This window comes from Gossypium raimondii, chromosome 9 (assembly GCF_025698545.1).
Source record: "Gossypium raimondii isolate GPD5lz chromosome 9, ASM2569854v1, whole genome shotgun sequence".
Lineage (NCBI taxonomy): Eukaryota > Viridiplantae > Streptophyta > Magnoliopsida > Malvales > Malvaceae > Gossypium > Gossypium raimondii.
In genome coordinates, this window is record NC_068573.1 from 14,148,595 (window position 1) to 14,208,854 (window position 60,260).

General features: G+C 32.7%; 1 protein-coding gene and 2 non-coding genes across 3 annotated transcripts; 1 reads left to right on the forward strand and 2 right to left on the reverse strand.

The window, feature by feature from the left end:
- Window positions 1-3,910: 3,910 nt before the first annotated feature.
- On the forward strand, window positions 3,911-4,017 carry LOC128032892 (small nucleolar RNA R71). Its single transcript, XR_008189232.1, has one exon. It is a non-coding gene; the product is annotated as a small nucleolar RNA R71 (small nucleolar RNA).
- Window positions 4,018-30,205: 26,188 nt separating this feature from the next.
- Window positions 30,206-31,049, reverse strand: LOC105797484 (uncharacterized). Its single transcript, XR_008189161.1, has 2 exons — window positions 30,876-31,049; window positions 30,206-30,497 (listed from the first exon to the last, which is right to left on the reverse strand). It is a non-coding gene; the product is annotated as an uncharacterized LOC105797484 (transcript).
- A 20,209-nt stretch (window positions 31,050-51,258) lies between these two features.
- Window positions 51,259-55,474, reverse strand: LOC105798487 (uncharacterized protein At2g29880-like). The gene is made up of 4 exons (XM_052620923.1): window positions 55,460-55,474; window positions 54,224-54,330; window positions 52,083-52,468; window positions 51,259-52,007 (listed from the first exon to the last, which is right to left on the reverse strand). The coding sequence occupies exons 3-4, from the start codon at window positions 52,443-52,445 to the stop codon at window positions 51,393-51,395; spliced, it is 978 nt and encodes a 325-aa protein (XP_052476883.1). The 5' UTR covers window positions 52,446-52,468; window positions 54,224-54,330; window positions 55,460-55,474; the 3' UTR covers window positions 51,259-51,392.
- Window positions 55,475-60,260: the final 4,786 nt, after the last annotated feature.

A 60,260-nucleotide genomic window follows, 5' to 3' on the forward strand; every position in this document is an offset into this window, starting at 1 on the left:
ATTCTCATATACACACATCAAACATAACATTCATTATTAAAATAAACATTATGAACCTCTACTCTAACCTTGATGAATTTCTGCTCATCATTAGCAACCTTTTAATCAACGACTTGAATATTGCTTTTAGCATTATTAGAATTAGCTCAGTTGGAAAACATCTCTGTCTATAAGTGAAACAAATCCCAGCAGAGTCAGGAGGCATCACACTATCACATATTATATAATGGCATGTATTTCTAGACTCCATACATGCTACGTTCAATCCGAGAACTGACTAAATTGTAGCTCTGATACCACTTAATATAACACCCTTAACCCATCTCCGTTGTCAAATTAGGCTTATGGAGCATTACCGTACAATCGGAAACATTTGAATATTATATCATTCGACAATTCAATCACATCATAAACTATTCATATGCATACACGTTGTCCCTAGATTGAGCCCTCGAGGCACTAAAAATAGCTTAAAAGCAATTCAGGACTAATTTGAAACAATTTAGAAAGTTTAGGAAACATCTGCAAAATTTGCGAAACAAGGGTCACATGCCTATGTGCCTCACATGACTGAGACACACACACGTTTCTCAAGTCTTGTAACTTTCGAACTAGGGACACATGGTCGTGTCCTAACCCGTGTGCCAGGCCGTGTAACTCACTGATTTGCATACAAAGGAACCTTCAGGAGACACATGGCTATCATACACGGCTGAGTCACATGCCCGTGTCTCAGGCCGTATAGACCAAAAATTTACCTAAAACAAGCCATTCCCAACACCATTTCATGCATATTCATTTGGACCATTTATGCACACTTTCAAGACACCTAAACATCATTCAAACATACATAAATATGTCATTTCAAAGAACTTAATTCACCTAACCAATACGTCATTCAAAGGCACCTCAATTTGTATACAAACATCAAAACTTAATTTAAAGCAATTTAACCATTTCACATTTACCCAACCTAGTGAATTTTAACAATCAAATGCCAACATAAATGACTAATTCAATGCCATCACAATATCCCAATGGTTCACATACACTATTACTTAAAGGTACCAAAATGACATAGTTTAACATGCACTTCCATGTCCATCAACCAAACATACTTTTCCAAACATAACATATCAAATTACCTAATGCATAACTTCCTATACATATTAACAAGGTTATTTCCATCCATAATAACCTATTTCAAATGTGAACTAAAACATATCACAATTAACCATTTTCATACCATCATCAACATACCAAGAGAACCATATTAACAAGCACTTTAAAGTAACTAAAATCACATAATTTGGTAAGGCATCAAGGTGTACCAACTAACAAAGCTTTCAAAAGATTATACATACCCAAACACCATTAACACATACATCATAATACCATTACAAATCACCCTATACATGCCATTATAAACCTTAGCCAAAATACACAAAACTACCGAATTAACCACTGGATAGTGTGATAGATCTCCAACGAACATCTAACCGATCAAGCTTTCAATAATCTGTAAAGAAAAGGAAAATAACTACGTAAGCAATGAATGCTTAGTAAGCTCGTATAAACTTTAAACCTAACTTACCACTTCAATATTATAATCCATAGATTAAGCATGATTCAACACCAACACTTTAAACTTGATATAAGCATATTAAACACCATTCAACTCACAAATGAGTAAGTTCGTCAACATCACATATAATTTCATTCATATCATAATAGGATTTTATAAGACATATTACATAATCATCAACTTCTTCACAAGATTATGAACTATTCCTTTTACTTACTTACCATTCCACTCCAAATGCTGAGCATAAGCCTAAACAACATCCTCAATTCACGAGTTAGTGTATTTTTCCATTATATAAGTGAATTCATCCATAGCATAAATAGATTTCTCATATATAAGTACATCATTTAATTCATCAATCCTTTTATAAAATCATATTATATTCCAATTATGAACTTACCATTTCATTCCCTTTTCTTACCCGTTGAACCATCTGGAATTACATCGGATACTCGGGAAAGCTCACACAAAGTGTACCTTTACACAACTGTAACATTTCCTTTACATCATTGCTCACACTAACTGCGAAATGGGCTTGCTCACCCGAGCTGTGGGTCAGAATATAAGGTACATGATGTTTCTCACACGAGCTGTGGAGTATCCGCAATAAATGCAGGACCTCAGCCATCTGTAGGACATTCAATTCCAGCACCCGAAACATGAAATACCTAATGACATGTCATTTGTATCCTAAAAATTCCTAAGGTTCAACCGAGACTTAATAGCCATCAATACATCATGGCATAAATTTATTTATACTTAATTTCATTTGTTTCTTAACAATGTAATAATATTCAAATTAAGCTAACATTAAAACAATTATAGTTCATACAAACTTACCTGATTAAATCGCAACAATGACTAAGTAGAGGGACTATTTGGTAATTTTCTCTTCTCAATTTTCCACTCGTTCTTAATCTAAAATAATAATTCCATTCAATCCACTATTTCTAATAGGGAAATCAATTGAATTTATGCAATTAAGTCCTTTTTGACATTTTTACAAAATTTCCCCTAATATTTTACTTTTATGCAAAATAGTCCCTGAGCCCAAAACATGCAAATCAACCATTTTTATTAAATTTCACGATTAGTCAAATTGTTTGGAACCCCACTACGACTCATATTTATTATCCATTTGCAATATTTTCTTTTAATTTTATCATTTTCACAAATAAGTCCTTTTACCATAAAATCATTAAAAATTACTTAATAAAATATGTCTATTTAATAACAAATCTTAACAATCTATCGTAAACTTTCAAAAACACCTCAAATTCATCCACGGAACGTTCTATAAAATTTAATAATTTCAAAAACAGAGTTACAAGTTAGTTGGACTTAGTTGCAACGATCTCAAAAACATAGAAATTACAAGAAATAAGCTCAAATTGAACTTACATGCAAAGGGGACTTTGACCAAGCCTTACAAGCTTCTCCAATGGTGATTTGCTTTTTCAATTTTCGGTGATGACCCCTTTTGGAAGATGATACTATGTTTTATTTATTATTTTTAACTTATCTTTATTAATTTACAACATTAACCTTATTATAATCTTATAATTTAACAAATTAAAAGATGTTAGCCATCCATTTACAATTAATAGGGTCCAATTTCTATATAAGTCCTCATTATTTTAATAATTAAACTATTTAATCATTGTAATTCAATAGTGACTAGATTTTACACCTTTTACAATTTAGTTCTTTTATTTAATTAACCATCTAAACATTAAAATTTATTAACGAAATTTTAATACAAACACTTCATGAATATTTAATAAAATATTTCTAGCTCAGTTTATAGAAATGAGGCCCCGATATCTCATTTTCTAAAACCACTTAACTTTAGGGTCATACCACTTGAACCTAATTATTCATTCAAATATCATAAAATGTCAATTCAAAATTATTTTAATACCATATTTGACTCATAAATATTAAATAATAACATTTACGAACTTACTCGTCAGATTTGTAGCCCCGAAACTGTTATTTCTGACACCAATGATAAACAGGCTGTTACATAGTTTATCTACATCGTTTATCATAGGCCTACTGGATGGTGACTCTATCCGGTTAAGACTATCCAAAATTTATTGGTACTTGTCTTCTTTGTGGATAACTTTGGTTGTAAATGATCTTTGGCCATAAGTGAATCTATCATTCGGCCACTGGTAGGAATTCATCGTCATGTTTTCTATCAATTCATACGCATATTCATATGTTCGGTTCATCAAAGCTCATCCTACAACTCCATCTAGTCTCGATCTTGATTATGCATCCAACCCATTATATAACATCTGCAACTGTAGCCATTCAGGTAGACCATGGTGAGGGCATCGTTGTACCAATGACTTGAATCGTTCCCAAGCTTCGTGAAGGCTTTCTCCCTCCAATTGTTTAAACATGACAATCTCTCTTCTCAGTTGGACAGTTTTGCTGATAGGGAAGAACTTGTATAAAAACTTTTCTGCAAGTTCGTTCCATGTTGTGATAGATCTTGGTGCTTGCGAATCTAACCATCAATGTCATAATCTATAACATTTAACAATTTTACGAATTACCCTCAGGTTAGTTAGATTAAGCTAAAATGAACTCAAAAACATAAAAATCACTAAAAATGAACCTCAAAATCACACACATACAATGAAGAGAGCTTGGTCGAACCTCCTTCGTCTCAAAAATGATAGTTTTCGGTTTGGGGAAGAACATAAATAAATAAAAATGATATGTTTTCTTTATTTTATTTTATTTTAACTTAACTTTTCTTTTAATTTTATTAAATTATAACACATAATTTACTAAAAAAAAGCTTTTGCAACTATTATGATTTAGTCCTTTTAACTTAATTACGATATATTTTCCACATAATTTAATTATGGTATATTTTCCATATAAACCATTGTACGTTTCTTAATTTATCCAATTAACTAACAAAAACTAGCTTTTGCAACTATTATGATTTAGTCCTTTTCACTTAATTAACTAACTATCATTAAAATTCTTAACAAAAATTTAATATGACACTAATAAATACTCATAAATATTAAATAAATAAATTTTACTAACTCACTTTTCAAAATTGTGGTCCTGAATCCACCATTTTCATTACCATTGAGAATAGGTTGTTATAGTGTTGCGACACCCTTTAGCTATGTCGCGACATTAAGTGTTGCTTTCTCTTTTTGACTAATTTGTTCACTATGTTGTGACATCCACGCTCCGTGTTGCAACATTGCAACCAATCTCATATTCCTATGCCTCTGAATTATCTCTCGCACATGTACCGAATACATTAGCTTACCTTTAGGCATACTTTTGCCCCTAAGGTCATATAAATGGCTCAAATTGCACCTTTTATTATCTATGAACTAAAAAATGAAAACCAAATAAAAACATAGCTAAATTGCTTTTATACAAACACCTTAAGTATGAAAAATGGTCTAATCTAGTACAACGAATTGTGGCAGATCAATGGCCAACACCTTTAGCTTAAAAATACTAGCCTTCCAATGAGTGACTGGAACAATGGAAATATGTAAGTGTACACAATCGCAACAAGTAACAAAGTGACAAGTAAATGTCGAGTTATCGTACCCATAGGGACTGTGAAAAAGAATTTATTTATGAATGCAATTAAAACACTTTGGTGAAGAAAAATATTTTGATTTTGAGGAAGTGATTAAAACTAAAATTTAACTAAGTAAAATAAATAAAATTTCCAATTCACGATTTCAAAAGATGATTTTAATCAAGATGACATAATTGTGTTAGATTAATTACATTTCTTAACTTAGAATTTTTAAACTCATGTCCATGTTGTTACGAATAAATTCACAACAACTCGGTAATTTGTTAACTACTGCTCATACATACTTATTAAATTAACTAATACCTTGAACATTTTCAAATGCCAATTCAAACAATTAATCAATCTTCATAAGCACATAAAAGATTAAGTGAGGCAACAATGTATTCCTACCTTAAAACAGTTTAATCACGATAATCTTGCAAGTTATGCAAGGCTAATGTATTGTCTAATACCGTCGCTAATTTAACCCTCATCTACCTTAGAATATTAAACATGCACTGATTAAGTATTGTGTCAATTAATTACAATTTCAACCCATTTAAATAATTAATTAATTAGTTACCTTACAATTATATTGCAAGAATAACTCAGTCATGGTTTTACTTAATCAAACATCTTACTAAGGCCTATAACAACACAAATACAATTTTAATAAATTAAGTGGACAAAATGCAGTCAACCTAACATGAATTAAATTCAAGCCATATTAATTAAATTAAACATATCAACATCACAAGTATTCACAGTCATGTTCATAACAACAACAAATAAAATTAAAAGGAAAAGGAACAAGAATCAAATCTGGTGTTTCTCAGAGGCTTGACTAGCTTCGCTCCTCCTTCTCTGCTTGTTCTTGTTGAACTGAAGCTTCCACGAAAACTTGAATGCTGCTTCAAATGATGGTTGAAGGACTCTTTTCCAAGAGGTAAAATTGGCAAGGGAATGTGAAGGAAAATGAAGAACAAATGAAGGCTTTTGAAGAGAGAAAGTGAGAGAGAAGAGAAAGGATGAGAGGTTTTGAGGTGTGTTTGTGTAACAGCCCAAACCCAGCCTAGACGTTATTGCCGAATCTGGCGATATCACATTGAAATGCTTTTTGAAAACATAGATTCAATGAAAAAAACTGTTCTATAATAATTATCGTCTATTGAAAACATACGTTGTCTTTAGCAGTTTGTTGATCATATTAGTTTGTTACTATATTTAAAACATTGTTTGATGCGGAAGCTTTTACAGTATTTTACGAAAACGCGGTGTCTTGAAAAGCATACATCTTTTGAAAATCCGCGTCCTACTACTATGAGTAAGATTTTAAATAAATAAAATCCCAAATTAAAAGTTAATAACTTAAAGAGGCCTTATTACAATCAAATACCCAAATTAAATTATTATCAGTAAAAATCCAGTATAGAGGCAGGTGTAGTTGTGTGGCCACCTCCGAGTCTCTCGCAGCACCGGTCCCTAAGACTGGGGATTACCTGTAAAATAAATAAAGGGGTGGGTTTACAAAAACTCAGTGTGTAACCCCATGTAAGCAAAATGGCCAAACAAGCCCTAGGCAAGTACAGTCTGGGCCTAAGCCCAATTCAATAACAGTTCAGTTCAGTTGGGCCTTAGCCCATTATAGTGACAGTAACAGTTCAGATATGCAATCAGAAATCCTACCCATCCAGCCTCTACACTCCACTCCGTCCAGCTCAACACTCCATGTGGGGATAAAATCACCCACCCATCCCTACACTCTAAAATTAGCACCGATTGCGATACTAAACAGTAATTGCAGCAGAGTTGCCAGTACAATACACTTCCTCCAATCATAATAATCCCATCCCCATACAACATATCATACATGTAAGCAACATATATATCGTGGCATGCTCATATACAGTCATACATAACATAAAGCATACAATCATTTTATAACAAATGGGCATAACAGTCATTTTACATCAGTCTGGGTATTTAAGTATATTTACCGACCCATCAGTAGGTCCACAGTCGTCTCGGGCGACCCGTGCAACCTCACTAGTCAAACAGTGAAAATGGGCCCAAGGCCTATAATGCGGGCTTTTGCAGGCCCACAGGCCCGTGTGGCTCACATAGCCCAAAATTGGTCTCGGTCATGAAAATCACACAGTTTGGCCCAATAATCTCCTCGCGTTAATGTGGTTTACCCATGTGGGACCCACAAGCCCATTGCGCTCACTCGGCCCATTTTGGCCTAACATGGCTCAAAATAGCCAAAAATCATGATTCGCTCATGGTGGCCTCAACAGTCTAGCGCTCACGTTTTATGCGTTCGAATTACCACACTATAGGCAAGGGTTTCCTTCCTTAAAAACATTTTTTTTGCACAAGCCCAAGCTTTAACCCAAGACTTCCCAGACACTCTCAAACACACCCAAATCACTTAATCACTGAAGCAAACAAGTAGTTTTATTACAAACATGCAAAAAAAAAATACTTGGATTTTTGGGGCGTTACAACTCTTCCCCCTAAAAAATATTTCAGCCTCGAAATTTTACCTGAATAGAACAGATGAGGATACTGTTGTCGCATCGCATACTCAGGCTCCCACGTGGCCTCCTTAGATATATGATTACGCCAAAGAACCTTAACCAGTGGGATGGACTTTCCTCTTAAAACCTTTATATTTGGCTCCAATATCTAAACTGGCTCCTCCTCATAGGTCAGATCTGGCCTAACCTCGATCTCCTCAATAGGAACAATGTGCGTGGGATCAGAGCGGTAGCTCCTCAACATAGAAATGTGGAACACATCGTGAATTCGATATAATTCCAGAGGTAACTCCAACTGGTTAGCAATCGGTCCCACACGTCTCAGTATGCGATAAGGCCCAATAAACCTAGGGCTCAACTTACCCTTACGACCAAACCTCAATACCTTCTTCCATGGCGAGACCTTGAGAAAAATGAAATCCCCCACAGAATACTCAATCTCTCGACGCTTCAGATCAGCGTAGGACTTTTGCCTATCAGATGCCGCTTTCAATCGATCCCGAATTAGTCTAACTTTATCCTCGGTATCAGAAACTAGTTCAGGGCCTAAAACACGCCGCTCACCTAACTCAGTCCAACATGAAGGTGTGCGACACCTACGACCATCTAAAGCCTCCTAAAGTGCCATCTGAATGCTAGATTGATAGCTGTTGTTATAAGCAAACTCTGATAACGGCAAGTAATCCTCCTAACTACCTAGGAAATCAATCACACAACTTCTCAACATATCCTCCAGTATCTGAATCACCCTCTCTGACTGACTGTCAGTCTGAGGATGGCAGTACTGAAGTCCAATATTGTACTCAGAGCTTCCTATAGTTTCTTCCAAAATCATGACGTGAAGTGAGTATCCCTATCAAATATCATCAAAATTGGTACTCCATGCAGTCTCACTATCTCAGACACATACAATTTAGCCAACTTCTGCAGAGAGTAGTCAGTACAAATCGGTATGAAGTGGGCAGACTTGGTCAATTGATCCACGATAAACCATAGAGAATCCTTCTTAGTAGGTTTGAGGGGTAAGCTACTAACGAAGTCCATAGTCACTCTCTCACGCTTCTAAAGTGGAATCTTGACTGGCTGCAACAAACTCGAAGGTAACTGATGCTCAGCCTTAACCTACTGACATGTCAAACACTTAGCCACAAATTTGGTAACCTCTCGCTTAAGACCTGGCCACTAGTATAACTCACGAAGGTCGCGGTACATCTTATTTTCGCCAGGATGCATAGCATAAAGGCTACTATGCGCCTCTCGTAATATAGACTACCTCAATTTAGTATCTTTCGGTACACAGATTCTCCCACGGAACAGAGCACCCCTTCGCTATTCAGTCAAAAATCTTTGGTATTCCCACTCTTAACCTGTCAGAAACGAAGTCCCAATGACTCATCCTCTATCTGTTTACCCTTAATATTCTCTACCCACGTCGGTTTAACTTGAAGTTCGGCCAACAGACTACCATCATCAAATAAATAGAGGCGAGCAAACATCACAGATTATTCATAGCTTTACAGATCAGTGCGTCAACTACCACATTAGCCATACCAGGGTGGTATTCAATAGTACAGTCGTAGTTCTTAGATAGCTCAATCCATCTACGTTGCCTAAGATTCAGCTCCTTCTAAATGAGGAGGTACTTAAGGCTCTTATGCTTAGTGTAAATGATATGCTTCTCACCATACAAGTAATGCCTCCAGATTTTCAGTTCGAATACCACTGTGGCCAACTCCAAGTCATGCGTCAGATAATTCGTCTCATGAGTTTTAAGCTGAAGAGACGTGTACGCTCCACCTTACCCTTTTGCATCACTACACATCCCAAACTGACATGTGATGCATCACTGTAGACAGTAAATTCTTTCCCAGACACTGACTGTATTAAGACAGGGGCCTTCGCCAGAACCTTCTTAAGTTTCTCAAAACTCTCTCGCTACTTATCAGTCCAGAAAGATGGTACCCTTTTATGCAACAGTTTAGTCAGAGGTGCATCAATCAATGAAAACCCCTCAACAAAACATCTATAATACCCTGTCAGACCCAGAAAACTTCAAATCTCAGATACCGTCCTAGGCGGCTTCCAATCCAGAACGGCTTCAATTTTTCGAGGATCAACTCTAATCCCTTCAGTAGACACCATATAGCCCAAAAATGTTACCTCTCGTAGCTAGAATTCACACTTGCTGAACTTGGCGTATAATTTTTTCTCCCTCAGAATCTACAGAACAACTTAGAGATGTGTGTCATGTTCATCCTCAATTCTCGAATACATCAAGATGTCATCTATAAAAACCACTACAAACCAATCCAAATAAGGTTGGAACACTCGGTTTATCAGATCCATAAAAGCCGCTGGCGCATTCGTCAGTCCAAATGACATCACAAGGAACTCATAATGACCATATCGAGTCCTAAACGTTGTCTTGTGAACATCAACCTCTTTGACTCTTAGTTGATGATACCCTGATCGAAGATCAATCTTAGAGAAGACCGAAGCTCCTCGAAACTGATCGAATAGATCATCAATCCTCAGCAGGGAGTACTTTTTCTTAATAGTCAATTTATTCAGTTACCGGTAGTCGATGCACATATGCATGGATCCATCCTTCTTTTTCACAAATAAAACTGGTGCTCCCCATGGGGACACACTAGGGCGAATGAACCCTCGATCCAATAACTCTTGAATCTGAGCCTTAAGCTCTACTAGCTCCTTCGATGTCATTCTATAGGGAGAGATGAACACCGGAGTTATACCCGGTAGGAGCTCAATCCCAAATTCAACTTTACGATTTGGAGGTAGTCTAGGTAGTTCATCGAGGAAAACATCCAGAAAATTCTTGACTGTTCTGATATCTTTAATAGACGGAGCCTCATAATCAACACCATTGATGTAGGCTACATACACCTCACAAATCTTGCGAACCAACTTCTCGGCCTTCAGGGCAGAAATCACATTTGATAGATAATTTCGACGTCCCCTATTAGTACCACCTCATCCCCCTCCACAGTTTTCAGTACCACCCGTTTAGTAGCATAGTCCAAATTCACTTGATGCTTAACCAACCAATCCATGCCCAGTATTAAATTGAATTCTCTAAAAAGAAGTTCCATTAAATCCGCCAAAAAGATGGTTTCTTGAACCTCCAACGATACATCTGGGAACAATCTGTTCACCTTAACTGATTGCCCTAAAGGGCTCAACACAGAAATTTCACTTGCAGTGGTTTCAACCATTATACCCAAAGTTTCAGACACCAAGCATGCTATATATGAATGCGTAGACCCAACATCAATCAGTGTAGTATAAGGTACATTGTAGATAAAGAACGTACCAGTAATAACATCTAGGGCATCTCCGTCCTCTCGGCGACGTGCAGCATAAACCAGAGCTAGCTGCCTCACCTTAGTATGACCAGCACCTCTTCCCGGTGCTCCACGACTACAGCCCATACCATTTCCATCTCTGGCCTGGCCCCGGCCTCTCGGTGGCTGCTGAACACCTCTCAACGGTTGAACAGTACCCCAACCTGTAGCTTGCATCTACTCGGGCCTCTGTGTACAGTCTCTGATAAGGTGCTCTAATGATCCACACCTCAAACATGCCCCAATCCTTTTCCAGCACTTGCCCTGATAGCATCTACCACAGTCAACACATGTTTGCGATCAAGTAGTAGCAATAGAGGCCCCAACGCTAACCGGCCCATCCACTTTGGCCTTTTTCTTCTGCCTCTGAGCGAAACTCGAGGACTCTAAATCCTTCTTATTCCTACCTTTTTCTCTGCTCAGACGCTCAGTACACTTCACCTCCTCGGTGATCTTCACCTTGTCCACCGATGTGGCAAAATCTCGCTCCCTCTGTGGAGCTATCAAAACTCTCAGACTATCCTTGAGGCCATCCTCGAACCGAACACACTGCTCATAATTGGTTGCCACCATCCCACATGCATAGCGGCTTAATCGCAAAAATTTAGCTTTATACTCAGCCACTCAATTATCCCCCTGAGTCAGATTCAGAAACTCCCTCCTCCGGACATCCATATAACTAGCGCCTACATACTTCCCTTGAAAAGCAATTTTAAAAAATTCCTATGTCAATCGGTCAGCCTGAGTACCCTCTTTAATTGTAAGCCACCACTGATAGGCTTCGTCTCGTAACAATGACACGGCTCCTTTTAATTTCTGTTCGGGGGTGCAGTTGAGGTCATCCATGATCCTCTCCGTGGCCTCAATCCAATATTCAACCACGTTAGGGGCAACTTCAGCAATACCCCTAAAAATCTCAGCCCCATTAGACCAGAGTCGCTCCGTAACCAACCCGCGGCTTCCAACTTCAGTATTGGGCATAGCAACCCTCTCTAAAATCCTTAGCATGGCCTGAGACAGTGCGCCGTCCCCAACCACTCGGTCTTCTGACCTAGTCTCAGTGACAAGCGACACCAGTGTCTCGCTAGTGTCTAGATTTGGCATACTGCCCAGTGAAGAGGACTCAGCTCGAGCCCCTCTACGGCCTCTACCTCGGCCTCTAGTACCCCCCGTCCCCGAGTACCTCATGCACTCATCGTCTAGTCGCGCTTATCTGAGTTAAAAGTTTGATGAATAAGTTTTCAGTTTTAGTTATTAGCAGATGTTTCATGGAAATAGTTTCAGTAGTTCAGAGTTTGTATTTTCAGAACGCAGTATCTATCAATGTTTATTGATTTTATCATAGTATCAGTATACACTAACTTAAGTGTTTCCTTACGGTCTATCTATTGTAGTTTCAATTTTAAACATATAAAAATTTTAGAGAACTTACAGAATCAGCGTCGGAGACTCGGTGTACCACAAATTCAACATTTCAAAATACTTCCAAATCGTTTAGAACAGTTCTTTTTGAAAATTCCAACTTTTAGAAGAAACCCAGTTTTGAACTTGGCTCTGATACAACTAAATGTAACACCCCGAACCCGGCTTAGACATTATGGCCGAATCTGGAGATATCATATTGAAGTGTTTTTCAAAAACATAGTTTCAATGAAAAACCCTGTTCTATAATAATTCTCGTCTATTGAAAACTTAAGTTGTCTTTAGTAGTTTGTTGATCATATTAGTTTCTTACTATATTTAAAACATTTTTTGATGCGGAAGCTTTTAAGTATTTTACGAAAACGTGGTGTCTTGAAAAGCATACATCTTTTGAAAGTCCGCGTCCTACTACTATCAGTAAGATTTTAAATAATTAAAATCCCAAATTAAAAGTTAATAATTTAAAGAGGCCTTATAACAATCAAATACCCAAATTAAATTATTATCAGTAAAAATCCAGTACAGAAGCAGGTGTAGTTGTGAGGCCACCTCTGAGTCTCTCGCAGCACCAGTCCCTAAGACTGGTGATTACCTGTAAAATAAATAGAGGGGTGAGATTACGAAAACTCAGTGTGTAACCCCATGTAAACAAAATGGCCAAATAAGGCCTAGGCAAGTACAGTCTGGGCCTAAGCCCAATTCAATAACAGTTCAGTTCAGTTAGGCCTTAGCCCATTATAGTGACAGTAACAGTTCAGACATGCAATCAGAAATCCTACCCATCCAGCCTCTACACTCCATCCAGCCCAACACTCCATGTGGGGATAAAATCACCCACTCATCCCTACACTCTAAAATTAGCACCGGTTGCGGCACTAAACAGTAATTGCAGCAGAGCTGCCAGTACAGTACACTTCCTCCAATCATAATAATCTCATCCCCATACAACATATCATACATGTACGCAACACATATATCATGGCATGCTCATATACAGTAATACATAACATAAAGCATACAGTCATTTTATAACAAAGGGCCATAACAGTCATTTTACATCAATCTGGGGGTCTAAGTATACTTACCGACCCATTAGTAGGTCCATAGTCATTTCAGGCGAACCGTGCAACCTTACTAGCCAAATAGTGAAAATAGGCCCAAGGCCCATAATGCGGGCCCATGCAAGCCTACAATCCCATGTGGCCCACATAGCCCAAAATTGGTCTCGGTCATGAAAATCACACAGTTTGGCCCAATAATATCCTCTTGTTCGTGTGGTTTACCCATGTGGGGCCCACAAGCCTATTGGGCCCATACGGCTCATTTCGGCCCAAAATGGTCAAAAACCACGATTCACTCATGGTGGCCTCAATAGTCTAACATCCATGTTTTATGCGTTCAAATTACCACACGAGCGAGCGCACACTCGTGTAGCGTCAATTTTCATGTTTTTTTACTTTTACCGGTTTACAATTTGGGCAGTGTTTACACACCTAGTTTCTATTTTTTGAGAAAACCACCCCCACCTTTGAAACCTACACTTGACCAACGATTCCTAATTAATGAATTAAACATATACTTAATCGAATACACTCAAGATCCCAATCCTTGAACTCACACCACAATACCTTCGATCGAGTATAGAGGGGAGTTTCACCTACCCAACTGTTGATTACAAACCTTCAACTCTTCGAATGGTTCTTAGGCACAAACTGAAAATGGGTAAGCACTCAATCGATCAACAACAAAATAACAATTTACTATCTTCACTTACCAGTAACGCGAGAAGAGTACCTACTACGAAGTGTAAGACTTATCGGTAAATAGAGAATGATAATCAGAACAGTAGAGACGGGAAAAATAGTCAGCTTTTTTAAAAGAGTAATATTCTTGGGAAGTCTAAAGAGAGGGAACACAAGAACACTGATCGGTAGGAAGCAGTAACAACAGAATCGGCACAATGAGGATAAAAAAAAGAGAATCGGCAAGGGAGAAACAATAGCAATCGTCAAAAATATTTGGGAAAAGAAACAAAGAAGAGGCAAGGAGAGGAATGGTTTCGACATTGATCAGAATTGGGAATTGGCAACACAAAACCTGAAGGAGAGGAAGAAGAGAAACGGTTTAGGGGAGAAGAGGTTTCATCAGAGAGAAAAAAACAAAGCAGAACCGAAATGAGAAGCACCCCTCTAGCCGAATTCTTGAGTGCCTCAGAGCCCTATTTCGGTACAAAACTCCCTCTCCCCTTACTTCCCTTGATTTTCTCCTAAAATCCCTCCTCAAATCTCTCCACCTGATCACACCTCCCCTCAACCACTCAATTTAAATTTCCTCAACCACTTCAGTGTTTCAGTCAGACTCCAACACCCCCACGGCAAAGCAGCAAAATAAACACTCCCTTGCCTCCAGCAAGATCCGAACCTTAGACCAGTGACATAGGTAACACACCATTTACCCCCTAGACCAGCAAGCTTTTTATGCCATGCTTTACCCACAATAATTTAAAAACCTACTAACTATAGGCAAGGGTTTCCTTCCTTAAAAAAAAAATTTTTTTTTTGCACAAGCCCAGGCTTGAACTCAACACTTCTCAGACACTTCCAAACACACTCAAATCACTTAACCACTGAAGCAAACAAGTCATTGTGTTACAAACATGCAAAAATAAATACTTCAATTTTTTGAGGCGTTACAGTTTGAAATTAGCAACCAAGGGGGTATTTATAGGTTGAGATGGCTGCTAAAAATAGCAAAAATCAACATGCATAGACTCCTCCCATGGCCAGCCACACATGTGGCAAGTTTGAAGGTTTCAAACTTGCTATTTTAAAGTAGGGGCAAATCTAGGAAGGCATGATAAGCGGAGGGGTTTGAATGCAAATTCAAGGAGTCTTCAAGGGTTGTTTTGCAAGCCAAATAATCAGCCAAACAAGCTAATTGGGTCAGCATGTGGGATGGTTTTGGGCAGCCCAGTGCTTGGTTGGATCGGTTTTCTCAGTTTAGCTCAACTGGGCCTCTTCTCAAAATTAATTAATAATAATTATTTAACCCAAAATAATTTGGATTAAAATTAAAATTAATTACATTATGAATTAATATTCATAATTTGGACTGTCTTAGGCTCAAAAATTAATTTGCCTAGATGTTTCAAAATCACTTCTCGGTTTTGTGCTTCTAATAGTATCTGTCAATCTTTTTTTTGCCCTTTGTGCGAATCTGTCGAAAATAAATCAAAATTAATCAAAATTTGATATAAAATTAATTAAAATTCAATAATAATTATTTTATAATTATTATATATTTTTTGACAAGAAATTTACCGAAACTGCATGAATTTGAGTTAAAAAGGGCATGAATAAGTGTGTATATTTTCATGTTTCCAGTGACCATATTGTGTGTATTTATGGGTGGGGCAACTAATGATAGTAGGGAGAGAAGAGCATCATCATTAAGAAAAAATGATGGTATCTCGAATGTAGAACACAGAAGGCCAGACAGGAACTTAACATCGGGAGTCTGTGTCAGCCTGTTGCGTCACAACACCTACAACATGTATTAAAAACAGTCATTTTTATTAAATTTCTAACCTAAGGCCTAATTACTGAAAACGTAAAGTAAAATCCTAAATTACTTAGAAATCAAGCTCTTTAAGTGCAGAATTGACCCAAATTAACTACTATATTTGATGGTAGGTCAGTGTGTGATTTAGTTAATCAACTAATTGCCTACTCTGGTTCTTCATGATTGATCACCTTACTTGGCTCTCCATGGTACTCAACTCGATTATACTCATCTTCGGGTGTTGTTTTTATCTATATTTCCCCGTTCAATCGTCACAAGTTGGAGTTTTGATCATAGCCATGTACATTTCTTGGGTATAGTCTGCAACAAAAGGGTTATCAATTTCTTACTACTAATGCCCAGGTGTTTGTTTCTCAGCAGATGGTGTTTGATGAGATTTGGCTCCTATTCGATTATTCTCCTCTTAACCTATGTTTGCCACATAGTTCGCAGCATGTCTCCGCTTATGTTCCAATAGTCTCTTCTAAACCATTGGACAAGGCACATGCTTCAAACTCTACTAGTCATCTTCCTACCCCTTTTGACTAGATCAGTTCAATTGGTCGCATTCAGGGGTATCGAAGTATGTACATGGGCACGTATGTGCATTTAGGGGTACCGAAGTACAAACATAAATACTTTTAATTCACATGGTTATATAAATAACCAAAATACCTTCATATTTATTTATATATCAATTAACTAGAATTTAGTAATCTAAAACACAAATAAATTATAATTCTAAAACAAAATATTATGATCTTAATTACGATCCACTTATGATTCAAACGTAGGGACTACTCCGTAATTTTTTCCTTTCCTCGATTATTGTCTTTATGACTTGTGCCTTGATCTATATAGTAATTAAACACATTCTATTAAATTCACATACATTTCATACTCAATTTAATACATAAGACTCTTAACTTTTCGTTAATTATACATTTTCCTTAAACTTTTACATTTATCACAATTTAGTCCTTATACTCAAATTTTCCAAATTAACCAATTTAACAACTTCCCAAGGCTAACTGAATTTCATTCTAATCTAGGGTAGTCCACCATTATTCACTAATTACATGATTTCCATGAAATTTTAAATATTTAATCAATTTAATCAATTTAATCATTTACTCAAAACTAACAAAACTACTTCATAAAATACTCATAATCAACAACTAATAGATCAAATCTATTATTTAGCATCATGAACATCAAGAAATCATCAATGGTAACATCAAAAATCTTTGACAGTTTCAATAATAAAGCTATGGGTTAGCTGGACCTAGTTGCAACGATTCCAAAAACATAAAAATCATAAGAATCGGGCTGGAAATTACTTACATGCAAGCTATAAATATAACCGAACCTCAAGCTTGATAAAAAATGGTTGTTCCTCCTTTCATTTTCAGTTGAACATTTCGCTAAGGAAGATGATAACATTATTTTATCATTTTTCTTAAGTTTTATTTATTAATTTACCTTTTTTCTCCTTTAATAAAACATTCATTTAAGCTAACTTAATGCCCATTACAGTCCATCATAGATAGTGATGGTCTAATTACCATTTAAGGCCACCAAATTTAAATTTCTAAAGCTATTTAACCCACTTTACTAATAGCAACTAACTTTTTCAACATTTACAATTTAATCCTTTTTACTAATTAAGTATTCAAACGTTAAAATTTCTTAACCAAATTTTAATACGACCCTAATGTAACTCTATAAACATTATTTAATTAATAAACACGACCTCTCATACTAGAATTGTGATCCCAAAACCATTACTTCCGACACTATTGAAAAACGGGACATTACAAATTGAATTTATAAAGAAATTGGAAACTGGTTATGCTATTAATGTACATGTTATATTTTGGTATATTCGATGATGCACTGTGTGTACCAGTATAGTTACTTCGAAATATCTGATGATGCATTGTGTGCCAATATAGTTACTTTGGGATATCCGATGATGCACTATTTGTGCCAGTATAGTTGCTTCGAGATATCTGATTTTGCATTGTGTGTACCAGTATAATTGCTTCGATATATCCGATGATGCACTGTGTGTGCCAGTATACATGATTTGGTTTCATCCAACGATGCACCTACGTGCCAGTACATGTGTGTCAGTTCGTCCAATGATGCACTCATGTGCTAGTATGATTGTTTCAGTTCTAAAACAGGATACAAGTATATTAAACTATGATATTGGTTTGAGTCTGAACCAGGTTAATAAAGCTATAACATATGAATAGTTAAAGGAAACATGAATTGCATTGATATCGGGATCTAATGACTTGGATACAAATTGTGTTATATATAAAAATATCGATAGCATGTGAAAGATCATGCAATACAATTAAACTAGTCTGAGGGAAATAAGGAAGGATAGAAAATGAGTTACTTTGATTTGAAAAAATAAAATTTCAGTACTCAAACCTTTTCTCATGTAAATTTTGATGACAAAATTTCTTAATGATGGGAGAATAGTAACGACCGGAAAGTCGGTGGTGTCAAAAAATCTGGTGTTGGGACCTCATTTTCATAAACTGAGGTCATCAATATTTTTATTAAATATTTATGGAGTTATATTATAGGTGAATTGAATTTTGGTTAAGTAATTTTATCAAATTAGTGTTTAATTAAGGTATAGAGACTAAATTGTAAAACTTGTAAAAGTTCAATTATTATAGATTATTATTAATTGTAATAGAATAAGTACTTAAGTGGTAATTATACCACTATGTAAAGAATAGAGAACGACAAGTGGATTGTTTTACATATTTATGTTATAAAATGTCAATAACATAATAATTAAAATAAAAATATATCATTAAAACTAAAATTGATTTAGTGAAAAGAGAAGAAAATTTTATTTCTCTTCTTCATTCAAAATCGAAGGTAGGAGAAAAAAAGGATGAACAATCAACTTAAGGGGTTTCAAGTTTAAAATTCATTTGGTTAGTACAATTTAGTCTTTTTCTCGTAATTTTTATGTTTTTGGAATCCCAGGAGCTTAATCTAGCTGACTTGTGTGTTATTTTTCAGAACTGTTAAAGATTTAGGAAGTTGTCATTGATGAATCCTTGAATTTTAGGTATTAATTTGATATATTTTAAGCTTAGAAGTGAAAAAAGACTAAATTGTAAAGTCAATTAATAGTTTTGTACAACATAGACTAAAATGCACAAATTTCAAAATTTGTGGTAGAAGTGAGAAATAGGAGGTCATAAGAGGACCATAGTGGAAACGGATTGAAAAGATAAGTTCTAGATTAAAATGAAAATGTTGCCCAAATTTTCAATTGAATGTAAAATTGATTGTGTGTTGATGAATTATTATGTTTGTGCTAATTTGTAGCTAATGTCGACCTGGATTCCTTGAAAAAGAAAGGAAAAGACAAAGTCATCGACAAATAGCTCGGAGTTTACAGTTTGTATTTCTATAATCTGAACAATTTCCACTGTTGCATTTATGAAATGTGTTTCATGGTAAAATCAAAGGTAAGTTGGAAATGATAAAACGAGTTGATTTGAATTTATTTAGATTGATTGTTAGCGATAAGGACTAAATTGAATAGTTTTAAAAATATTGTATATTGTTGTAAATGTGCAATTGAATTTGTTTTGTGCTGAAATAAGTTGTTTCATATGTGGAATTGAGAAATTGATGATAATGAAATTGAAATAATAGTGGATAGTTTTATTGGATTATAAGGTTGGAAATGTGAATTTGATATTGCAATATTTAATCAATATAATTGATACATGGAAAAACATGCATATGTTGCAATTATGATAGCTCAATTTAAGATAAGCAAAATAAATTGTATAAATAAATGATGTATTAGAACTTGTAGATTGACATATTAATTTGCATTTAAATTTTTGTTTATTGGTTCATACATTACATGTTTTCTATTATGTTCTAATGTTCGAATATAGAAATATCACTGAGTCAGACTCAGTGTATAATTTTGTTTTATGTGCGCAAGTTAGGTTTGATCATGAACGTCTATTGGTATCAATATCCTGCAATAATCCTGGACTCAACAAGTGGTGATGCTTTTTGTAGTTTAATGGCATGTACCTAGAGGAGTCTTATGCTTATATAATGCTACATTTGATTGATGAATTAGTATTTTGATGTACTATGTATATAAGTTGGTATGGATTTTTGATATGGTATAAACCATGTGGATGTATCATGGTGTTCATGATGTTTGGGCTAGGTAAATATACTAGTTAATGTTGTTACGTTTTGGAGATGCTAGTAAATAATATGCATTGGTTGAAAATGACTTGGATAGGGTATTAGCATGTGTGTGTGTGTGTGTGTGTGTGTGTGTGTGTGTGTGTGTGTGTGTGTGTAAAGGATAGAAAAGTTTGAAATTGGTGTTGCTAGTTGAATCTTATTGAGTGATGATAGTAATGATCATGTAGAATTGAGGTTGGTATATTAAATGAATGTATTTTGGACTTTTTAAAGTGTCTTTGTGTTGTTCATTTGGTCATTTTGAGGATAAGAATAGCTTAGTTGAGTGTTAACTAAAAATTGCATGTTTTGTGAGTTATTTTTGTAGAAACAACCTGTGATGTTGCAACATTGTTCGTACATCATCGCAACGAAGGATCCACGTCGTGACGTCAAAAATCGAGACATCGGGACAAAGTTAAACCCAGGTCAAGGAACTACCTCACGTCACAATGTCGACCTTGAAATTTTGAGTCTTTTCATTTTAGTCCTTCATCGAGTTTAATTTTTCTTTAGAGCTTCTGTAAGCTCATAAAAAGCTCGAGAATGATTTTATTTTACATTGAATGTATAATTGTTGATTCATTTCAATAAATTGCATAATTTGATCGTAAATTTATTGTAGTTGCTCCGGCAACAAATGTAGCATCCCTTAGCTCGGACCCGACGATTAGGTCAGTAATAGGGTGTTATAGATGTGTGCCTCAACTACCTTAAGTGTTCCCTTCACACCACTCATGAATTTCTAAAGGTTGACCACTCGACTTTCCAAAGTCGATACCATATCCCTCAATCTGCTAGTTGTCTGCCCTTCATAGGTCTCCTTAGTCTCAATTTGCTCATCTACTCCTTGTGTCATTGGAACGACGTAAATGTACAAGTGTACACAATCATTATCAAGTAATAAAGTGACAAGTAAATGTCGAGTCATCGTACCCATAGGGACTGTGAAAGAAAAATATTTATGAAATGTAAATCAAACACTTTGGTGATAGGAAAAATATGTTGTTTTGAAAAGTAATTTAAAACTAAAAATTAACTAAGTAATAAAAATAAAAAGTAAAAATTCTAATGCACGATTTCAAAAGATGATTTTTAATCAATATGACATAATTGTGTTAAATCAATTACATTTTTAACTTAGAATTACTAAACCCATGTTCATATTATTACGAATATTTTCACGGCAACTTGGTAATTTGTTAACTAATGCACATATATGCTTATTAAATTGACCAATCTCTTGAACATTTTCAATGTCAATTCAAACAATTAATCAATCTTCATAAGAACATGTAAGACTAAGTGAGGTAACAATATATTTCTATATCGAAACAGTTTAATCATAATAATCTTGCAAGTTATGCAAGGCTAATGTATCATTTAATACCGCTAATTTAACATTCACTACCTTAGAGTATTAAACATGCACCAATTAAATAGTGTGTCAATTAGTTACAATTTCAATACGTTTAATAATTAATTAATTTTTACCTTACATTTTATAATGCAAGTATAACATAAACATGGTTTTATTTAATTGAACAACTTACCAAGGTCTACAACAACACAAACATAATTTTAATAATTTAAGTGGACAGAATGCAATCAGTCCAACATGAATTAAATTTAAGCCATTTTAATTAGAGCAAGAACAACAATACAACAATCATTCATATTCATAACCACAACATAAACAAGAAAATTAAAGAGAAGGGAATTAGGAAGCAATTCCAAGATTTCTCTGAAGCTAGATTAGTGCACTCCTCTTCTTTTCCACTCATTCTATTGAACTGAAGCCTCTACAAACAATTGAATGATGTTATTCCAAGTTGGAAGAAGGCTCTTTTTCAAGAGGGAAATCGGCAAGGGAAATGGGAAAACAATGAAAGGAATGGAAGAGAGAAAAGCAAATGAGTGAAAGAGAGAGAGATGTGTGGGAATGAAAGCATGTTGAATGAGGTAGCGAAGGTGGGTATTTATAGGTGTGAATGGCTTCTAAAAATAGAAAATAATTAGCAGCCATACATTCTTCCTTGGCCGGCCATACAACAAGCAAGTTTGAATGTTTCAAACTTTGCTAAATTTAGCTCGGGGCAAATCTTCAAAGGCACAAAAAGTGGAGGGGTTTGAATAGAGTTTAAGGAAACTTTGAGGGTTTTTCTGCAAGCATAAAAATCAGCAAAATTCAGCTGATTGGGTCAGCTTGTTGGACAATTTTGGGTTGTCAATTTGCTTGTTGGATCAGTCTTTAATGCTTAGCACACTGGGCCACTTTCTCTTTCAGCCTTTAAATTATTTTCTAACCAAATTAACTTTGGACAAAAATTAAATATGAAGTACATAAAATAATCATAATTTGGACCGTCCTTGGCTGGAAAAATATTCAGCCTTGCTCTTGGTTCACTTGATGCAAAAATTCCCCAACGGTTCAAGCCTTTCGAAGTGTCTGCCGAGCCAATTTTCACATTTTGTGCAAAACTGTCGAAAATAAACTAAATTTGTGAAAATTTATTATAAAAATAATTAAAATTCACTATGTTAATGGTTTAAGTACAAATTAATAATTTTATAATTAAAATGTGAATTTCGAAAAAAAATTACTACGAAACTACATTAATTAGAGCTCAAAAGGTGCTGAAAAAGTTTATATATTTTTGTGTTTCTAATCATCTCAATCGACGTATTACCAAACACTAGCTCAGATACCAACTGATATGGGGTTAAAACTTAAGCCTCACAAACCACGCGGCCTTAAGCAGAAACTTAGCTTCAAATCCGCCTAATTCAACCTAGCTCTCGAAAAATAAGAATTCTCAACAAAAATTCTCTAAGGCACCAAAATAAGGTGGAATCAAGCAAAGAAGAAAAAAGCAAACAAAAAAGCCAAGTGTTTAAGTAAGTCCTCTCAAAGTGTTTCTATTACTTTGAAGAATTATAACTGAGTGGTTACAAATCTGGGGAAGGGCTCTATTTATAGTTGAGCTCCCCATGTTCCAGCGATCTAGTCTAAAATATACATCAATGGCTAAGATTAAAGGCAGTCTACAAGTTGAGATTCTTAATGGATTTACAAGATCATCTAAGATTACAAAATCTTCTAATATTACAAAATATTCACCCATATAAAATATAAGTTACTTTACATATTCACCACGCTAAGTAGATGAGCCTTCAGTCTCTCCAAACAATGAGTCAGTCCTGTTGGGTCAAATGACCCCATGTGAACAAAATGGATCATCAAAGTGTCCTTTGATCCAGGTTCCTTTGTGTGGGCCGTGACACTATTACATAAGTTGTAGACCCAACTAATGATATTAATACACATCACATTTTTTACATGTTATTGTTCTAGTCATCTTTTTTCTTTTTACCCTAACTATTAAAGACAAAAGAGTTTAAAAAAATTTACCCAATCATATTTTTAATAAATAATGATTATATTTGGTTTTAATTCTACAAAGTAAATATAAATAAATCCAAATTTTCAAAATCTTTATATGATATTGAGATATTCAACGCAAGTCACATTCAACAATAAACAAATGATGAAGAATTTTTAGCTTTTTCTTCCTAGATATATTATTCCTAGTTAGGCCTTATGATTAAGGCTCAACATGTATACATTGTTGCCTGCAAATCGGATAAGAGAAAAATATCCTCCACCTCACTATGGGTTGTATTGGTTCGGTTCGGGTCTTTTATACTTTTTCAATAATCAATTATAATTTGATTTAGTTCTCGATTTTTCATATTAATTTTTTGTTTTGGTTTTTTAGATTTATTATGATAAAATAAGTTTTGTTTTATGACTTTTAAATATTATTTGATAAAATTTCAAGGTTTTTTATAAATATTTCTAAAATAATATTTTTTCATGAACTTTTAAATTATTTTCACTATGTTAAATATAAAATATTTTTATATCATAAAAATTTAAATACATATTAAATAAAAATATAATTCGATTTGGTTGAATATCTATAATATTTGAACTTACATTCCATAAATTGTCCAAATATCTTGTTTTGAGTCAGTTTTCAATTTGGTTGGGTTTTTTCTTAGCCTATACCTCACTATTACACAAAATTTAGGGTTATTAGAATTTGATTATAATTGATTTAACTGATTCATTCTATTATGTTATTTATTGATTTAATCATTTATGGTCTTGATTAATTCAATCTATTATTGTTTATAAGAATCATTTTATATATACATTATAACAATATGAAGTTATAAAAAGGAAATAAAGTTTATATTACATAGTTTATACGTTGTGATTTGACGCACTAATTAATATGGTAGCAACTGTAGCTAATAAGTTTCCTTAAAAGATATTATGAGTTACCAAAACATATATTTCGATATTGAGATAGAAAAATTCAGCCAAAGGTAATAAAAATTGCAACATTTTTAAAATAAAAGGTAAAAAATATAAAGGTTTCGTACAAGGTAATCAAAGATTCCATTTATTTCCATATAGGTTACTATTTTATTCTGTAATGTATACTTAGTTTACATTAATTATTTAAGTGGAGTAAAATAAATATAATATTATAAAAATTAAATATTAACTATTTTAACATTAAAATAAATTATTTAACAATATATAAAATAAATAACCTATAAATATTATTAGTATTATTATTTAAATTATAATAAATTAATATTAAAATTCAAACCATGCTAACTTTTATATTGTTTTAATATTAAATATTTTTAAGAGTAAATAACATTAATATAGCCAACCTTAAATTCGTTATATATTTTTAAATTTATTTTGAATTACATTACTTTTTAAACTTCTTAATGAAATTAATTAATAATATTAAACAAAATTAATGTTATAAAAATATTATAAAATTAATACACACAAATCACATCGTAAACTACCTTACAATTAAGTCAATTATTAATTTAATATTTTTTAGTTATTGATTTAATAAATTATTCAATTAAAGATAGTAAGTTAAATCAGTACGGTAAAAACAAACAAATCAGTAATAAAAAAATGGTCACCCATATTTCTTCGAGATAGCCCTAGACTCCATCCATGACGTAATTGTTGTAGGAAATGACATTCTTATGTGGAATAAGATAATGTTGGGATCAACTCGTATAAACAACGAAATAGAAAAAGTAAAGAAGATCAAACACAATTTTACATGGAAAATTCCTCCGAAAATAATAAAAATCACGGGAAAAGGAGGCTTCGACTCTTCACTAAATGAGTAAACAAATGAGAGTACACTATGGATAAAATAAACCTAAAAGTACTAAACATACATTACCCAAACCCTGAAAACAAAACTCTCACTCCCATAGAGGTCTCTCCATAGTTACCATGAAAACTCTCACCCAAACTCATCTGCAACTACATCTTGTTACCCAAAAAAATCTTGTAGTACTACATCTTTACTTGTCTTTTTAATTGGCCTATTAAAACAGGGATACAAGCCCCCTTTAAATTAGCTAATATTAGAGGTCTAATGATACTAAAATATCCCTAGAGTAATCAGAGTTTAACTAGGAAAATATAGCAGATTTTAATTGGGATAAGAAACCTAATTTATGTGGGGAACATGTTGCCACATTGCAATGTCATCCATCGTCGCAACGTCGGGAAGCTTCTCGTCTTGACGTCACCGTCTATTAGACCGAAATGCGAAGCACACCCCAAAAATCTCCACCTTGACTCGTATTCACCATACCTTCTTCTCCAGGCCCTATCACGAACCAAACTTAATCTTTGTAAAATGTCAACCAAGCCCAAACTGTTCTCGAAATTGGAAACTGAAAGACTCCGAGTCTTCAAATCAATGCTGTAAAATGCAACAGATAGCAGATAGCAGAAATTATAGTAACAGATTACCAATTTTCATGTTTTATAGTATATTTAATCACATACCGACCCTATGGAAAGCCCACGATCGATTAGGACGACGTGTACGGCCCTAGGATAAAATTTTAAATTTTGGGCCCACACGCTTGTGTGGCCCACACGGCCTCACACACGCCCGTGTGGTCCACACGGACCAAATAGCCCAAACCGTGTGTCACACACGGTCTAGTACACGGCCTGTCACACAGCCGTATGTCGCACATGGTCGTGTGGCATCAACAGTGTTGTCTTTTAGCTTTCGCCGATCGCTGATTTTCGGGTTTCTCATTACACACCTTGGTAAAAAAAATCCGATGCACGTTCAAAATCAAATATTACAGTACCTAGATTAACAAATAATACAAATTAATAACCGGGAAATTAACAACCCAACGATCGACTTAATAAATCCTACAACATATGAACCCAATAACCAAAATGAACAAACCTCACCCAACAGCAGAATGCTCACCTCCTATCTCTCAGCAACTTGAAACGAACTCAGCTCGTCGGAGAACCTAATGTCACACGATCCTCTCCTATTCATAATACAGGTAAAAATTAAGTTCCCAACTACAGCTTTCACAAAAAAAATCAAAAAGAACCAACCATCCCCTAAAATACAAATCCAACAATAAAACTTAAACCTTACCCAACACCACGAACCCATACAGGAGTGTAATAGCAGAGAAGGAATTGAAGCATTGAGGTAATGACAATTTCAGCTTGGCAATTGATAAAAGAAGAATCAAAATTGAAAAGAAATTATTTAGGAAAGAAACTATTAAGAGCGGCGTAAGAACATACCAAAAGAATTTAAGGGAAAAAACAAGCAAAACAAAAAAAAAATCAAAAGTAGGGAGAAGTATAGTGGCGTGAAATGGGGAATTAAGGGAAAAACAAACGTGGCGGTTTGTTTTAGGTAATATACTTTATTACTTTTTTTTTATTTTCAAAAGGATATCAAATCCTATCCCCCCCAACTAATCAGATTTATTTCTTAGATTTTAAATTTAATCCAAACTCCTCCACCAGCTTGCTAGCGAATGAGAAAAAAATATATATTTCTTACACATACGGAGACTTGAACATAAAACCTTAAGCAGATACATTAAGTGCTTAACCGCTCAACCACACCAAATCACACGACAATAACCAACAAATCAAAACTTAAATTTTTGAGGCGTTACAAGGAGATAAAACATCGAGGAAATTAACTCCCTCCACTTGACTGTCACCCTTTGCAACCAACCTTACTTTAAACATTCTACTTTATCCAAAACTACTACAATCTAAAATCTGTGATTCCATCGAACTTCTTAATATCAAAATTTATTGTCTCCATCCCTAAACGGATAGATTGCGAAATGTGAACCAAGCTCTGATACCAATTTGTCAGGGATCGACTCGTATAAACAACGAAATAGAAAAGATGGAGAAGATCGAACACAAATTTTACGTGAAAAACTACTCTGAAGAGGATAAAAACCACGGGCAAAGGAGACTTCGACTCCTCATTGAATGAGTAAAAAAATGAGAGTACACTATGGAGAAAATAAACCTAAATGTACTAAACGTATATTATCCAAACCCCAAAAATAAAGCCCTAACTCTCATAGAGTTCTCTCAAAAGGGGTACAAAATTATCTTTGTAGTTACCACGAAAACTCTCACCAAAACTCATCTATGACTACGGGTCAGTTCTTCATTGCTTTTGAAAAGTGTTTTGAAAAGTGCTGTGGAAAAGTGCTTTTGAGAAGTACTTTTGAAAAGTTTGGTTTAAAATTTGAGTGTTTAGCATTGCTGTCAAAAAGTGCTTTTGAGAAATAAAATATCTATTTTAGACATGTTATTATCAAGTAACAAATATGCATTTAAAAAATATTTAAATTAGTTAATATTTTTATATTTTAGTAATAATATAAAAATTATTATAACTTGTTGTTAATATTTTAATATATAAAATATAAATTTTAAATATTTTTAAGCAATAAATATTAATTATTTATAAAATTTAATTAGAATATATAAACTATATTTTAAATATTTGTAATTAGTATTTTAAAAATATTTTTTTATTTTTAATTAATGATTTTAACACAATTGTAATTAAACATCAAGAAAAAAAAGAAAAATACTATGTTATTGGAGGGGTGAAAAAGTAATTAAACACTAAAAGTGCTTTTGAGAGAGGAAAAGCTAAAATTTTTAGCTTCTCTTTTTCAGCTCCTTTTCAGAGCTAAAAATTTCAGCTAAAAGCAGTTTGTTCTTCACAGTTTTTCTTTCAAAAGTGCTTTTGGAGTCAGAAGTGCTTTTTTTAAGCAATGAAGAACTGGCCCTACATCTTGTCGTCCCCAAAAGAAAAGTCTTGTAGTACTACATCTGCATTGCCTTTTTAATTGGCCTATTAAAACAGGGATATAAGGCCTTTTTAAATAGACTAAGTTTAGAGGTCTAATCATACTAAAATATCCCTGGAGTAATCAGAGTTGTACAAAGAAAAAATAGCAGATTTTAACTGGGATAAGAAACCCAATTTATGTGGGGAACACGTCGCCACGTTGCGACATCCCCATTCGCGTCGTCACGACATCGTCCATCATCGTTATGTCAGAAAGCTTCTCATCGTGACGTCGTTGTCTATTCGACTGAAAATATGATGCACACCCTATAGATAATAATATATTGTGTTATAATAGGTAAAAGTATCATGGAGACTCGTGTATGTATTACGAGTTGGATTGTATTTTTTTCTTTTTAATAAAAAATTAGCTAATTTAATCTTTATACATTAAATCAAAGAGCAAATCGATTTTTATATTAAAAATTGCATCCATTTATAATGTTAAAATTAATCCATGTACATTAACATGAGGTACATGTGGCATACCACATGTCACTATTTGGTTATTTTGTCACTACACAAGTTTTAATAAAGACAAATAGATGAATTTTTAAGAAAAAATTAATTTTTATTTAATTTAACATACAATAACTAATTTAATTATTTTTAACAAAAAAATATAATCTAATAATAGTATAAGAGCTTCATAATATTTTCACCATTATAAGACATAAATAAATGAAATTTTGAGTAGGAAAGAGTGATGAGATTTGAAAAGAGGGTGTAAATTTTTGATCCGTTAAAACGCAATTTCTTTAAGAAATCTAATCGTCACAAATTACCTCACTTAGGGCCAGTTCTTCATTGCTTTTGAGAAGTGCTTTTCAGAAGTGTTTTTCAGAAGTGTTTTTCAGAAGTACTTTTGAGAAGTGCTTTTCAGAAATTTGAGTGTTTGGCATTGCTGTCAAAAAGTTCTTTTGAAGAATAAAATGTCCATTTTAGACATGGGATTGTAAAGTAACAAATATGTATTTAAATAATGTTCAAATTAGTTAATATTATGATATTTTAGCAAAAATATAAAAAATAATTTATTATAACTTATTGTTAATATTTTAATATATAATATTAATTTTAAATATTTCTAAGTAATTAATATTAATTATTTATAAAATTTAATTAGAATATATAAACTATATTTAAATATTTAAATATAAAAATTAAAAATTTGTAATTAGATATTGACACGATTGTATTATTATAAAAATATTTTTATTTTTAATTAATTAAACACCTATCAATTTCGTCCCAACTGTCATTGTATTGTAATATTATAATGTTTTTGTTCTAATATATGACAATGCACATTGTTTGTCATATTTTGTTCGATTTAATGCACACTACTATTTTAGTGTAATGTTTGCCAATAATTGTTTCAAAATGGTATGAACTTTGGACCAAAAGAAAAAAAAAGTTATATAAACAACAATTCAATAGAAAGCCGATAAAATTAATTGAAGTTGGTTCGATTCGGTTAATTATTTTAACAGAAAAAAGCTCAATTCAACTAACGGTTTAGTTAATTATAGTTCAATTAACAATGGATCGAACTAACTATTTCATCACCCCTTAGATTAAATGTTTGAGAATATAAAACAAAATACTTAGAATTATAAAAACAAACATAGTTTCAATTGAACAGTTTAGCGTGTATTGCATTTCATTTAAAGGTTCAGCTAAAATCTTTAAACAAAATCAGACCTATAGTAATAAAACTAGTACATACCATGATGTAAAAAAGTACAAGAGAAACAGAAGAGCAAATTTCAGTCCACTCAGATGTTGAACATATTTTGGAAATGTACAATCAATGTCTGCAACCATACCAGCAGGCATCTCCATTTTGAACCAGACCATCTAACAGGATCCATCTCACTAATTCCGGTTACAACTCCTGTGTATCTGCAAAATGAAAACTTGAATTAAGGCCTTGATAGCTTGGTGGAGTAGGTCTTTCGTCCCTTCTTTAGGCTAAATATAGGGCCAATGGTAATTTAAATGTTTTCTCCGCATGAAAAAGGATGTCCCAATACGGTACAGTGCGATTCAGGCTTTAATTAAATGAGGAAACAAGTGAAAACTGCAACCCAAAATCACCCACTTAAAAACCAAGTTGCATCTACAAGCACTAAATTTACCATTTAAACATTTATGCATGCTATTCACTCAGGTCAAATTATTTTCCCTCTCCAAGGCTAGCATTGCATGGTCTCTCATAAAATTTCCAATAGAATCCCCATAATATTGGCTGTAAAGCATCTAATTGCAGCAGCAACATACCTTGGATTGTAGTAAATGCTGAACACACTTTTCATAGATATAGCATGGACCACATCTGCGAAATTGCTGCGGTTCAACTGCTGGGTGCACAAAGAATGAAAAGAAGTGTCATTTTTAATGTGAGCAGCTCTTCAGATGAATAAACTTACAATTGGTCCATTCTTCAAAGCATGTTCTTTGGAAAACATGCAAGCTTGCTTCACAGCAAGAGCATCCATTCCATCCAACTAGAAGATATGAAACACATAACAAATAGAATTGAAGTTAAAAAATACATCAATGTCTACCGTCTGGAGAAAAGGATAGTATAAGCAGGAAAAATCCCTTGAGATTCTGCTTTTCTGAAACTTCATTCAAACGTTTAGTTCCTTATATAAAAGGATAAGAGAACAAAACAACAATATAAAACCAGCAGAAGCATCTCACATGGCCCAAAATCACAACTATCGCAGTTTTTTACCATCCACTATCACTCTTACGACATCTACTGGTCATAGTCACTTCGACATCACATACATCTAAATCCTCATTTACTTAATAATCATAATAACAATACTAAAGAACCAACAAATTATAACCACTATTTATCTCTCACCAACCAAGTCTCACCTTCAAACCAGAGCATAATCCCCACGTTTGTAGTAAGCAGGACTCTTTGGCTCTCCACTCACCGTCCCCATACCATCTGTTACATGAAATAAATAAAGTCCACAAAAATTTAATAGACCAATAAAATTTCATTCCAATTCAAATTGCTCACAATGATTATTCTCGCAGTCCAAAATTGCAGGCAGATCCCAAAGTGCAAAGATGTTCGAATCCTCAAACAACTGCCCTTGATTAGCAGCCCCATCACCATATAAAGCAAAGAATACAACACTCTAGGGGCAAGCAGTGGTAATCAAGAGCATGCAAGCATTAAAAGAAATAAGAATATAACCGTTAATATCAGCAAAAACTGAATCATCAAGACAGAGGGGAAAGACAATTTTCTATATCTTCATCTACAAATTGTACCACTATAAAATCGGATTTCAAGGTCAAGCATGACACCTACGAGTCAACTATACTAAAATAGCATTACATATATCATAACAATGTCCAGCATATTAGATATAAAGTAATGCATTATGTAAACACAAAGCCATAAGCAAATTGGTCACCACAGAAGCATTACAAGTGTCACCAAGGCAGTTGTGACCAGCATAACAACAACTTCAGCTATGCCTGAAAAAACAATTAAACGAGCATTAGAGTGAAGCATATGCTAGCAAAAGCAGCAGTAGAATACTTTGAATATATTAAATAATTACTCATTAAATATATAAATATTTTATCCAAATAAATTTAGAATTAAACTTAGACTTGTTTGATAAACTTTTTAAAATGTTAAATCAATTGAAAATTAATATTTAACACATGTTTGATAATTCAAAATAAAAACAATTCAATAAAATTTTGTCTATAAAAAGTGTAAAAATGCTAAATAGGGAAGAGCTACTTATCACTTAATGAAAATATTTTAATTTAATTTATTTATTTTAATTTTTAATTTTATCTTTTTTAATATTTTACTATACCTCTATCGTGCATTTGCCAACCCCTTAACCTTACTTGTGAAATCTTAAAACTTTTGATAATTTTTCTTCTATTAAATGATTACTATTAATTATTTTGATAGTGTATTTATCTTTTCGTACTTTTATATAATTTTTAAATAAAATATTTAAAATTAGCATATCCAACAATAGAGCGCATGTTTAATAAATTTATAAACGAGTTCTTTACCACTACACCTATAATCATTATTTAGTAAATTTAAAAAAATCCACATAAAATGTTTTATCACACCCATATTGTGTATCTATACTATTATTTAAACCCCTAATCGAGTTGGTGTCATGTATTAATCAAGTATCAACTCAATTTAAAAAGATTAATATACTTATTCTATTAAATGATTACTATTATTATTTTGATGTTTTTTTGTAGTTTTCATACTTTTATTTAATATTTAAATAAAAGAATTAAAATTAACATATCCAATGATCGAACACATGGTTAATAGATATATAAATTGATTTAAACTTTTTTTCATTTTAATTTTGTACATATTGAATATGTGTTATTATTAATTTCAAATTATACATTTTTTATTTATTATATGTTATTTTAAAACACATACTTATATTCTAAATATATAGTTTTCACACATACGTGTGTGATAAAATTTTAGCATGAGTTTAAGACACAAAGCAAAAATAACTAAATGCATAATTTAAAAAAATAGAATCATAATGACAAGCTATATATAAAAAATGTCATAAATTGATACATAATGGAACATGATGGGCATCGAAACCATCAAATATAAATTCCTACAACAAATATAACAATAAATTGAAATATAGAGTAGTAGGGTCGAATCCATGCATAGGGACTGGTTATCTAATTTCGCCTTTTCTTGTGACCAGATTCGTTGTCGCAACCACAGTCGTGCCCACGACACGACTTGTGCGTAGTAGCGCTAAAAAAAATGGGGGGTTTAAATTGATTAAGATAATAAAATAAGGAAATATGAAGTGTAATAAAATAAAATAAAATAAAAATAGATTCGAAAATGTAAAAATAAATTTAAGAAAATAAAATAAATTGGTAAATAAAATATTTTTAAGCTTAGCCTTAACCTCGGTGTGTAACACCCCAAACCCGGTTTAAACGTTATGACCGAATCTGGCGATGTCACATTGTAACACCCCTTACCCGTATTTGACGCCAGAATAGGGTACGAAGCATTACTAGAAGACATACATTTGCATACGTATTAAACCGAGTTACAAAATTTCATCCGAATTAAAACTTTCAAATTATTAACGTGCTTTTATAATTCTTTACAACATATCCTCGAAATATTATATTCATAACAAATAGGGCCTACAAGACCCAATATTTACTCATGTAATTCAAAGCTTCATTGCCATTTCATTCAATTCACAATTTCTCATGTTCACAATTCAAATCAACTTCTCAATCCAATATATATATTTCAATCATCTAAGAATATAATTCAAGTTACACGAACTTACCAGGCTAAATTGCAGAAATATCAAAATTTAGGGACATTTTGGTAATTTTCTATTTTCCTCGAATTTCCACCCAATCTTGATATAAATTAATATTTCAATCAATTTATTAATTTAAATAATAAAAAATTCATTTCATGCAATTTGGTCACTTTTTGACATCTTTACCAATTTACCCATAAAATATTACTTTTATTCAATTTAGTCCTTGAACCTAAAACATGCAAATTGATCATTTTAATGAGAGCTCATACTAGTTGAATAATCATTTATTTTCCTCCTCCTCCTCTCCATTCAAGATCCTTAATGTATATAACATGCTTATATGTAACATTATCTATAATTTCACTATTTATTTATTTGTTCATTCAAAGCTGTCCACTTGAGTCATAGTCACTAAATTATTTATATCTTGAGCTACGAAGCTCAAAATTAAGATCCGCTAAATTCCTATGAAACTATACTCGTATATATTATTACCATAATATTTTCATAATTTTTGGTTTATCCAATAAGTACAGTTTATTCTTTGAAATCATCCCTGTTCTGCTGTCTGACAGTTCCGACCCTTACTCACTAAAAATTAATTATCTCGTTGTACGGGATTCAGATTATGTTAATGTTTGTTTCTATTTAAACTAGACTCATTAAGGATTTTAAAAATATAAATTTAAGCCTCTAATTATTTTTATTAAATTTTTTATGATTTTCCAAAGTCAGAACTAGGGAACCCGAATTCATTCTGACCTTGTCTCACAAAATTTATTATATCTCATGATTTACAATTCCATTACTTACATCGTTTCTTCTATGAGAAACTAGACTTAATAATATTTAATTTCATATTTTTTCATCCTCTAATTCTATTTCCAAAATTTATGGTGATTTTTCAAAGTTAACCTACCGCTGTTTCCAAAACTGTTTTAGTGCAAGATGTTGATTACTAAGTTTATAACTCCTAATTCCCTTTCTCTATAATATTTCCCATCATTTTCACTTATTTCCTTCACTAATATATCAAGAACATAAGACTTTATTTAAGAAAACTCTACTATAACATCATTTCCATGCTTTTTCAACAATAACAAACTTAAAAATATATTGAAATCTTGATGTTCTTACCTTGTGCTATTGATTTCAATTTTTAACTTGATTTTCTCTCTCCTCCAGCTTCTATTTCTTGAATGTAATTTGACATTCTAACTCCCCATTGCCTCCTTATTATTTTTCTCTCTTGGAAGCTATGAAAATTCTTTTGATTTCTAGGTGAAAATAGTGAATTTTCGGTGAAAGGACCTAATTGTAAAGAAAGCAAAACTTTCTTTCTTCTCTTCTCTTCTAACGTTAGGTGAATTTTGATTTCTTTCTTTCTTTCTTTCTTTCTTTCTTTCTTTCATCATCTTTCCTCCCTTTTATATTAATCATTTAACAATAAAACAATACTAAAAATCTTAATAAAATATTAATTAAATAACATTTATATAATTAATTTAATTAAAAATATCACAAACATCATTATTACCTTCTAGAATTCTCTCTCTATTTGACCATTTTGCCCTTTATAATCTTTTAAAATTCCACCATTGAGTCATTGTTGACACCATTTTTAATTTGAAAAACGGGGTCGACTTGAATTTTGAAAAAAATGAAAATGGGAGTTGCCACCGATCCTTTTTATTTAGGTGTGATCGGGTCACCTCAAAAAGTGGTTATTTTTAATAAGCAATTTGACTTTATTAAATAACAATTTTGGTCCATGAAATTCAGAAAAACGGGTTCGGGAGTCGGTTACGTACAAGGAAGGATTAGCACCCTCGTAACGCCCAAAAATTGGTACCTAGTTAATTAATTAATGTCTTAATGTCTAAAATTGAAGACTTTGAATAGATTTAAAATACGATCTTTTGTTTTTTTTTAAATTATATAAAACAAGTTACTCGATAAGACCCTCTCATTTCGAAAAGAGAAAATGTCACACGAGTTAGGGCATGATATTTCACTTCCTCAAAAACGAGCTTGTCCAAAAAAAACTCGTGCAATAAAATTTAAAAGGATATTCAATTGTTTAAGTCAGATGAAGAAATCGCAGCCCAATACGTTAGGGCACAATTTCTCAAAATTCTAAACATTGAATATTACCTTTATTATTTTTAGAAAAAATCCTCATCTCGAGAAAACAACGTGTCATATCCAATGCGTTAGGACACAACGTATTGAATTCTCGATAATAAGCTTTTTATTTATGTTTTGATTAAAGAGCATTCTCAATTATTCAGATTCAACGAAAGAGTTGGAACCCAATACGTTAGGGCTCAATCCTCTCAAAGATTCCAAATACCGAGTATTGCCTTTATTTTTCAAAATTTTCTCTTTATACGAATTTGGGTAAAAATTATAAAATATAAATATATATATATATATGTACATATAAGAAATATATATATGTATGTGAATTATAAAAAATAAAAAAATAAAAAATATATAAATATAAATATACATATACATATTTTAATATGTAAAAAATAAGTATATATATAATTATGAAACATAGAAAATACTTAAAAGTATGTGTATATATATTTATAAAAAATTAAAAATGTGTACGTATATGTATATATTATCAAACGTATGTATGTATACATGCATATATATAACAAAATTTGAAATTTAAAGGCATAAAAAGTAAATAATAATGATACAAGATTAATGATGCCACATAATAGTATTAATAATATTAAAATAATTAATTTAATAAAAAACTAAAATAACAAATAGAGGATTAAATAGCATCAATAATAAAATACCAATGAATTTAAAACAAAGAGTATAAAAAATATAAGGCAAAATAAAATGTAAACAAATTTGAAAATAATGAATTTGAAAATGAATAAAAGGGAAAAGAGATTTGAAATCAACAATATACAAATCAATAAATAAATTATACACAAATCAACAAAATAAGAACAAGCCAAAGAAAATAAGAAAGCAAGAGAGAGAAATTTGAGTGAATACTCTTAAGAATTATTATTACTCCCAACTCCCGTCTCTTACAATGAAGGGAGAGGCCTCTATTTATAGTTGATCCTCCCCAAATCCAATGGTACAGACCAATTACATCAACGGCTAAGATTAAAGGGTATCTACAAATTAAATCTCTAAGATTACAAAATCATATCTTCTAAGATTGCATATCATATCTAAGATTGCATATCCTTGAAGATTATGTTTCCATAAGCTTGTAGATGGACCTTCAACCTTTTCAAGTAATGGGTCATTCCGATCAGGCCAAATGATATTACTGGACTTAGACTTTGTTTTATTATTTTGGGTTTATTATTTTTTTGTGAGCCCGGGCTAAAATTGGGTATTAGAGCTGCCCCTCTTTGCTCGTTTTCGTGTAACAGGAACGGAGCAAAGACTTTAGGAATGACCAATTTTTGCCCGGTCACGCTGGATCTTGGTGGTCTTCTTCTGCAAGCAGCCACATTCCATCCTACTACATCTTCAGAGGTATAGGAATTGGTGTCTCGATCCACTCCACCGCAATGTCGGGGAGATAGGATTGGTGACTCATAACTTTTAATCTGCTTAACTGTGATGTGTGGGAATTACGATTCAGTGTTGTAGCTTCAATCTGTTCCATTACACAACCAGGGAAGTAAGATTTGCTATTCTCAGTCTGCCTCACTGCAACTTTAGGGGGATAAAATCTATAATTTTCAACCTACTCAGGGAGATAAGACTAGTGGTTTAAATCTTCTTCCCTACTACCTTTGGAAGATAAGATTCGCCGTCTTCGATCTGCTCCACTACTGCTTAGAGAGATAAGATCTGTAATTTTCAACCTACTCCATTGCTGCTCAGGGAGATAAGGTCTACAACAATCTTCAACCTACTCCACTGCTGCTCAGGGAGATAAGTCTAGTGGCTTAAATCTGCTTCCCTACTACCTTGAGAAGATAAGACTCGCCGTATTCGATTTTTTCCACTATTGCTTAGGGAGATAAGATCTGTAATTTTCAACCTACTCTACTGCTGCTCAGAGAGATAGGATTCACAATCTTCAACCTATTCCACTGCTGACCAGGGAGATAGGATTCACCTATTCCACTGTTGACTAGGGAGATAGGACTTACAATCTTCAACCTATTCCACTGTTGACCAGGGAGGTAGGACTCACAATCTTCAACCTATTCCACTGCTGACCAGGGAGATAGGACTCACAATCTTCAACCTATTCCACTGCTGACCAGGGAGATAGGATTCACCTATTCCACTGCTGACCAGGGAGATAGGACTTACAATCTTCAACCTATTCCACTGCTGACCAGGGAGATAGGACTTACAATCTTCAATCTATTCCATTGCTGACCAGGGAGATAGGACTCACAATCTTCAACCTATTCCATCACGACTGTGGAGATAGAATTCACCTATTCCATCACGACCGTGGAGATAGGACTTGCAATCCTCAACCTATTCCACTGCTGACTAGGGAGATAGGACTCACAATCTTCAACCTATTCCACTGCTGACCAGGGAGATAGGACTCACAATCTTCAACCTATTCCATCACGACTGTGGAGATAGGACTCACAATCTTCAACCTATTCCATCACGACTGGGGAGATAGGACTCACAATCTTCAACCTATTCCACTCTCGACTGTGGAGATAGGATTCACCTATTCCATCACGACTGGGAGATAGGACTTACAATCTTCAACCTATTCCACTGCTGACTAGGGAGATAGGATTCACAATCTTTAACCTATTCCACTGCTGACCAGAGAGGTAGGACTTATAATGTTCAACCTATTCCACTACTGACTAGGGAGATAAAGCTTTGTGATTTCACCGATCTGTTCTCTGAGGAACATGACCTGTATAATAAACCTAATTATGCCTAAGATGAGGATGGCATAATCAAAATGCATCAAATGCTCCTAACTAGACATGTATGAATGGTGTTTGCATGAATGTAGAATGCTATTTTTTGTGAGAATGATCCTTCTTTATCACTTAGGTTATCATTGGTCGAAGTTTATTAAGGTTTTATCACTGACGTGCTACAACGCCTTCCTGCTCAGCTGACATTTTCAAAGAAACACTTAGTCAGATTGCCCCCACTGTAAACCTCAAAGTTCAATCCACTGGGATGTAAAATTTGTATTATCATTATCCCACTGTAACCCAAGGGTAGAAATATATGGCTTTTCCTCAATCCTCTCCTATCACAATTCAAGGATACAGGATCTAAATCTCTCTGGTCCCTTACACCATTCCCAGGGTGTCGTACCAAAGGCTCATGCACAAATGAAGGCTTTCTTCTCCGAGGAAACCTCTTCCTATTGTCTGGTGATCATTGCTTTCTTATCTATTTAAGCTTTGTTATTAACACGACATCTTGTCATTTTGTTCAATCAATGTTTTTGACAACAAAATCCAAAGAGAAAGTCCTAATTTAGACTCTTCCTTTTCAGATTTTCAACCTTTAAACATGATGCGTTCTAAACAATAGTCCTGTTTCAGGTTCTTGTATTATTTAAAAACTTCTAGAGTAATATGCAAAACCTCCTTTGTGAAAGTTTTATTAGTCCATTAATCATTATTCCAATGCAACAATGGATAAGAATAAAGTTAGTTCTGAGCATAGCTCGAAAGGAATAAATTATCAAAAATAGTAAAGAAGGATAACAAAGAAATTGATTGGGAATGTGTATCTTGGAAAAGAATGAAGTATTCCCAGAACAACAAATTCAATATAAATAGTATAAAAATTGGGTGCCCCAGATATCGCAGCTTGAGCTTCTCTGTACAAACTTTCTGAAGATCATTCTGAGTTTGACATGTGTTTAGGAGATCTACAGTGCTTTGTCGATGCCCCAAGATGTCGTCTATCCTTTTCCTGTTGATTCAAGTATAGCAAGATCATCATATGCCCCAATCTGATCAAAATTTGAACTGCTCTGATCACCTCATGCCCCATTCTGATCAATATTTGAGCCGCCATTTTCGGGTTTTCAACTCAAATCCCCTTTGGTCTCAAGGCGCCCTTTACGGGTTTTCACCTTGGCCTCTCCTTTTTTCCTTTTCTTTTTGTCATTTTTATTTTTTAATTTTGATTTTGATCTTTTTCTTTTTTTGGTTTTTTTTTGTTTTTTTTTAATTGGATCTTGAACTCATAGGATTAGACAAGTCCTTGTTATCCCTTTTGATCAAAACTAATATTTTTCTCAATAAAGTCTCCCACATAAGATCTTCCACTTTTATCTTGTATGCGAAAAATCTTCTTTGGTACCAGATTTCTTTCATAGAGCCTTTTAGGGCGAAATTTAACTATGACATAAACTTTGGATCTTCCTCCTCAATTAGGATGAAACCCAACAAAATTGCAGAGCGATTGACTTAAATAGGCAAAGCTATGACAAATCAAAGAAAAAGGCACTCCCTGCATTCTTTGACCCGAATGGCCATACTTTATAGCAAAATGTTCCCCATAAGATGATGAATGTGGTCCTTCCCATATCTTCAGGGTGCATCTTTCTCTAATTGTATCCAGAGAAGCCGTCCGTGAAGGAAAATAGTGAGTGGCCTGCCATGTTATCCACTAAAGTGTGAAAAGCAATGAGTTTTGGGACTGGCTTTGTTCAAATCCGTGTAATCCATATACATTCGTATTTTCCCATCTTTTTTTAAGGACTAGTACAATGTTAGCTACCAAACCCAGCATCAAATTTCTTTTTAACTTTTTCTTTTATCCTTAGCACGATATCGGGCGGGCCTCATTTCCTTGAGCTTCTGCTGAACCGGCTTACAATCTTCTTTTCAAGAAGACAGTGCACCACAAGGTCAGTGCTTAACCTGAACATACCCTAGTATGACCATGAGAAAACATCTTTGAATTCTTGGAGTAACTCAATGAGGTCTCACTTCGTCTTTGTTGTTATGTCAATTCTAATCTTCACCAAGCTCACAATTTCTAATGATTCCTTGTGAAGTAGGATCCGTCTATCCTCTTGTTCTACCATCATCAACAAGTCTGGAGATAAGTTACAATTTATGTCATCTTCAAAGTCATGAGATCCCTCTAAATACATGTCTAACTCAAAAGGAGATTCTGAGTCTGTAGCAGCTTCACTCATGTCATTGATATCTTGGTACCCATAGGAAGTACCAAAGAATATACAAAAGAATGTATGAATTTATGAACAATTTTTTGTACAATATGATTATGAATGAAAGAATGATGTGGAAGAAAATCCAAAAGAATGAAAGAATAAAAAATAATTATTCGTAAAGAATGAAAGAATATTGGCTCAAAAATGATCGCAAAGATGCATTTCACTAAAATAATGACATTCAGACATGAGCCTATTTCACAAATGAGTTCTTATTGCCTCTAGGCTGAAAGCAACAAGTGTGTTCTGAATATTACTCTAAGTAAGCTCTAAATACTACAGGGATTTCTTCTGTAGTCCGATTATTCAGAACACTCCCAAGTTTATAAGGGTAGATGTCTAATAAGGTCCCTTTTCAGTTGTCTTCATGTATGACTGTGAACGTTTCTTTTGACTCATTCACAGAACTTTATTTTTTATTGTCCATCATATTTTGTTGGACCTTGCTAACGTTCTTGCAGCAGTAGCTGGTCCTACCTCTCCCTTTGGAGTTGTTTAGGTCTTTTCAATCTTTGGTTCATTACTTTGTTTTTTCCTTGTGTACTAATATTCTAGGATAACTGCCAAAATTTTAGGGTCATTTTGTAAGATTTAATGTATATGATGCAATGCAAAGCTAATGCATGAATGCAATGAATGTCATGAATGCAAAAAAAGAAAGGCGTTGATTCTGATTCAATTCTATTATAACAACTTTACTAAAAAACAAATCTCTTTACATAAAATGGATATTTATATGGTCTTTCCCTCATACTCCAGGTGAAGACATCAATCCATTTCTTCATATCCGGATGTTAAAATCTCGTAAACTTTCTAAAAAATGTGTCTCTTCTATCTCCTTTTTGCTTGATCCGAGTCGCGAATTTTTGCTCATTCATCCTCGTGATGCTCGTTGGCTTCTCTTTAAAAGGTCGGGAGGTTGACAACTCTCGAATAATTTTTATCAACTTGAATCCTCGGGCAATGAAGCAAAGTTGTGTAATCCTCCCTTAGACCATCATCTTTCTCTCGTTACGTTTTCTCGGACTATATTCGGACGACCGTATTATCTCCCACTTTATCAAGAAATCTATTTTCTTATGACAAGCTCTCTATTTAGATACTGAACGTGTATCAACACCTCTTTTCTATGATGAAAATGCAATGCAATCATAACCATAACAAAACGAAACAGGTTAATGCAAAACAAAAGCAAGCAAGAAAGAAACAAATTGGCATCTACTCGGGAAACCACTAGGGTTTGGTGTAATTATTCCTAAGGTGAGCAACTAGGGTTCACTATATGTAGTTTGGCTCTAAGGTAAGGGTACCTGAGCCAGCAGATTCCTCGATCCTCACCTATTATAGGCTCATACGGACCAAGTTTAGTTCAGGGGAACACATTTCCCTATGGCTGCACGGAAATGAAAATCTCACGAAGACATAGGTACGGATGTATCCCGAAAGCAATTCGCTATCCTGCACGGAAGTGAAGACCTCACGAAGGAAATAGCTTCTTACTCCCACTTAAAAGGATATAACCGAGTGGTTATGTAATGCAATATGCAAAAACATCAAAATTCAAACCAATAAAGTAATTACAAACCGAAGTAATGATAATCGTAACAAAAATAGACAAAATACAACAAAATGATCGTAAATTTAAACCAAGTTTTCGGGTGACCTCTAGGCATTCGGTGTGATTCTACCTGGGGTAGGCTCCTAAGGCTCATTATATGTGGTTCGGTTCTAAAGTAAGGGTACCTGAACCAGCAGATTCCTCGATCCTCACCCATTATAGGCTCATACGGACTGAGTTCAATTCAGGGGAATACATTTCCCTATGCGGAGATGAAAATCTCACAAAGACATAGGTACGGATGTATCCCGAAAGTGATTCACTATCCCATGCGGAGGTGAAAACCTCACGAAGGCGTAGTTTCTCACTCCCACTTAAAAAGGTATGACCTAGTGGTCATGCAATGCAATGCGCAGAAATATATCCAAACTTAAACTAACACAGCGATTATAAATCACAATGATGAAAATCGTAATAAAGACGAATGAAAATGCAACGAAAGGATCGTATATTTAAACCAAGTTTTTGATTTTTGACAAAAAAGACAAAAAGCAATCAACTTGTGGTTTGACTCTCGTGTTTATCCCCAGTGGAGTCTCCAAGCTGTTGACACCAATTTTATTTTGAAAAACAGGGTCGACTTGGATTTTGAAAAAAAAAATGAAAATGGGAGTTGCCACCGATCCTTTTTATTTAGGTGTGATCGGGTCACCTCAAAAAGTGGTTATTTTTAATAAGCAATTTGACTTTATTAAACAACAATTTTGGTCCATGAAATTCAGAAAAACGGGTTCGGGAGTCGGTTACGTACGAGGAAGGATTAGCACCCTCGTAACGCCCAAAAAGTGGTACCTAGTTAATTAATTACTGTCTTAATGTCTAAAATTGAAAACTTTGAATAGATTTAAAATACGATCTTTTGTTTGTTTTTTTTTTTAATTATATAAAACAAGTTACTCGATAAGACCCTCTCATTTCGAAAAGAGAAAATGTCACACCCAATGAGTTAGGGCATGATATTTCACTTCCTCAAAAACGAGCTTGTCCAAAAAAAACTCGTGCAATAAAATTTAAAAAGATATTCAATTGTTTAAGTCAGATGAAGAAACCGCAGCCCAATACGTTAGGGCACAATTTCTCAAAATTCTAAACATTGAATATTACCTTTATTATTTGTAGAAAAAATCCTCATCTCGAGAAAACAACGTCTGATATCCCATGCGTCAGGACACAACGTATTGAATTCTTGACAATGAGCTTTTTATTTATGTTTTGATTAAAGAGCATTCTCAATTATTCAGATTCAACGAAAGAGTTGGAACCCAATACGTTAGGGTTCAATCCTCTCAAAGATTCCAAATACCGAGTATTGCCTTTATTTTTCAAAATTTTCTCTTTATACGAATTTGGGTAAAAATTATAAAATATAAAAATATATGTGTACATATAAGAAAAATATATATGTATGTGAATTATAAAAATAAAAATATATATAAATATACATATTTTAATATGTAAAAAATATGTATGTATATAAAATTATGAAACATAGAAAATATATAAAAGTATGTGTATATATATTTATAAAAAATTAAAAATGTGTACGTATATGTATATATTATAAAACATATGTATGTATAGATGCATATATATAACAAAATTTGAAATTTAAAGGCATAAAAAGTAAATAATAATGATACAAGATTAATGATGCCACATAATAGTATTAATAATATTAAAATAATTAATTTAATAAAAAACTAAAATAACAAAAGAGGATTAAATAGCATCAATAATAAAAGACCAATGAATTTAAAACAAAGAGTATAAAAAATATAAGGTAAAATAAAATGTAAACAAATTTGAAAATAATGAATTTGAAAATGAATAAAAAGGCAAAAAGAGATTTGAAATCGACAATATACAAATCAATAAATAAATTATACACAAATCAACAAAATAAGAACAAGCCAAAGAAAATAAGAACACAAGAGAGAGAAATTTTGAGTGAATACTCTTAAGAATTATTATTACTCCCAACTCCCGTCCCTTACAATGAAGGGAGAGGCCTCTATTTATAGTTAAGCCTCTCCACATCCAACGGTACAGATCAATTACATCAATGGCTAAGATTAAAGGGTATCTACAGATTAAATCTCTAAGATTACAAAATCATATCTTCTAAGATTGCATATCATATCTAAGATTGCATATCCTTGAAGATTATGTTTCCATAAGCTTGTAGATGGACCTTCAACCTTTTCAAGTAATGGGCCATTCCGATCAGGCCAAATGATATTACTGGACTTAGACTTTGTTTTATTATTTTGGGTTTATTATTTTTTTGTGAGCCCGGGCTAAAATTGTGTATCACAGTCATCACTTAATTTGGTAAAATTACAATTTAGTCCCTCAAAATTCTTCACCTTTTCAATTTGGTCCTAATTCATCCATTTTCCTTAGTTTCTAGATTATTCCACTCTTAAAATATTTACACTACAGGTCCTTCAACTTTTTCATATTTACACTTTAATCCCTCAAATTTTGAGTATTTACTCTTCGGCAACAAAATTTTTCTCACTTTTACGATTTAATCCTTTCTTGATTTAATATGTCATGATATAATTCTCAATGTTGCCATAACTCAAAATTTCCCTTTTTGTCACTTTATTTCTTATTTTACTATCAATGATACCTACTTCCTTACTGTAGTAATTTTCGGGGTATTACAGTAGTAATTATCGGGATATTACACGGTGTACTCCAATCTTGAATCGATCCTTGAAATAGATTTTCTCTTCCAAGTAATAAGTTGGTTATAGCGACCAAGAACGTTCCGATTACCAACTTTTCCTTATGTAGTCAATTCTGGTACGACCTACAAACTGACTTTTGCTAAATTTCTAACTGTGATCCACGTGTTCTCAATTTAAGATTTCGACAGCCTTGCGATCTGAAAAGCCCAACTCAAATCAATGGCCTCAACTGTGTGGGTCGTTTAAATTCGGTCTCTATCTCCCTTGACGGAATCCAACTGGATTTTCCCACCTAGACACGCCAATTTGTTCGCGGGAATTCTAACACAGCACGGCTGATTCGTCTTCCCAATTGTACACCAAACAACTCCAACCCAACGTGCACTTTTTGAATTGAAGCTAAATCAAATTTAAGGGGAAAATTTGTACTATCTCATATAACGGAGAGATAGAAGATACTGGGTTGAGAGGTTTTTTGAGCGGGTTCGAATCTCACGATTCTTTTGTTAGAGTAATTTCTAAGCTAAAGCTAAAAGGGGTTTAGTTAATCATGGAAAAGTCATGCTCTGAAAATAGATTTGTGGAATTGTGAAAAGTGAGAAGGGTAAGGGCCTTGGAAGATAATTAAACCAAAAGTTGAAAGTAAAGAAAAAAAAGAGAGAGAATGAAACAGCATGATAGAAAGGTGACGCAGGAAGGGAGGAAAAAAATAGAGAATTTATTAAATGCGAAAGGTAAAGTGTGTATTTAATTACCTGTAGCCACTAGGTATTTATGTACACTTTTAGTGCTAAAATTTAGCTAGATTTTTCTTAAATATTATCACTAAATAATTCAAATTTTAAAAATCAAATTTAAATTAGAATTTAAACTAATTACAGAATTGTAACAATATAAAAAGTCCTTCAATCTTTATCTAGTCACTTTTTAAAAAAATCTTCAACTCTTCAATTTTTATCTAGACATCTTTGAATCTTCAATATTTCAATCAAGCCCTCCTCTTTGCTTTTTGTTCCAATTTAGTCTCTTCTTGTAAGAGTTTGAATTCAGCACACCAATTTCATTCCTGATAAGAAAAATCAAAATTTAATAGCATTTTATCCAATAATTAGCTAAAAATAAATACATTAAAAATACGAATTTATCTTGCTATCAGAACAGAATAAAGATTAAAAATTATAGCCAATTGAGATTTAACTCAGTTGGTATCGATATTGTTGCCAGTGCAAGAGAAGATGCGGTCGAGTGCGCTGAAGCATATTATCCTCATATTTAAGGGTTGGGGAGGGGCTATGGGTAGTTCTAGACATTTTATCAAAAAGAGCAAATATGATAAGAACTTATAATGAGATTAATGTTAAAAAATTAAAAATTATAATAAAATATTAAAAATAATTTATTGATTGATTTACATTTTTCAATTATTTATTTCATGGATTATTCGTATTATTTAAGGGGTAGTACCAATCATATATCCGTGTTTATACTTTTTACATATATAAATTTAGTTTGAGAGTATATTTTTGTTCATATTATATACAAAAATTTAATTTAGAGAAAATATATGTGTTAATGTGGTTTTTTATATGATATTTTTGGAGACTTTTATATGAATTTTTACGCCTTAATAAATTTGCAGGCTCATATATTTAGGGGTGTGCATAATTCGGGTAAAACTGAAAAAATTCGATTAACCGAACGAATTCGGTTAATCGGTCGGTTAACCGAATTTTTTCGGTCAAGAGTTGATTAACTTTTTTATGATTTTTCGGTTAACGGTTAATTTAGTTCGAAACCGGTCGGTTAACCGAACCGAAAAAATTAATAAATAAAATTATCTAACCCAACCCAATTACCAACCCAACCCAATAAAACTAAAACTAAAGTCAATAAAACTAAAACTAAAGTCTACCCAATTACCAACCCAATAAAAATAAAACTAAAGTCTAACTCTTAAGTATCTACCCAATTACACATGTTTTTTTTTAGGTTTAATGCAAATGGAGATTTTTTGGAGAGAAAAAATGGATATAAATGGAGAATATTAAAGACTTACATTTCAACTATGTGTTAATTTCAAGAATTATGTAATGTTTTAATTATGTAGTGATTCAAAGACTTATGTAATATTTTTAATTATGTAGTGATTCAATTCGGGTAGTTTGGTTAATTCGGTTAATTTTTAACCAAAAATAAAAACCATACAATTTTCGATTAATTTGGTTAACCGACCTAATTAATCGAAAAAATTTCGGTTCGGTTAATTTTTTTAAAAAAAATTTGGTTCGGTTAACAGTTAAAAATTTTGGAAGGTCGGTTAATTCGGTTGTAGCTATTTCGAGTCGGTTAACTGAATGCACACCCCTACATATATTGATGTATTATTTATAATAATTATAAGTTTGACCAAATAAATTATAAGGTAAACTTTGGGCAATTTTTTTTTTAAAGAAAAGGGAAGTAAGTGTAGGTGCAAGTAGGTGGGGCACATTTTAGGGGAAGACAATTTTTTATCCGATAAAAAATATAATATATTTAATTGATATAAATATTGTTTTCAATGTAGGACGACATGAATTCAGGCATGAGATTATTCAGAAAAATAGACAATCATTTCAATTTAATTTCTATTGTATCTATTAATTTATTTATACTTATTATTTAAAACTGAAATTTAATTGATTGCACTTTGACAGGAATTTCGTTAATTTAGATTATATATGACATTAAAAAAATTGCTCATGTGAATAATTCAAAGAAACATGGAAGCCATTAGTCATGAAACTAAAAACATCGACTTTTCACTATACTTCCTAAAACAATATTGCCCAAGTTTATAATGTAACCAACCACATGATCAATTTTTATTTTAGAAATATCACATAATTTAATTTAACGAAATCTCTTTTAGAAATGTTTAATTAAATTTTAATATTTCATTTGTTATTAATGTAATAATATAAGGAAAAATATTTATTGCATATATATTACAATGGCTAAACATAAAATAAAAACTAGTTAGTACAAATTCAAATTTTGAAATTAAAAGATGAGTAAAATTCTTATAAAAATAAGACATCTTTAAAATAAGTTATTTTTTTCCTTCTCTGTGCTAAAAATAAGTCATAGGAGTGACTAAATATTACTAATTGAATTAGTTTATTACTAACTCATATATTAAAACATGTGTAAAAAATAATACTTCTACCAAATGTTAATTAAATCAAAAGACTAAAAAGACTAAATTTCAAATTTAAAAAAATATAGGGGCTGGAAGCAGAATTAGACCAGACGTATAAACATTATCGAATTGGCAGCCAATGGTAACTTTATTACAATTGGTTTCAAAAATATACAGGGTAAAATACCACGTGTATAAACAATATCGCATTGGCAGCCAACTTTAGTTTTTCTTTGGTTGACGGAAAAGAAGGTAAAAGCTGATGGCTTTTGTCGTTTCAAAGAATTTAACACTATCTTAATTCCCATCGGTCACGTTTCAGAGGAGAATACAAAAGATATTGGCATAATGCCGAATTTAGTCCTTAATATTTATATACTTTGTCATTTTTGTCTTTATTCTTGTTTTAGCTAATTTTAACCTCAATCTCTTAAAATGAGTTGAATTTGACCATTAACCTTTTAAAAAAAGTTAAGTTGTTGTTTCTTTTAACAGAAATACTGACTAAAACATTAAAATTTTAAACATGACAATCTACATAATAATTCACATGTACTTGTTATTTTTTAATTTTATAAATTTTATATTTTTTGAATATTTTAAAGTAAACATAGCTAAAAATAATGATTTAATTATTATTTAAAAACAATTTTTTTAAATATTAAATTCAAATTTAACTAAAAATATTAAATTGATAAATGATATAAAATTAAGGAATAAATTTGAAATCAAGATATTCTCCAAGAAACAAATTAAAAGAACGCTGCAACAACACCTTATTACTTCTTTAACTCGATAAAAAATATTATGAGTTTCCATTTAAAAAATTAACCTTTTTTTTTCTTTTACTAATTACAAAGCAGAAATTTTGTTGGAGAATCCAATCTCCATGTATCACAAAGGTTTGATTGAGCCTTGAACTTATCACAAAGGCTTTTATCTCGTATTTCACATGATAAAGAGAGAAGAAAAAGAAGACGACCAAAACCAGTCTATAGTTTTCTAGCAGGTGAAAAAATGATTTTAATAACAAGGCCAGGGAAAACATCATCAGGGTCATTGATGTGAGGGTTGCGCTCAAGGATGAAAGGGTCGCCACACTTGTCGCTGATTGTGTGAAGGGTCTCCCCTTCTCCTACCACATAGATTTCATCACAAGGTCGGTTCAACAGTTGGCTCATCCCTTTCACAGCTGCTTCCTCCGATACAGAGTTTGCGCTGATGGAACCTATCAATATTAAGACCAATAAGGCTACGCCGATACCCCAGGAGGCTACATCGATTAGCGCCCACGATTTCTTCATGCTTTTGGTTTTGCTAGCGAAAGAGGAGGAGGAAGTAAGAAAAGAGAGATGAGTTTCTTTTTGTATTGTTGATGAAACAGAGGGAATACTGGAGGGATACAAATAAAAGAAACATATTAGCGCTTTTTATATGCTACTTCTATGGACGTGTCTTGTGTTGGTAGGTAGTTGTGTTCAAAGAAAGCAGTAGGGTATTTCCCCAGATATTATTAAATACAAAAATATAATAATAGGTGGTAAAAGTGGGCAAAATACTAAGGAGACGTTTGGTTCGCTGTAATAGAATAGAGGTGTAATGGAATATAGGCGTAATAGGTAATCCTTTTGTTTGGTTGAATGGAATGGAATAGAGGCGTAATAGTATTCATGTGTTTTGTTGAATGGAATGGAGTTGTAATAGCATAAGGGAAAAAATTAAAATGACTAGAATACCCTTAACAAAAAAATTTTTAGCTAAATGATTATTGTTATTGTTATTAAATTTTAATAAGATTATTAATATCAATAATAAATAATTTAATCATATTTTAACATAATTATTATTAAATATATTTTAATTAAAATTTATAATTTAATAAAATTCTTAATAATAAATATTCTTATATGAATTTACTAAAATCATAATATATAATAGTATAAAATATAATTTAAAATAATTATGATTAAATATATTTTAATTAAAATATATAAATTAATAAAATTCTTAATAATAAATATTCTTATATGAATTTACTAAAATCATAATATATGATACTATAAAATATAATTTAAAATATTTATTATTAAATATATTTTAATTAAAATATATAATTGCATAAAATTCTTTATAATAAATATTCTTATATGAATTTTCTAAAATCATAATATATAATACTATAAAATATAATTTAAAATAATTATGATTAAATATATTTTAATTAAAATATATAATTTAATAAAATTCTTAATAATAAATATTCTTATATGAATTTACTAAAATCATAATATATGATACTATAAAATATAATTTAAAATAATTATTATTAAATATATTTTAATTAAAATATATAATTTAATAAAATTCTTAATAATAAATATTCTTATATGAATTTACTAAAATCATAATATATAATACTATAAAATATAATTTAAAATAATTATTATTAAATATATTTTATAATCTACTTTATTATTTTTAAACTGCAATACATATTTAATGTGCTAAAATATCATTAGTGAAACAAATAATTTAATTATTCTACAATAAAAAAATTATTAGCATTAATAAATAACTTGAGAATTATATTTTGTATAAACATAATTTTCATATATTAACAAAAGATTAGATGAAAATGAAATTTTACATCATAATCCATATGTTATACAGTTTTATAACATCAAAAAGTTTAAACATTGTAGTGACATACCATCCCAAATATTACAAACAGAAAAAGTTACGAAAATGAACCATTATTTTTAATGGTCAACAAAAAATCTTCTGACCCATTCCAACCACACATCAGAAGGTAAACTAAAGAAAACGAGCATTTGAGTTGGATGATCTAGAATTTTACTCAAAGCTCGATACCACTCATCCACAGATAAACCTTCTATTTCACATAACGTTGGATATAAATTTGTAGCTTTTTCTCGAATGATCTGGAATTTTTCTGACTTCTGTTGAACTATCACATCGGAGGCAATACTCCTACTGATTTGTTCGCCAATGGCCCGCATGTTTTCCGCCAATAAAGTGGCAGCCTCATTAAATGAAGAAGAAATATTGTCACTTGCATCAGAATTCTTCTTTTTCTTCTTTGAAGATAAGGAACCCCCTTGGTTTCTATTTGGTCGCGGCTTCGTAGGAGAAACATCCATGTCATCCAAAGAGACGTCAGCTTCGCAATCATAGAATTCGTTTCTTTCTTCATTCATATCTATAGTAGGTACATCCTGAGCATTTATTTCTTCAATAACATCAGCGGCTGTTTGAGCATCTTTACCAGTCACTCGATCTCGTGTGTAGATGGCAGTAAGTTGGCCGTAGTAAGGGAAACTACGATGTCTGAATTGACCGACTTCTTTATGACTCTATAAAAATGAGGAAATCATATTAGTTATAAGTTGAGAATAAATAAGATAATAAAGACTTGAAATAATTCTTACATTTAAATAAGAGTTCCAAACCGCATCTTCAACAACAACGAGCTGCCTATGCTCGTCCCAACCAAAACCGATATTGTTTTGGCCATTAAGCATGTCATACACGATTGACCAATCCCTTTTCAGTACCCTAATCCTCGATTCAATATTAAGTCTAGCCTTCAACATTGCATTGGGTAAAGCCTTTTCTAACATTTTTTCCAACTCGTTTAAATAACCGGCTTTAAACCCCATATCAACATTAAAGGTTCCAACATTGTGGAAGTCCACCATATAGGAAACCAACACTGCTTCTTCTGGAACCCATTTCCTTTTGGTTCCTCGAGATGTTTGGGAAGAAACATTTGATTCTGAAGCACCTGACATAATTAACTCAAGAAAAAAATAAACTAAAATTAAGTTTAATATCATGAATCAAAAGGTGGACACTTTATAAAATTAAAATTAAGTTCAATATCATGAATCAAAAGCTCAACACTTTATAAAATTATAACACATGACGAATGAAAATAAATTAAATTATAATTCAACAAGTTTAGTACAATACAAAAAACAATTCAAACACCACCAAAGTTTCACAAACTAGATACATAAAATAACATAAACAAATTAACTCAAACTCATTTTGTCCCTAAACCTAACTAATTTCTAGATGCTTACCATTCATCGAACATTTGGTTGGCTAGTTCCATCCTCCAAGTAGCCCATGCATCCAATGGATGAATACTTACGATATTCGGTTCATCTTCATCTACCACATTACTAGGTAATCCTTCTCCAAACTCCGCTTCAATAGGATCAATACTCATATGGGTTCGAATAAAATTATAGAGCAAACAACATGCAATAATGATTCTATTGTGCACCCTTACAGGATAGAATGATGGACTCCTAAGTATTCCCCATCTAAGTTTTAATAACCCAAAGCATCTTTCAATAATATTACGTGCTGAGGCATGTTTCATATTAAAAAATTCTTCCAGAGTTCTTGGCTGATAACCCTGACGCCACTCTTTCAAATGATATCGTTGTCCTCTAAAAGGTGCAAGAAATCCCTCACAATTTGTGTATCCAGCATCAACTAGATAATAACAACCTATAAAAAAAACTTTTTTTTAAATGATTAATTCACCAAAAAAAGTTTGAACTTTTACAAATTAACTCAAAGTCCTCTAACTTTCCACTTTACCATGAGGAACTTTTAGTCCATGTCTCCTACTAATGGCATCTCGAAGAACCCGTCCATAAGCAACAGAACCTTCCCAACCAGGAATAACATAAACAAATTGCATATTAGGTGTACAAACACCTAGCATATGTGTTGTTATGTCACCTTTTCGCATTCGATATCTAGCTTTATCAATTGTTGGAACCCTAATCTTGATGTGGGTTCCATCAAGAGCACCTAAGTAGTTCTATATCACATGTTATAAAACCTTGATTTAGGATACTAAATTTAAATCTAAATCAACTAAATTATGTACAAGCTATATATAAAACTCAGTCAAATACCTTAAACCATTTCCACCTCGTGTATGAAGAATTAGCTGTAATTGGCTCTGCCTTTTTAAATATCACATCTTGTAAGCGTATGGCAGCATTTAAAACACTATGAAATGATCTGCTAACAGTTTCCCCGGACCTATTAAAGTGATGCTTGATAACTCGATTTTTAAGGTGATGGGAAATTATATGTAAAAACATTACCACTTACTCATCAACAAGCATGTTCCTTGACGACTTCAATCCCCCTAACGTTTCTAACATCTCACATAGTTTAAAAAAGGCAAATCTATTCATCCTAACTTGTTCAATACAGGTCTCGTCACTAGCATATATAAGCCTTTTAACATAATCCCGCTTTGCATAAAAATCTAAAATATAGGACCTAATCCTTGGTTTATAGGTATGTAGGCTATGGATGGCACCCAATGTAAGTAAGAACCAACACGCAATTCTACAGATTTGCAACCATATTGTCAATGCAATACCAATTCTTTTACGCCTCACACTTTGTGCAATTAAAGGCAGACGAGCCATTACTGCAAGATACTTCAAATTGTAGTAAAAGGGTCACATTTCTCCAATACTAATTTCAATAACAGTAAAATAAAATTAAAGAATTTAATTGCCAAAAAACTTACAGTGATTTACAAGACGCTCAACTGTGAGTAGAGGAAACAATCGAACAAGCCAAAGAAGAAGAGGAAACAATCGAACAAGCCAAAGAAGAAGAGGAAGCAATAACACACTATCAAAGAAAAATGAGCAACACATATTTAGATTCTTTACAAAGCAAAAAATTGAAATTAAAACTATCTTCACAAGTACAAAAATTGAAATTTACTTCTTTATCAATCAACAAGAAAAGAAAAAAAGAATGTGTTTTTCTAGATTTGATTAATTGATGACTGACGCTTAATAATTATTTTTTATAAAATATCTATTTCCTTAATATAGTGTGTTAAATATCTTCCTTTAAAAAAATAATTTGTTTGTAGCATTTTACTTTCTTTTTAGTGATAATTATAATTTTGTAATGTTAATTATAATTGTTGTAGCATTTGATTAATTTTAGTGTTAATTATAAATTTTAGTGTTAATTATAATTATAATTGTTGTAGCATTTGATTAATTTTAGTGTTAATTATAATTTTAGTGTTAATTATAATTATAATGTTTGTAGCATTTGATTAATTTTTAGTGTTAATTATAAATTTTAGTGTTAATTATAAATTTTAGTGTTAATTATAATTATAATGTTTGTAGCATTTGATTAATTTTTAGTGTTAATTATAATTATAATGTTTGTAGCATTTGATTGATTTTTAGTGTTAATTATAAATTTTAGTGTTAATTATAATTTTTAGTGTTAATTATAATTATAATTGTTGTAGCATTTGATTAATTTTTAGTGTTAATTATAATTTTAGTGCTAATTATAATTATAATGTTTGTAGCATTTGATTAAAAAATTTTAAAATGATTAATTCACCAAAAATAATTTTTGTAGTGTTAATTATAATTTTTCTATCAAACAATATAAGTAATATAAAACATTGTTCAAATATAATTTTAATCAAAAATTTAAGTAATATAAAACATTGTTTGAAGACCAAAATTAAATATAACATAAATTAAAGATATCGAAAATAAAAATAGTTTAATAATATATTAAAAGATTAAAATAGTTTTAAATGAAACATATCGAAAATAAAAACATATTGAAACTAAAATATAACCAAAATGTTCTTGTTTAAAGTAAAAGATCAATTCAAATGTAAATGCAGTTTAACATGTATATATTGTCTTTTCCAGATTACTAGAAAAGAGTAAATGGTATCATCATTGCAGTGGAGATATTTGTTTATGTCTGTTACCTGATACTTGTCTGTCCACCTGCATCAATAAATAATAAGGATGTTATCAACTTTATAAAATTGACATCACTTGTGTTAATATAAAATCATACACGGACAACCGTGGGATACCATACAGAAACATACAGAAACATATAGAGACATACAGAATATTAACATACAGAAACGTAAATTGAATATAAACATATAGAAACATACAGAATATAAACATACAGAAACCATTTCCACTTGAAAACTTCAACAACAGAAACATTGGTTATGGCTTAGGTGCATCATATCAACTCTTCTCTTCATCTTTCCAACCATAGTTATAGTATAAAAAAAATCTTTCGTTATTAAATGATTTCTAGAATAGCAACACTAAAACAAAACGAATTTTAATCATATTTGCCAAGACAATCCAAAAAAAGAACCAAATTCCCAAACTTTTTGTTTTAAAACCATTGGAGCTAATGGTATTAGGACAACAAATGAAACTACGAGAAGGCCGGGGCCGTCTTTACCCCTATTTTATCTTGATTGTGATAGTGCACCACCCAACAACGATAAATGGAAACTTTGTTGACCACCAAGATCAAAAGGAATATACATATATATATATATATAGGACTCTTGTAGGAGCCAAAGTGAACCCCTCATCATCATTACACTATCTAATTTCTAACCGTTCAAAATCCCATTCCTTGGCTGTGAAAGCTTGGATTGAGTGAATCCTTCTATACTTCACCTTTGCTTCTTTGTTGACAGTTTTCTAAGGTTTTTCACACAAAATAACTGCTAGAATAGGTTTCTCATTGATGAATTAATCAAATAAAAGGTGGATTGGAAAGTATGAACAAAATTTGTTAGTGGTTTCTCTGCAAAAAATCACTATCCCATTTCACTTTCGACCAGAGTGACCTACTCATATCATTTAACCACGTCATGGTGTCATACAAATACGAAAACAGCATTATGCAAATAAATGGTATAATTTTGTACGCGAAACATGCACATGCCAAAGGAGATGAGTAAAAGGTTCACAATTCCAAAGATAGGTAAATGACAACTTTAATATATTGACAGTGCAAAAGGTATTAAGAAATACTATAAAACTGGACCAAAAGAGAGCTGAAAAGACGGCAATAATAAAACAATAAAACTGGCCATATGACTAATGTTGCAGCAATTGAAGTAGTGTAGATACCAGCTGATAAGATTACCAAGTAGACATTCACAGAACACAAGGCAAATAACAACTTTTGATCTCTCTATCTTTCATTTTCTAAAGCTACGAGAATTATATAACTTTTTGAATAATGGCAGCTAGGTTGTCCAGTAACAGTTATATATTAGTTTAATTACAAATTTCATCACAAAATCTTTTCTTTATGATACAATAATAATGCCTGCACAACACTTTAAACAAATAATGGCTTGAGATATTAATTAGACTGATATAAAGAGATTAAGTTGTCAACCATAATTCTCACATATAAAAGGATCAATATTTAAGTATATTAGGATGATAAACCAAGTCCTAAACAAGCCATTCAAGGGATTAGAGTAACCTACTGGGGAACTCCAAGAATAGAATGGGTACCATAAGTAACAATCCAGGTGAAATACAAGTAAAGTTATTCAACATTCACCAAATACATGCCCAAAATAGACAAAACACCAAAAAAAAAAATGAGGAATGAAGGATTTCTCCATTTCCCTTTTATACCCTAAAAGCCAACCAATTAAAAAAATTTAAAAACAAAAAACTGGCAAAAATGGGTTTATCAGAAGACTATTACCATTATTGGCTGAAATAGAAACATCAACATCAAAATAATTACAAAGATGCAAACAAACCATCAACAAAGATGCAAACAAAGCTGATGTATGGTTCATGTAATTACAAAGATGCAAACAAACCTTTGCTGAAATATAAATGAAGAAGAAACAGTAATTTGGTATTACCTTAAAAAGGCTTGGGCAATTTCACGAACGAGCCTTTCCAAAGGCAGTTTCTGATGAGGAGTTCAGTACTTTGCTGGTACTGATAGATTTCACTGCATCCAATAGAAACTTTATTTCTTCAATTCGTGTAAACAAAAAGAAAACATGACTGAAAGGGGAAAAGAAAAGTTGAGCAGAAAAAGTCTCAACCGAAATGGGGAAAAGAAAATTTGAAAGAGGTGAAAGAAAACGTATCGGGAGATGAAGATGAAGGGCAAATGGATGCTTGATTTGGGGAAGAAGAAATCTGGAGTGAATTTTGGGAAGAAGAGAGGCAGGTTATTTTCATCTAAGACCTAAACGGTGTTACCTTGAATGGGTATGCAGACCCCAACCCCTAAAGACCTAAACGGTGAGATGAGGGAATGATAATTTAATAGCTATTCAGTGCAATAGAGGAAACGGTGAACCAAACGCATGCAACACTGTAGCGCGCGGATTTGATGCGGAATGGAATAGCAATTCCATCCAACCAAACGTGCTCTAATAAAAGCCATTTTTTTTAAAATTACTGAATGGGCCCGGTAAAAAAATAATTACTGGAATGGCCTAATTTCCCAAAAACGCGACCACGTCAGTGCGTTGTCAGGTGACAAAGCAGGAAAACGCTTCCTCAAGGAAGCGCTTTGTCCACATGGACAGAAAACACGTCCTTGATGACGCGCTTTGTATCCACGTGGACAAAGGTCTTCCTTGAGGAAGCGTTTTTCCCGTGTCGCTATAGTACCAACGGTAAAAAAAATAGCTGTTGGTGCCCCTCAAACGGTAAAAGAAAACTATAAAACCCTCTTTTATTTTTTTCACACTTAAATCCTTTCTCTCAAATTCTCTCATATTTCTAACCAATATTCTTTCATATTTCTCTAAAATTCCTCTCAAATTCCTCTTAAAGCTCTCTTTAATTATTTTAAATAAAGCTCTAATTTTATTGTTTTTGAATTTTTTTAAATCATAAAAATTTGATCATGTTAACAATGGCCGGAGAATTAATTTGTCTCGATAACAAGCACATATCCGTCGAACAAATGAAAATGGTAAGTGTTAAATTTAATTTTTAAATATTATTTAAGATTTTTTTCATTTATGCAATTTTAAATAATTTTTATTTTATTATTTCTTATAAAAGTCTGTAGATCAGATATTACAATGCTATATCCGTAATATGCATCGTCCTCCATCACCGTTGATAGAGAATTGCCTGCGGGAAGCAGGTTTTTGGCACGTGACGACGGTAGGCCGGGGATGCAAGTTGGACCAAAACTCATTAGTGCATTGATAGAGAGGTGGAGACCCGAGACACACACATTCCATCTTCCATGTAGAGAGTGTACTATCACGTTGGAAGACGTAAATTTACAATTGGGATTGCCGGTGGACGGGTACGCAGTCATCGGGTCTGTTCAATCTGGTGATTGGGGAGCGGTATGCTACGAGCTTTTGGGCGTTATTCCGGAGAATATTAACGAAGGTCGGATCAAGATAGGCTGGTTACGAGACACATTCCCTGAGCTAGATGATGATTCTACCGAACTAGAAAGAATCCGATATGCTCGAGCATACATTCTTGAGATCATTGGAGGTTATTTGATGTTGGACTTGTCACGGAACCTTGTACATCTGAGATGGCTATTGAAACTTGTTGATTTTAGAGCAGCTGGTGAATTTAGTTAGGGGTCTGCCGTGTTGGCAACATTAACGGAGGTCAGATCGAGATAGGCTGGTTACGAGACACATTCCTGGAGCCGGATGATGATTCTACCAAACTAGAAAGAATCTGATATGCTCAGACATACATTCTTGAGATTATTGGAGGTTATTTGATGTCGGACTTGTCACGGAACCTTGTACATCTGAGATGGCTACTGAAACTTGTTGATTTTAGAGCAGCTAGTGAATTTAGTTAGGGGTCTACCATGTTGGCAACATTAACGGAGGTTGGATCGAGATAGGCTGGTTATGAGACACATTCTCAGAGCCGGATGATGATTCTACCGAACTAGAAAGAATTCGATATGCTCGGGCATACATCCTTGAGATCATTAGAGGTTATTTAATGTCGGACTTGTCACGGAACCTTGTACATCTGAGATGGCTATTGAAACTTGTTGATTTTAGAGCAGCTGGTGAATTTAGTTAGGGGCCTGCCGTGTTGGCAACATTGTATTTGGAGATGTGCGGGGCGACGCGATCGAATAAAGTGAAAATCGGAGGTTGTCTATCACTACTGCAGTCATGGGCATGGTTTCGCTTTCCATTTTTACGTCCTCGAGTGGACCACCCATATACATTCCCACTCATAACGAGGTAAATTTTATATTAGATTTTACAATTATTATGTAGATTTAAAATATAATCGTATGCTAAAAAATTATTTTATTAGGTGGAACCATTCTGCAAGTTATGCTCAATTACCTACCTCTCTTGAAGATATAAGGCTTCTATTAGACCAATGGTCGGAAGCACAAGTAAGTATTAAATAAAATAGATATACATAATGAGATAGTCGATTCGTATTTAGTATTTAGTATTTAGTATTTAGTATTATGTATTATGTATATAACTAATATTTCCATCATGTTCATATAGTTTCAATGGACACCATACGAGGATCCGGCAATTCGAGCAGTAATTCTGGATGAGTACTTCTAAAATCTGAACGCTTGGCATGTGTAAGTCCCATTGGTCAACTTTGCGATCGTGGAGATGCACCAGTCGGACAGAGTATTACGAAAATTTGGATTTCGACAACTAATTTCCGTGGCACCTGAGGTGTTGGATGATCATCACAGAATCAACTTATGGCAATTGCATGCGG

Bases quoted from the DNA above. Each gene is read 5' to 3' on its own strand.
- LOC105798487 (XM_052620923.1), bottom strand. From the start codon at position 52,445: ATGTCAGGTGCTTCAGAATCAAATGTTTCTTCCCAAACATCTCGAGGA. The intron at 52,008-52,082 runs GTAAGAATTATT...TCATTTTTATAG, and splicing joins TTTGGAACTCTTATTTAAAT to AGTCATAAAGAAGTCGGTCA.